Source organism: Rutidosis leptorrhynchoides, chromosome 3 (genome assembly GCF_046630445.1).
Source record: "Rutidosis leptorrhynchoides isolate AG116_Rl617_1_P2 chromosome 3, CSIRO_AGI_Rlap_v1, whole genome shotgun sequence".
Taxonomy (NCBI): Eukaryota; Viridiplantae; Streptophyta; class Magnoliopsida; order Asterales; family Asteraceae; genus Rutidosis; species Rutidosis leptorrhynchoides.
The window spans coordinates 22366542-22437273 of NC_092335.1; the positions used below are offsets into that span (position 1 = coordinate 22366542).

Below are 70732 nucleotides of genomic sequence, written 5' to 3' on the forward strand. Positions count from 1 at the left end.
ATAATAAAAAGCTGCCGGTATCAGTTTCAGCAGGGGGCCGCGGCGCGGCCAATAGGCTCGCGGCGCGACCAACGTCACATGGTGATTCTTTTGCTTTATTGAATTATAAAGAGGGGCATTTTGGTACTTTCACTTGTTGAACGAATTTAAGGCCACAAGATCAGTTTAAAAGGATCATTTACTCCTCTCACACCAACCTTATCTCTTCCAATTCAATTTTAGAGAGAGATTGAGCTTTAGAGTGAGAGAGCTCACTTTGGGGAAGAAGAAGGCCAAATCTCGCCCGAGTCCAAGTATTAAAGTTGTTCACTACGTCTCTAGCTACGATTTGATAGTAGTGGTAAGTGTTAATTTCCAAGTTTTAACTCTTAATTGTTTTATGACTAGTGATTTGGTTATGGGTTTTGTTGTAAGACCCATTTTAGGGTTTAATAGGCGATTTTGGGGTGAACTTGATGAATGGAAACCATAAGGTTTGAAATCTAGGGTTTAGCCATGAAATTTGAAGTTGTAGGGTTATTTGTGTTGTTGAATCCCTAGCACACTTAGATGTTAGTGAGAGATTTGTTATTTGGGTTATGATTGACTTGAAATGGGTCAAATGGGTAAGTTTGACCTAGTGGGTTAAATTGGGTATGAAAATACCCTAACTTGTGTTAGTTGGTGTTATTGGACTTTAATCACTAGCTTTTAGTGATTAGTTGTGGACTTTGACCTTGTTGGGTGATTCTAGTGCAAATGGGTCATAAATACCTTTTTGGGTCATAAATGCACTACTGAGGTTAGTTGGTAAACAGTCCAACTTGTTATATGTATTAATTGGGCATTACTTGTATTAGGTGACTTGCTTTGAAGGTTGCAAGTTTATTGTTGGAATCTCACGAGGACGATAAGGTGAGTGGAATGTTTATGTACGTATATATATGATTTATTTGCCTGTATTAATTATGTACATAGCCGTTTTGTGCACATGGTTGTGAGTAATAGCCGCTGTTAAGTGATGCCATAGCCGTTTTGAAACACTTTGGGGTAATACCATAGCCGTTTTGGGATACCTCGGGGTTAGCATACCATAGCCGTTTTTGGGCGCTAACCGAATAGCCGGTCCTTACTCACACGTGATCAAGTGATGCTATAGACGTTTTGGAACACTTGGAGGTGATGCCATAGCCGTTTTTGGAACACCTCGGGGGTTAGCATACCATAGCCGTTTTTGGGCGCTAACGGTTGTTATGAACACCGATGACTTGTTAGCGAGGTCATTCCCTTGCGATTATTGGTTAACCATGGTTTATACTTGTTGTTGTTTAGCATCTCATTACTATTATGATGATTATGCTAATGATGTTGCTAGTTGTACGAATTGACGATACTAGCTTTTGATATGAGATGATTTACGTTTTGATGCATTGTATGATGTTGTGGATGCGAGTAGGTAAATTGTATATGCATGTATATATTTATTCTACTCACTAAGCTTTAGCTTACCCTCTCGTTGTTTACATTTTTAGGCTCCGGCGTGGATAAAGGCAAGGGTACTTGCTTGGATTAGCGGACTCCTTAATGATTATGCTAATGTATTGCTTTTGAAGTTCGACCTAGGTTTGGGTAGTTTAACTCCAAACACCATGCTCGGGTTTTTGTTTGGTATTTAAACTTGTGGGTCGAAACTTATATTTTTGATGTGTAAGTGAGCGTATGGAGCTCGGTGGTCAAATACTCGAATTGTGGTTGCTAAAACATGTACACTTTATTTACTTACGCGGCGGAAAGTCTTCGTGTTGATGGTGTTTGTTTACCACGAAATTTGCTGTTGTATAATTTTTGTACAAGTCAGAATCAGATCCAGGGTATTGCCATGACGCGCCCCAAAGATTTAACGCATTTTGGTATCAGCTTTTTGATGGTCCCTGACCTTCAGTTTCCAGCTTGGACCGCGCCGCGGCCAGATGAACCGCGTCGCGAGAATTGCCTGACAGGCTTGGCCTGTCCTTTTAAAAAAAAATGTGTTTTGCGATGTTTAACGGGTTGGGTCGTTACACCCCACATTTTTATGCAGACGACGGTCGGACGACACCGACCCGGCGTCGGAGGTCCCGATGTCGTCTGCTTGACGTTGGGTGAAGGAGATATGTGGGTCCCAAATTCAAATTTTTTAACGTTTGATGCCCGTTTTTTATTTATTTATTTAACACATTTCTCTAACTCTATATAAAAACACCCACAATCTCATTTTTTCCACACACACATTTACACAAAATTCTCTCTTTTCTTCATTATTTTACACATTCACAACTAAAAAAAAATATGACCAATCGTTGTTTGATCAAGATGTTACCGGCTTCGATGTAGAACGCGTTGTAAGCTTTATACGTGATAGGGTAGATTGCGAAGCCGTCGACGTTTGGTACTGTGACGAGGTCATGGATTTGTTCAAGGAATTTCGATCCGAAGCCGTGTTGGAACGAATGGTCGGAAAGGCCAATCTGACGAACAAACATATCACGTTGTACTGTAGGAACGTGTGGAGCCTTCTCGGTTCGAACGGTCGAGCTGATGATACGTCTTCGCATGAATCGGGATCTCCGACTCGCTATGGCCGTTAAATTGTTGTTATTTTTAATAAGTAATTTTTAAGATTTAATAAGTAATTTTAGGATTAATAAGTAATTTTAGGACTTTTTTATTTTTTGCAACTTTTAATTTTAGGTTTTTAGTTGTAACCATTTTAGGACTTTTTCTTTTAAATAAAAGTGTATTTTAGGACTTTTAATGTATTTTTTAATTTAATATTTGTTCGTATTTTTATTAATTCTATATAATAATGTGTTGAAAATATATAATAAAATGTATAAATAAATAATTGGTGGACCCTATCTTCTCTCTCCAAGACACTGAACTGACAATCATCTCGTTTCCCCTGTTTTTTCACCAATGTCAGTTTACAATGTCAGTTCAGTCAGCGTCCAGTCATCAGCAGGACACTGAATTAACACTGAACTGACGCGTCACGACACCCTGTGCTTTTATATAAATAATCTTATATAAATAAAGATGACGTGTGTGAATTCTGACTTTGTAAAAAATCGGATAACTCGATAAATTCATCGAGAATATGTTTGATAGAAACAGTTTGAACCTCATATGTGAATGTTTGGGGTGGGGCTAATAATGACATTTTACTATCAATTGGAAACAAAATTTGTCATGACGTAACGAGAAGATTTGCGAATCTTATATGATAACACTGGTATGTGTAATATCATTATTAATCATAGCATGATAAACCTAGATGTAAAACGTTAAAAGAAAACTATTGTTAGTCACCATCGGATGATGTCAACATTTTTCTAAATTTCAAATTATATACTCTACTACGGAGTAGTATAAAAAGTTAATTACACTTAGGGTGCGTTTGTTTGCCTCTTAATGGAATGGTTCAGTGCTGAATGTTGAACCATTCAGCATTCAGTGCGTTTGTTTCTGACCTCTGAATGACATATGATGCTGAATGGTTCAGAATTCAGTGCTGAACCATTCAGATATAAAACACTCTCTTAACCATTAAGAGCTTGTAATTTTCTCCTCAAATCCTATCCTGAACACTTAACTAACAAGTATATTGAATATTTTATTCATGTTACACTTTCATAAGATAAGTTTACTCGGTTTATATTGTTCATTCTAAATGATTATCAAACAGCTTATTTTCATTCAGAACAAACTTTATTCAGATTCTGAACCATTCAGCGCTAAATCATTCAGTTTTATCAAACACACCCTTAATTAACGTATATTATAAATTATATGATGTAACGAATAATTCGAATATACGACTCAACATTTGTTAAAAAAGTTTGATAATACTAGTGCATGTCGGTTTCTTTAGTTTCTCTTAAATGGATTTAGTCACAAGTCACAATAATCTAGGATGGTTTGTGAACAATGCTGACGTAAGAAACAAACTGGTCAATTAAATATTTATAGTTGAGTAATATCACTTTGACTGCAATAAAAATGAAATTCAAGAAAAATCTGATTCAACTCTACCATTTAGTTATCGTAACCTTCAATCCTTCATTGAGAAGATTATCTCTAACCAAAAAATCTGAGAGAGAGAGAGGCTGTATGAGGCGCTGGGGCATCAGGGCGGATGTAGTATGTAACCAGTTGTTGCACGGATACTACTGAAATACGTGATACAGTGAATTTTTTTTTTTAAGTTTTTAATTAGTGATACCAGTGGATAGTGTATTTTTTTTTTTTTTTGTGATACCATTGAAATAAGCCATCTAATAGAAAAACTTTTGAAGTTTTAACCGGTGACACCAGTGACCACAAATCCTAGATCCGCCACTGTCGGGCACTATCTTCTACCATGTGACCGTAAGCAAAAGCGGACTTATGAAGGGTGCAACCAGGGTCGTACATCTCCGACGAACGAAATTTTTATAAGTGTATTTATATGTTAATGTTCGACGTATTGTATATTTATATTTAAAAGAGGGTTTGCTCTCACTTGTTTTTTTTTTCAAATTATTTCTAACATTTTACATCGGACGAAAAATATTTTAGAATCAATCACCGAACGTAAGATGTCCCTTTAGTGTAGAGTTTCCTTCTTACTTATAGAGGATTAGATTTTTGGAAAACATTATTGATTGGTCATGAGTTTAGCTCAAAATATAATTGTGATAAGTTATCCATGTCGTCACAAACTACGGAAAAAAAAAAAAAAGGTCTAAGAATGTCAATGAATTGAAGTAGTGATTTGGATGATAAAAAAACTAAAATATTCAATATGGCCAGTTGTGACAATGTCAAATAAACTGACATTCACACTAAAAATATGATGATACCACCGTATCTTTTCTCTTGATTTCAAATTACGTACACAGTAATTAATTACCTTCTTTATTTAATTTTTGGTTGCATATAAATCACAGTCACCATTCTCACACAATCATCAATCAAAATCAAAAACTCAATAAACTCAATAATAATAAAAATGTCTATTGCTATTACTACTCATGCCCTGCTTTTTCCTATACCCATGCAAGGCCCCGTTAATTGCATGTTAAAATTAGCGGAATTACTCTGCCTCTCCGGTATCTCCGTTACTGTCCTCAACACCGAATTCATCCAACGAAATTTACTTCGTCACACAAACGTTTTGTCACGTTTCAGCCGTTACCCTAACTTTCGATTCCAGACAATATCTGATGGACTTCCTGATGATCATCCTCGTTCTACGGAACGATTTGTGGAAGTTTTTGAAGGAATGAAAAATGTGACTGAACCTAGTTTTAGAGAAATGATGGTGTCGGGTTGTTTTTGCTCCAATTCTGAGTGTCCGGTTACGGTTATTATACCCGACGGGTCGTTTTCGTTTGCGCTTGATGTTGCTCAAGAGATTAATGTTCCTTTGATTTATTTTGAAACTGTGAGTCCGTGTGCACTTTGGACTTACTTGTGTCTTCCTAAACTTATTGAAGACGGCGAGGTTCCTTTTAACAGTAAGCAAACTTTTATTACTACTGTACTTTTACTAGCAATCTACTCATATTCAGTCATTTATAAAATAATTTATTAATTGTTAAATAATGTACTAGTAGAATAGAATTCGTCAAGTTTTGTTGTTACATGACATAAGGATGTTAAATTTTTAACAATTTTATAATATTTAAACTAACGATTCATAGGTATGATTATTCTTGTTGAATTGTATTTATCATCAAAAGAATTAAGAAAAAGACTACTATGAGATAAACTTAATAACTCGTAATTTTAAGTATTTTATATTTAAAATTAATTAACTTTAATTTTGGCCTTTTATTTCGTTTTATTTCCTTTATTAGTGAAGCAGCCTATTGTTCAGAAGTCATTTTCAAGTTCATTTTATATTTTTTCAAATTCGAATTATCTTAACCTTTTCTTTTGTTTATTTTTTTAATATTTATTGTAAAATATAAATAATAATATATAATAATAAACAATACTTAATATTTAATGTGATCCTCACACATCACTTTTTGATCCATATACACTTTTGTCCCATAAACTTACAGTTATGCCCCTCGATTAATCTAGAGAGTGAAACTTATATTATTATTGTAAGTATAATTAAGGGTAATATAGATATAGATAATTAAGTGTATATGAATCAAAAAGTGGTGTGTGAGAATAACTTCTCAATATCAATTTTGCATATGCGGATACGAACGAGGAAGATAATGACAAATTTAATCATAAACATAAAATATAAAATATAAAATACAAAATAATGCAAGTATATGTAAATATCTATTTTTGTTTGTTTATTTCTTGAAATTGGTACAAGGAAGTTGGTATACTATAATGTTTAAAAACTTGAAATTGTCATTTAAGTGATGTGTATACATTGTTTGACTATATATAGGTAATGACTTGGACGTCTCAATAAAGAGTGTTCCGGCCACGGAAACTTTTCTACGGCGTCGTGATCTCCCCGGCTTTTGTCGTGGTGACAACATAACTAGTCACCTTACGGAGATCATACTAAACGAAGCTCGTTGTGTCCCTCGAGCTCATGGTGTCATTATCAACACATTTGAAGTATTGGATGCATCTATACTAGTTCACTTGCGCAATGTCTGCCCAAACATATATTGCATAGGCCCATTGCATAATTTGTTCAAGTCTTGTCTTGCTATGGAGCCTGAACTAGTGACCCAAACGGTTGGTTCAAATAGTCTTTGGGAAGAAAACCGAACTTGTCTCTCGTGGCTTGACAAACAGCCCGCAAAGTCAGTCATTTACGTTAGTATTGGAAGCTTAGCGATTATGACAAAGGATCAGTTCTTTGAGATATGGCATGGTTTAGTGAATAGTGGAAAGCATTTTTTGATGGTTAAACGGCCAGGGTCGGTTATTGGAGAGTATGATGATAGTCAAGTTGCAAAAATTCTTGTGGACGAAACCAAAAAAAGAGGATTTTTTGCGGAATGGGTCCCGCAAGAGGAAGTTTTAGCCCATTCAGCGATAGGTGGGTTTCTGACTCATAGCGGATGGAACTCAACTATGGAGAGTATAGTGGAGGGCGTACCGATGATTTGTTGGCCACTTAATGTGGATCAACAAGTGAACAGTCGATTTGTGAGTGAAGTGTGGAAGATTGGAATCGACATAAAAGATACTTGTGATAGAGTTGTAATCGAGAAGGCGATTAATGATGTTATCGATTTAAAAAGAAATGAGTTTATAAAGTCTGCAAATGCATTGGCAAATTCTGCTGCTCAAGGTGTTGCACAAGATGGATCTTCATTTAAGGATTTGAACAGGCTCATCAAAGACATAAAGTCGATTTAGGTCCTAAAAATCATAGTCCAATCCAAAATTTGGGTTGTTTTTGGCTACTCTAGCCAAATAGTGGTTGCAATTACGCAAATCAAATAAAGCAATTGTGGCTAGTGAAAAGACTACTGATCTTATCTTTCATTATGTTTTTGACTTTTTCTTATGATAAAAAAAATCAGATTTTTTAACTTACTGGTAATTAAGCATGTGCCCATCACGTGACCTTAAAAATAACGAAAAAACAACACAATATAGAATAGAACTAGTTCAGTGACCCGTGAAAATACGGGTTTAGCATTATTAACATTTCATCAACTTTTATGGATAAGGAAATCTGTTGCCATTAACCACACTTATTTAAATTGATTAAAGAAATCCTACACAACTAAAAGTACTTGACATATCTTCAATTTCTCATCAAACATTATTCCATAAAGTATATGATAGAGTGGAAGTTGCGTGTAAAAATCCTTCTCTTATATGCGCAATGTATCTCATGCCTCGATTCAAAGCGTCTGCCTATTGTAGGTTGTAGTTGACCTAAAGCTGAAATATGATCATTAAGGAGAGTCAAAAGACTACATTGAAAACTTTATTAGAGAAACCTTGTTCAAATACACGAAGTTCAACATAACAGAATACATCAATGTTTTTGCAACTATTAAAAACAACAACATTCAGAACCCGATAAGAATTACAATCAAACACCATAGTCTCAAATTACTTAACAATAGCTGACAAAAGCAAAGCAATCTTGCAAGTTCATCACTTCTCAATCTTCAACCTTGTCTGGAAGTTCAAAAGAAATAATACGATCAACATGTTGAGTTGGTAACTTATCAGTAGATTTCAATTTCAAAAACAGACGGATGTGTGCGTGAGGAAGACCACGATTTTGAACTCCAATTGTGTAAACAACTGCAATGAAGATCAAAGTGTCTAATAATTAAAATTACAATTAAGATATAAAAGAGTATATTTATTTAGTGAATATACACTCACTTAATATCAAAAAAGGGACCGGAGATACCTGATTCAACTTCGCCAAAAACTTGATTCTCTTTGAAGTCTTTAATCATATTATCTACCTTCATTTTAAATACTCTATATGTGATTTCATGTATGTCATCGTGTTTCAATTTCTTATTTTGTAAGAAACGGACCATTTCATGACCTTTTGGTTTGCATGTAACAGTTATGAACACATTCGGATCTCCAAAACGTCTATCTACTGTCATTGCATCCGAATAGTTTTCCATCATATATCAACCTGAAAACTTTAGTGAATGAGGAAGAGAGTATTATTCATTATCAATCTATGTATTCTAATAAACAGATATGTAATTTCTTTAAGAAGTTATTGACATATGAAATACCAAAAGTAACAAAATTGAAGACAAAACCTAAGTTCTCAGAGTAACTTAGTATATAGCCTTAATAAGATTTCACTATAGAGATTAGAGATTGATGTTTATTACACAATACTAAAGACATTAAATCTTTAAAGGGGAACAAAGTTAAAATTATAGATGGAAACAAAGTTTCAAATTCTAGATGATATCATCCCATGAAACAACTCTGAGTTTTGGAAGCAGTAGTACAACTAAGTTAAAAAACCATTACGGATTTGCAACAACCAAAATGTGTTACTGATACATACACACAAGTTTAATGTTCAAAGGTACTTTGTACAAACGTAAACATGGCAGATTTTATAATATATCATCCAAGATTTATGTTATTTGTTGAAGGCTTAGTATTCAAATTGACAGTGACCCTAACTGTAAGTGTAAGTAGCAATTCCTACCCACTGAATCATCAGCTTTCAACATATGTCAAGAAATAGCAACAAACATATAGCTCTTATAAGTGCTTTCAGTAAAAGAAGGATGAAAAAGTGACGAAACAATAACAAATATGGAGTAATACTTATTAGTTGGAGAAACAGATTAAAAAATAACATCTGAAGCATGGGTAAGTCTGCTATCTACATTGTGTTAAATCTTCAGATCTCTGCAAACTGATTTAAAAAATATTTCTTGCGATTCATGAACATGTAAAATTTCTGCATAAAACTAACACAGAAGATATGCATATTTCCAAATTTCATGCGTGAATTAGATAGATTAAAGATGTACAAACCTTTTAGAAGATGGAATTTGGAATATGTAATACTGGAGAGGAACTCTTGATTGAATGTAGATATACTTTTGAGAGATTTTCCAGTGATTTTTTTTGAAGACTAAGAATTATTTGTTAGGTTAGTAGCATTTATTAAATTAATTGATAATTGATATCAACAAACAAACCGTGTGAAAGGTTTAAATTTCCGATAAATTGTAGCAAAAAAAGTGGATGGCATTTATTAAAGGTTATTAATAGAATTAATTACCAATTACCAACTACATAGGAGACTAAAATGCATTTATTCATTGTAATAATAACTTAAAATAAGTTTTATTAGTAGCTAAAAAAACATGACGTTTATATTTATATATATATATATATATGATATGTACATGTATAGACTTTTGCGGATAACTTAAAATTGCAGATTGGCTTCATTAATTTTTAATTTTATTTCTTTTTTGAATAACCAAACATTCATATTAAAACCAAAATCTGGAAACCATGTACACATACTTTGAACTTCAAAGGATTAATGGTGATCAAGATACTAAAACAAAAAATATCCAACAAAACATAACTTAAAGTTTAAAAAAACAAAAACTTCATACAGTTTAAGAGACATTATATTATTATAGAAAATTAAAATCAGGGCTTCTCAATCTTGATGAACTCCAAAAATCCTCATCAATGTCAATAATCTCACTTTTTCGCTTGAGAGTGGGAGTATAGCAATCAGACTGTCACCATCTAATCCAACTACTGAATCGCCATTAAAGGATACAAAACCCTTCAAACACATAACATGGAACCTATGTTAATGTATATATTATATTATGTATATATTAATATTAATAATACATACTTTCAAAATTGCACCTAAAGGGGCAGAAGTTGAGTTCTCGCTTCAAATCATCATAGCTATTCAAACCTACCTGGTGACAGTTAAACCAACAAAACATATTATTGTTATTAAACCAAATATAACAAAAAGGATGTTGATTATAAAGGTGAAAGATAACATACCTAGTGAAAAGTATTATTTATCATAACCTTTGAAGGACTTCTTTGTAGACTACATTGGTTGTAGTACTACCAACATTCATATCTTTATCACAAATGAGTACTTTTAATCCCTTCTTACTCTTTACTCTCGAAATAGCAACGTACAACTGACCATGAGTGAAGACCGGTCGGGGTAAAAATAAACCGACATAAGATAACGATTGACCTTGACTTTTATTAATGGTCATTGCAAAACACATTGAGATTGGAAACTGCTTTCTGATGATCTTGAATGGTAATGATTTATCAGTAGGACTCAATTTCATACGTGGGATCAAGGTTTGAAATCCAATATTTGTACCTGTTAATCATGCATAAATATAGTTGCCATTAAGATAAATAATGCTAATCGTGACTATTTAAAATGTTATAGTTTAATAATAACAACATAAGGAAGCTATAGTTTCAGTCCATAATCGAAAGTCATTAAGTTGGGCAGTACGTTTTCTACACCACCGATGGTCAACAACTTGTTTGAACAAACATTTTTTTTAGTTTAGACCACCCTACAGGTCAACAACAGCAGTAATTTTTTGGGAGTTAGCAAAAGTAATTATGTTGGGGTGTAACTTATACAACTACAAAGCACTAACCTACATGTCAGCAACAAATAGAGATCCCCAATCATAAGTATATAAAAAATAGATTCCACTATTTATGTTTGATTATAAATATTTGTACCTGTTATAACTCTGGCGGTTATCAACGATTTCTCGAGCTTAATAACTGTGAGTCTTGTACCATTACACAAACCATTTGGTTGATCGATGTTTCTTAATAACATGATTGGAACACCAACTTTCAAAACCAACTTGTGGTTAGGAATTCCTGAAAACTTAAGACTGTTTAAAAATTCAGGAGATTGCAAACCATTGTCGGCTGTAATGGAGTTGTCACTCTCATCAACACTATCACAACTCAAGTAAGTGATCTCCTCTCCCGGGACTAATTCTAACAAACGATCATTAATCTTATCAACATGTTCACGTGTCGGAGCAAGAATAGCTCTCTCCTGGAAGTAGGTATGTTGATACAAATTCTTTATCACGTCCGGGTATGTGGAATCAATGATACTCTTGATTGGATCATCACCTTCTTTAATTAAGAACTCGTCCGGTATCTTGATTTCAGCTTCACCATCATTAGGACCTCCAACAATACCATTTCCCACATCTAAGATCCATTTAGCAAATTCCTTCATCTCTGATATATCTTCAGTATTTGATCCGGATTGTAATCTCATGTTTACACTTAACTTGAGAACTTTAATGTGATCCCATAGATATGAAGAGTTCAATGATGCATTCACTATGTCTTGTCTACTTCCTTTTGGGACAACTGGTAGGATTTGTCTAAAATCTCCTCCAAAAACCACAACTTTACCTCCAAACACTTTTTGCTCACTCTCGAGTGTTTTTTGTCGCATAATATCTCGCATAGTCCTGTCAAGAGCTTCAAAACAGTGTTTGTGTATCATCGGCGCTTCATCCCAGATTATTAAAGAAGCTAACCTCAACAAATCTGCAAGTTGGCTGTTGACATTAATAGAACAAAATGAATCTTCCGTAATATTAATGGGAATCACAAATCGAGAATGCGCAGTTCTGCCACCACTTAGCAAAAGTGAGGCAATTCCACTTGAAGCAACATTTAAAACAATTTTTCCTTTAGATCTAATTGCTGTAGACAATGTTTTCCATAAAAAGGTCTTGCCAGTCCCACCATACCCGTAAAGAAAGAAAACACCTCCATCATCATGTTCAACAGCAGACACAATTACTTCATACACACCTTTATGCTCCGGATTCAAACTACTAAATAGATTGTCATGTTCTAATTTCAAAGCTTTACGATCATACCGAAGTTCATCATGAATCAATCTATTCGTAGTATCTATAACATACTCACTGGATGGATATGGCATTCCTGGAAAAAATTTCAATGTACTACCTTGATTACGCAAAAGTAGTTCAATCTCATACAACGTATGATTGTCAATATCCTCTTGCTCCATAGTATATTCTTCATATATATAAATGATAATAAAAATACAATATAAATATTAGTTATAATGAAATATCTAATGACATTAGTAATTAGATAAATAGGGACTGCACTAAAAGTAAAACAATACATGTTTTTTTAGGAGCATGGGGACTGTACAGTGAATATATACCAAAAACTTTTACACCAATTGTTTACAGCAGCACACAATGACCACCATCAACAGTAAAATATTTATACAATTATTCCAGCAACAGAAACAGTGAGAATTGTTGTAGATGGTGAAGGCTTTTCAACTAATTCTGTTTAAGTGGGTTAACAATCAGGATCCAATATACATGCGTGCTGTTTGATGAATTAATAAAATCTTATTGCCTTTCATGAAAAAGCATGATACAAACTTTACTATAAAACATGATTTTCACTTAAGATTGTATATATGGACACTTGTCCAACGTTTAAGTTTAGTATTCATGTCAATGGATATAGATTGCTACTTTAAAAAATAAGTATATTGAAAAATAAACAACTATATAAACAAATTATATAAGCATGTTCAGAAGCAAACCTGGATACTGCAGTCTTTTCCTTTGAATATGTAGTATGTCTTCACCAAGTTCCTGACGACATTCTGACCATACATGATCAGGTCTTGATAAATTGTTAGAAACTAACAACATCACAAATAATGACCTTAAATAACTACCGGATGACCACTGACTTGCTTGTTTAATAGCTTCAACATATTCTTTGTCATCATCTAAAACTCCAAGCTCATAACATGCGTCCTTAAACGTTGGACAAACCTTTCCATTGACCGTCCGAATGTCTTCAAAGCATGTTGGACCTTTAACTTTGTTCAAAAGAATCCTTAAATAATAAGCTTCGCCGGTTGATGGAGGAACATGATGTATTCGTCCTAATTTAAATCGTTGTTTCCTTGGACTCCAACATCTGTTTGTTGCATCCCAAACATACTTATTAGGAAATTCCGTATATGTTAGTTTCCGGGCATCCTCATCAAATGTATTTCTTTCCATCCAACTTGTAAACATAGAATGAGCAACAGAAGGGTTTTCAATAATATCATGAAGGTCATCGTCATCGTCGAAAATAACTGATTGTTCACCAGGAAGATGGAAAGGTAATCTTTCAACAGCAACAGTTCTATAGTGAATTTCGTTTCCAAAAATTCTCCAAGCAGCTTCGCACGCTGAAATATATCTGCAGTCGTAATACTCCTTTATTTCATCGACATTTCTCCCATCCACTTCACCATTCTCATCACTATTCGTCGTAACTATGCCAGCTGTAATTCTGTCAGGTCCTTTGTTTATATACTTAAACAAATATTTGATCGCACCAGTCTGATTACACCATTCTACGTTTATATGGGACTGGTACCTTTTGAGAAGAAAAGAATTGTATGGAACAACAAATCCATTGTTTAGTACAGAATCACCTTTAGAGACATAACATCCATTATCACGTCTTCGATATAGAGGATACCCAGCATCATCAACAGATGTATGTTGTCTAAAAGGTTTTGGAAATAATTTAGAGCATCGCTTCTGGTCATTCATACAAGGACTTTTAGGATTTTGAGTACCACATGGACCATGCAACATAAAGTCAGCCACAAGTTCATACAATTCAGGATCTTTAGATTTGTCTGGTATTTCAGCAGAGATGATATTGTCCACATGCTGTGACGTTGGAAACTTATAAGGAGCTTTCAAAAATAGGCAGATGTGTGAATGAGGGAGTCCACGTTTTTGAAATTCTATTGTGTAAACAACTGCATAAAAATATTGTTTAATTCGCTGGATTAATAACTTTAATGAAAATAAGAAAAATACATGAAAACAAAATCAAATGCATTAAACTGTTACAAATAATTTCATATAATACTTGTACCTAGAGTTTGTACATACCTGCTTCCACCTCTCCAAAAACATGATTGTCTTTGAAATCTTTGATCATACTATCAAGCTTCATTTTAAAAACTCTAGATAAAATATCAGGCCTGTCTTCCGAATTTAAATCCTTATTGTTTAGAAAACGGACAATTTCTGGCCACTTTGGATTGCAAGTAAAAGTTATGAACAAATCCGGATATCCAAAATGTCTGACTATTGCCATTGCATCCAAATAATTTTGCATCATATATCTAGAACCTCCTGTAAATGAAGAAGGCAATATTATCCTCTTTCCGGTGTTAGATGCTTTTGTATTTCCTCCGATGACATTGTTACGTACATCTTTATAGTTATCCGACCTAAGTTTTTTTTTTTGGGAACGTATATATGACAACCTCTCAGCCTCCATCATCGTATATGCGTCAACCAGAAATTGTTGATATAGCTTTTTGGCCATGTGGAGCAAAGAAGGTGTATATAACCTTTCTTGAAGGTAATATGCAAAGTACTCTCTAATGGTCACATCAGTATGACCAGAATTATTATTGCCATCAACATTCCTATGCTTGATACCACGTCTATAACCATCTTGTCCAAGAGGAAATAGTAATGGATACTGAAGGGAGAGGTAACCTGGATGCAATTCACTTATTCTCTTCAACTGGCCTGACTTGGTTTCAACAATAATATCTCGTTCCTCAAAAGAAGAATCTATGTCTCCAACAATTAATCCAGCTACTTCCGAAGCAGTAGGAAGATTATAAGTCCTACCATCGGTGTTCCTTCTCGCTATCAGTCTTAATCTAAGATGTTGGTGTGGATTTTCTTGAAAGCCATCCCTTGCCATTATATAAGAAATAACATAAGGATTGCAAGCATCCAAAACTTTCTTAATCTCACTGATGAGTTCGGGATCAAGTGAGTCATTAGATTTCTCAACTCCACCTCCAATTCTGTTTGTAAAAAAAAATTCAGTTAACAAAATATAAAAGTTTTATAGAATGTAATAATATAATCGATGAATGATATGTATGCCAAATATACCTTGCAGCATTCATGCGATGATGGACTTCATTTTCCGTATCGTAAATGTATAGTTGTGAAAATTTTGGATTACAACCATCATTAGGGAGAAGACTTCCGGTGAGATGACAATTCTGCCCCGATAACCTAAAGACATAGGGACCACGTCCATTATTCACAGATTTATCGATTTTACCTCCCATCGAAGTGAAAGAAAACATATTGTTGTAAGCCCTAACATATTTCATAAAACTTTTGCTCTTTTGATGTTTGTTTTGATATAACCTCGTGAACAGAAGTGGAGGGTTTGGTATTTCTGGCAACTCAACTTTTCCTTGACCACAACACATCGAATACGAAGATTTCCTACCATTATGATTGTTTGTTAGTGTTTCAGAATGCCAAAGAATAGCACGGCACATGCTACAAATCGATAATGGGTCTCCGTGGTCCAAATAATCTGCATCAAAGAAAGGAAATTGAAAAAATTCCATTAACTCTGTGTATTAAGCATATTCGATAGTATATAACATTATCATATAATATGTATAATCATACCTTTAGAAATTCCATATAACTTTTTTATTTCCAACAATTGAGATTGTTGATCCGGTATTTTAGGTATTTGAATATCAAATACTGGGACAACAATATTAGGATTAACTCTTGCTTGACACTTATTCTTCCTTGTTGCTTTTGGATCTCGACAATTCGAAATATTTAAATTGTGAGTACTAATATTTGAATGAAGCAGATTGTTGTTTTGCACTTCAGTTGTGTGAATTCCTGAACAGAAAAAGAACAGCATATAACATAACATATACGTAGATATAAAATTGTCAATGATAATTAAATTAATTATTTACTATGAAAAAAATATAGTGTAATACCAAAAGATCCTCTATAGTCGGACGGTGTATCATTCAGTGACGTAGATCCGGAGAGAAATATCTCACGGGTCAAAACAGATAAAGGAGTATCGAGGCCTGTTATAGTATGTACAATGATTAGATGTGTAACAATTTGCAGTTAACTATATTTCTTCACGATTACTTTCATAACAAAATCATACCAAGCGAATCATAGTGTGTACGGTTAGGCTTATGAATTGCCATATTAGGAGTTACACAAGGGTCCGTACTCGATGGAGATCCTATGTAATTGATTTCAGAAAAGGTGCTTGAACTTGGATGTAAAGAACCTGAAAAATAAATAGTTACGTTGATCCAACTGTGGCGTTCCGGGTGAAATAGTAACATATTAATTGATTAATATGTTACTAAAATGACTATGGAAACTTACATTGATCTAAATGTGGTGTTCCGGGTGAAATAGTGCTCATGACAGTTGAGGAGTCTTGTACTTGTAGTATGTTTTGACTTTTTCTTCTTGTATTAGGAAGAATAGTTGTGCGATGTTGTGTTTGTTGAGAGCTACTTGTAGGGCTATTACTTGAAAGAGGATTAATTATCAAACTGCCTTTTGATTGATGTCTTTGACCTGATAATACCCAACATATAATCAGCTTAAATCAATGATTCATAATGGTCTTGTAAATAGTTATACTTGCCTAATAGAAATTGCATTATGAAGTACTAACCACAATAACTTGTATATGAGTTACCAATGACACTTGAATTCCTTTGTGTCAAGCATACTGTTAGACAATCAAAATTTGGTTTAAACACAATACAACATAACAAATTAAATGAAAATCATTTAGGTAAAATTTACTCAAACAACAATAATTCAACTTACCATTGGAAACATTAGTTAGTGGACTTGTAGATGACCTTGTGTATGTAGATTGTTGAGTAATGTTTATATCTTCAGCGGTATTCGTATACCTTGATACTGCAACTATGAATACATTATGCAGTAACACTAAACAATGTAGCACATCCACAATACCACAAGGATAATACGCTTACTTAAAATTTGTGCGAAAAGTAGTATGAACTTCACTTTTGAGTGCCTATAAGTTAAATCTACTCGTACAATTATACTGCTGGCAATGAATCCAAAACAAAAATCTATGTGTACCTTTTTTCGCAGCTGAGAGAAGAGTTCTTGAAGAAGATTTGTCTTTACTTCGAGATGTTGATGCTGGTAAGTGATTTTCTTTATTTGCATTCGAATGTGCACCATTGCTTCTTCTACTATTAAGAACTGATATGCTATGTTGTCTAACTTCTTTAGAGCTGTTATGATTCATTGTATTCTGTAATGGGTAATGATATATTTTGTTTCAAAATTAGTAGTGCGTATTAAATGTTAATATCATAGGAAAATCAAATTGGTTCAACATATGAAGTTCATTTAAGTTTAGAAGATACATGGAGAAGAACATGGATCTAAAAGTAATTTAAGATACCTGGAGAAGAACATGGGTCAAAAAGAGATGCTAGGAATGTGAATGGTTTGTTTAGATGAAAAGAGATCTTGAATACCCACTAATCAAGAAATATTATGCACATTACCATATGTTAATGATTACATTTATCCGCTCACATTCCTATGAAAGTATATGCATTAAGTATTAAAGTTGATTTAATGTAAAAATTATAAATTATATATGTAGACATTTAACGCCACCACCTTCATTTATTATTATTTTTTTTATCACAGCCCCTTCGTTCTATCTTCTTTTCTTTATCCTATTAAAAAAAATTAAACACAACTCTAAATTTCATCTTAAGTGCCGATTTCTTTTTTTGATATTATATTATTTTTTCGCAAGTAGTCACGTATACAGGAGTGTTTGTCATTTTGAGATATTGGACGTCTGGAACATGTAACAATTACAGCCCAAATGACAATTGTTCAGAAGCCCAACTCTTAGATATTATACAGGCTAATCAGCGTCTTATAGACCAGCTGGCCCAACACTCTACATCAGCTTCGTTTCCTGCTGTTGGGCATGCTACAGCTCCGACCCAATATCTCAATTGGTGAAGTCACAATTTTAGTGGATCATAACACTGATTTCTTGTATAAGTACTTAGACAAAAAGCAGAATAGTTATAACAGAAAAATAAATACTTGAAAATGATGTAAAAAGGGTATTCCAATATCAATCATATTGATTGCCAAAATAGGAACCCATGTTCACATTCTTTTACATTCAAAGACCAATGTTTTTGCTATGTGGAAGAAAAATCAAAACATACATAGAAATCATCTAGCCAAAAGAAAGCATGGAAACATACATAACACCAAGTTCAAAAAAACACATATAAAGGACAATGAACTAAAACAACTAATCTCAAGGCTTCTCAATCTTCACTTCAACGAACTTCTTCTTCTTAGTACATGAACTGTCACCAACACCATCATTCTCCTCAATTTCACTCGCACGCTTTAAAGATGGACTGGATTGAGTCTGAGAATCAACATCCAGTCCGGTTGATGAATCGCCAGTATAGGACAGAGAACCCTGCAAATATATTACAACAAAACAACATTAAGGTATTATGTATTATTAATGACAATGACCATGTTCGAGGAAGTTGTTTAATTTATTATGTACTTATGAAGAGTTATAATTTATAATCACCTTATTTTCAAGATCTTCAGCTTGAGAATCATCAATGTTTATGATAGGGTTTCTTTCGATTTCTTGGTCACCATTCTATTAATATCAATAAATGTCGCGAGTTAGTATCTGAAAAACGGCGAGAAGTTCGTATTAACAAAAGTCTTTATAAGTTTCCCGTGAACATCTACCTGGTTTTCAGGAATCAAGTTAATGAAATCAGAGATTGTGGTAGGATCCGTGCAAACTTTGTTGACTGTATAAACGTCATAATCAAAATCGGTATTAAAACTGGAAACTTCCACCTTGAACAAAACATTTTTGTCCACCAAATGAGAAAACTCATCAGGAAAGTCATCATTCCCATCCTGAAAAACATACATGATTATTACAATTTCATCAATATCACCGTAAAAGGCTGTTATTTAGATACAACTCTAAATAGTACTCCGTATATGGTTGGTTAATTTTACCAACCTTTTGTTGTTTGTCATGTATCTCAGATGCTCGTTTTTTGATTAATTTCATCACAGGAGTATCAAACATCACAAAATTTGCAGTACCATTAGCGTCCTGAACTCTAATGTGAACTTTAAAGCTATAATTTTAAGCATAGGCATATAGTAAGCATCATACACTTAACAACAAAAAACTCAAACAATCAAACAGAAAGCAACAAATATATATGAGATTACCTTACAAAGACAGCAGCAATCATTTCCTTGCATTTAGGGCAGTATAGCTTACCTTCATCAACAGTGGCATTACCTTCAATGTCGTTCACAATTTCTGACTTTTTCAAAACCTTCTTTTTGCATTTTCTGCAACCAATATAATTCCACACATGCTCCTTTTGAAAAGTATTTCAGCTAAGACCACACAAATCATAGGCTGCAAAACATTAATATAAAAGATTTAGAAATAGCATATTCAAGTCTGATTAGTTACAAAAGTAGATCGGATCATATAATACCTCAGTCGAACCAACTATATCCGCGATAGTCTTTTTCAGTATCGGGTTAAGAAAATCCGATACACCAGAATGAGTTACTTGGCTAGAAAGAACACTACCACCTTGACTTGATGAAGCATTGGCAATCTTAGAATTAAACGTTGCTCTAAACTCAACGATTTCAGGAACATCATTATCATCTATCCACATCTTCGTTCCAAACTTCGCATTTTGAAAAGATAGAGTTCCTAAAAATGTATTCAAAGGCATGTAAATAGTTTAGAAATATTCGATTTTGTCATTTCTTATAGCATTATGAACATAACCCATTGTGTAAACATTATTAAGTACCTTTCTCCACCCATAGTCTTATCCTACCAAACTGGAGTAAAATCACAGTCCCTTCTCTTTTGGTAGCAGAAACATAATCATGAAATTTCTGTGCATAGTCATCCCATAGTTGAAGTTTCTCTATCACTCCACTACAGAATAGAGTAAAATATTAACGCAAATGTACAACATATAAGATGTATAGTTATAGATATTTATTATTTAGCTAAAAATGGGTGTTAGATTACTTCTCGTCTTGTACATCCAAAGTCATTTTTTTCCCTATTTCACCTCCTTCACTTCCATCTTTCGTTTTATTGTACACGTCCAGATCAGTGCAATGTTGAACAACCCCAATAATATCTATAAAAAATGAGTTCAAAAGATACATCTAAGCACATTAACGACCATACGCATCACCATTATATGTATATGTATAAATATGGAAAGTAATCGAATACAAATTATATCTAAGAATGTGTCAGTACCAACGGGTAAATGTTCATTTTGACCATGGAGAGAAATCTCAGAAAAAGGAAAAAAAAATTGAAACCGTTAACAGGGCCATTCCAGCTTAAACATCTGCACAACTTTGTACCACGCAAGAAGGTTAATTTGTACTTATGCTGGGTCATGGGATATTTCAGCTTCTTATTGTCACCCACAATAAACTTGCTTAACATGACCATAGCACCTTCTTCCAGAACCGATTCAAAGTTGTGCATTAAACCATGCTTCACAGTAGCATGAATCTTATCACTCTACAAAAGCAACATACATAAGATTAATTATTATAAATCAATAATAAAGTTATGAGATATGTGCATCTTTTAAACATGAAAATCAGTATGAAAAATACCTTTTCATCCATTACTATCATCTCAACATTATAGTAAGTTTTCCACACACTTAGAAGCTTAACCTTAAGCTTCCATGAATCTTTGATAGTATCAAGATCTTCAATGAAATTGTAAGATTCGTTAGCCATTGAGATTGTGATATTATTGTATTTGTGTATGTGTATCTGTAGTTGAGTGAAGTTTAAGTTGGAGAGTGGGTCACTATATATAGAGGGATAATGACCTAATAGGGTTTGAGTTGTTTTCCTTGTGGGACGAATTTTTTAGTCAAATGTAATCAAATGCATATTTTTTGGAAAAGAAAATAATATCACGCCATGTTGATATTGGAAAAAGAAAACTGCTATTCAATGATGACATATATTGGGTACTTAAAAGTTGGCGTGTGATATGAGGTAAAAGTACATTATGTTTGGTGGTTTCCAAAAGTATGTGCTTAAAGTAGATTCTGTATTATGATATATGAAATTGTTTGGTGGTTTTCAAGGATAGTTGTCGTGTAATATTGGAAAGATGTCATATTTGTTATTTAATTATTTAATTATAGATAATATAATATGGTAAAATTTACATATAAAATTAATTACTGCAAAATATGACATCATCAATGACATGATATAATTGTGTTAAAGCACATGGTACAACATCTTAAAGCATGTGATTGCATCACCTTAAACTCCCTTTTTATAGATAAGAATAGATTATTACTTTATTATACAATTTTTTTTTTGAACGACAATATTATTAATAAACCCGAAAAGGTACAAAGAGTCCACACAAGATGATACACATAACGATACCGAGCTAGAATCCTATGTGAGCATCTAAACAAACTAACGCACTAAACACGAAATACAAATACTCAAGATAGCAAAACAATTACAAAACTAAAACATAGGGATTGTGCAACCAATCAAGCCAATCGATATTTTTCCTCTTGTATCTTCCTAATCCATTCAAAACTCTTTACTTGAATATCACACAAGGCAACCGGAGGAGACCAACACGACTTTTTGAATATCATTTTGTTCCGATTTTTTCAAATTAGGTATACGCTTGCCCAAATCATTGCTTGCCAAATCTTCGCACCATCTTCCGAACATTGCAAATGAGGAGATTCGCCCAAAATATCTTCGAGACTTTGTTGATTGTATACGATATCCCACCACATGAATACTTTTTCCCAAATTTCTCGAACCTTTTTACACGAAAGTAATGCATGATTCACCGTTTCGACCTCGTCGTCGCATAAGGGGCAAAGGACGGAATGAAGATCAATACCCCGCTTGTCAAGTTCCGACAAAACGGGCAATCTATTCCGCCTAGCCCTCCATACGAAGACCTCCACTTTTTTTTGGAACAAGGAGATTCTTTTGAGTCGGAATACAAGAAGCATTGGAGGGATAACACGACATCATGATATGTTTTGTAAGAGACTTGGTATAAAATTTACCGGACCCGCAAAGAAAACAAGTCTTTATTAGATAATTACGTATAAGTTATCAAGTTTTCAATTTTTTCACTCCTAATTATTGATTTCACCACTCAATCTGGTCAACAAGCAGGTACTTCTCTCGTTCCCTACTATGGCGATTACCATCTCATCTTCATCTATTAAATATTTATGTATTACGAGTATACTATTATGTATACATTAGTATTAAATATGTTATCTTTTAGGCTTAAGTTGAATCGACTTATTCTTCTAAATTTGGGTAAAATTATAAAATCGCTATTAAGAATCTAAACGCACGAAATCTTAAGTTATCACTTTTGAATCGACGATTATGATCTGATCTATATACAGCACACTATCACCTAACTAAATTAGGTTATTCGTATGTTACTGCAAATTCAACAGATATTGTGTTGGTTATCTAGATAGAGATAGTATCTGTAATAATATCAATGAATCTATGGAGTTATACATTATTTGTGATTATATTATCTGTAAATTGAGCAGATGTGTTGGTTATAGAGATGGTATCTGTAATTATATCATCTGAACAGGAAAACTGTATTCGTAAACCGTTTACGTATCGACATGTGACATATAATCAAATTATGAATGTTGCCATATGCAGTCTGTGATGGATAAAGTAACACTCCCACCTCATGTACTGATATTCCCATTGCCACTGCAAGGCCCTGTGAACTCCATGTTTAAGTTAGCCGAGCTTTTGTGTCTCTCTGGTTTCCACATCACCTTCCTTGTTACTGATCATATACATACTCGGCTTCTTAAGTATTCCAATATACAATCTCGGTGTGATATTTATCCACGTTTTCGGTTAGAAACCATATCTGATGGCCTTCCGGAAGATCATCCTCGCTCTGGGAGCGGGCTTATAGAATTGTTTGAATCTTTAAAAACTAACAAGATCCTGTTTAAGGATCTGTTAACTTCTGGCAAACTAAATTCGGATTCACGAAGGCCGGTAACTTGTATTATTGCAAATGGAACATTGGGGTATACTTGTGATGTAGCTAATGAGCTAGGGATACCTATTTTATTCGTTCGTACAATCAGTGCTTGTTGCTTGTGGGTTTTCTTCCGGCTGCCAAAGCTCATTGAATCCGGTGAGCTTCCATTTTCAGGTGAGTGATCGAGTTACGTAATCTCTTTCGTTCTGTTCAAATATCCGCATATTAGGTATAAAGTATGTATTTATGTGCTTTATGAAAATATGGTAGTTAACGACTTGGATACACCGATAAAAAGCGTACTAGGGATGGAAAGGTTCTTAAGGCGACGTGATCTTCCGACGTTTTGTCGTTCTGGAAACTTGTCAGACCCAAGTTTGAAGCTTTATCTTCACGAAAGTAAAGAAATCCCGAGAGCGCCCGGCCTTATAATAAACTCATTTGATGATTTAGAGGGTCCGATACTTTCCCAAATACGCACGTTTTGTCCAAATCTGTACACCGTTGGCCCTCTGCATTCTCATCTCAAATACAAGCTCTCAGGAGAATTATCTTCGTCATTCACTTCTTCGAGTAGTCTGTGGAACGAAGACTCAAGTTGTATTACATGGCTTGACTCCCAACCACCGAATTCCGTGCTCTATATTAGCTTCGGAAGTCATGCTGTAATGACAAAGGAACAGTACACGGAGTTATGGTATGGGCTCGTGAACAGTGGGTCTCATTTCTTGTGGGCCATACGGCCAGACTCGTTGACCAGTGATTCAATTGAAATCCCACCTGAATTGTCTAAAGACATAGATGAGAGAGGCTATATCGTTGAATGGGCTCCACAAGAAGAGGTCTTGGCCCATAACGCGGTGGGTGGGTTTTTAACGCATAGTGGGTGGAACTCGACCTTAGAAAGCGTGATTGAAGGTGTACCAATGATTTGCTGGCCTGTTTTTTTGGACCAACATGTGAACAGTAGGTTTGTGGGTGAAGTGTGGAAGTTGGGTCTGGACATGAAGGATACTTGTGACAGAATTATTATAGAGAAAACCGTGAGAGAATTGATGGACAGTAGAAAACACGAGTTTAGGACGTCGGCAGATCAAATGGCGAAACTTGCAAAACAATGCTTGATGCCAGGTGGATCATCATACTGTAATTTAGAGCGTTTAATTAAAGACATTCAAGCTATGTAAGTAACATATGCATGATGGCTGAGCCAGGTACGCATAAAAGTTCACTCTGTATTATTATAGTCCTGTAACTGATTCGAAGTACTTAATAATAAAGAGACCCATGCTGAAATATCATATTCCACAAGCAGATATATACATGTATAAAATCAGAAGTACCGGAAGCAATTCGAAGGTTAAAATCCAACGAAGCTTTATGGTCAAGTCACAACGATGAAATATAATGAACCAAGTCGTTTAATGACTCTTTAGAAGAGCCACCTTCATCGAGAGAGATATTTAATTTGTTTTTCAGACAACTTATTCTCTCACGCATTTCGTCACCTTCTTTATCCATCATTACTCTTTTAATTGCCATCTCCATTTCATTCCATTCGAACCCATTCTCCAACATAACGCCAATCTTCCAAACATCGGTCACGTACCTTGCATTTATCGGTTGGTCAACATATTTAGGTGAACAGATCATAGGAACTCCTTCACATACGCTCTCTAATGTTGAATTCCATCCGTTATGAGTCCAAAAACACCCTGTTGCTGGATGAGCTAATACCTCTTGTTGAGGTGACCATTTCACAACCCGTCCCCTCTCGCCCAATCCTTCTAGGAAGTTTTCAGGCAATGATTCGATCCATTTTGTACCGTGAACCATTCCTGGTCTAACCACCCATAAAAACGGTAAACCGTTATTCGCCAACACATTGGCCACTTGTTTGAATTCTGCCTCGCTAATATGTGCCACACTTCCAAAACTTACATATATAGTAGATTTAGGAGGTTTTGTGTCTAGCCATGACATAATGGTTCGGTCTTGTTGGATCAAGCTGCTCGAGGATGCTGGAAAGTATTTGTTGAATGGTCCTAAAGTGAAGTGTGGAACTGGTAAATGTTGAGAGATGGTCTCTTGTTCTAGTTGTTCCAGTTCTTTGAAGGTGTTCCAAATGATCCCTGAAGATGCCTTCATTGTATTATGCAAGTTGCTGACATAATCACCCATACTTTGTGGGTCAGTTGTAATTTTAACCATGTCTTTGTATTTCAAAAGTGGATACGCCGGTACTTGTGCTTCAAAATTTGAATCTGGAAACATTCATGAAATGATCACTAAATTTAGGATGTGTATCACTATAAGTATGCCTGGCAAACGGGTCACGTTGGGTCAGTTTGGGTAACGGGTCAAAATGATTTCGGGTTGCAATGGGTCATAGGTAAAACGGGTCAATTAAACGGGTCTAAATGGGTCAGGTTGGGTCGGTTTAGGTAACGGGTCAAAACGGGTCACATGACAATTGGTCAAATGGTTCAAACGGGTTACATCGTTTTTTCATTTATTACATTATTTTAGTTATTACTCCGTATCATTTATTATATATGTAAGAAATTAATACACATAAAAATGATATAACCATGTATGTTTTCATAAATTTTTGGCAGATGAAACTTTTTATGCTCGCCCCATTTGACGCATTCACAAAATCCATTAGACCTATTTCTATTTATTGATCTTTGAGTATTGATACCCATTAGACCTATTCCTTTATTTTTTATATAGGACTCAATAGGTTGGTTGGAGAGAAACCCATTTGGATCTTTTTTATGTTTTGATTTACATTGCTAAGTCTAATTTATCTCAAGACCCAATTGATCCGAAAACTTGACCCAATTGACCCAAATTTGAGAGTATGGGTCTTAATTACCAGGTATAACTATAAGCAAGTTGATAACTTGTGACACCGGACAAATATGAAAAATTGTCAATTGTTAGCATATCCTTTCAACGTTAGTTTTTCCCGAGAGGACGAATATTTTTACAAGGATTTATGCGGTCAATCTTGTTATTTCATGATCGTTTTTTGACATTTTTTATGGTCATCTTAAGATATGTTGGTAGGGATGTTAGATGAACAATATGAAACTAACCTTCTTTTGTAAGGTTAAAGCAATCTTTTTTAGAGAAGAAAGGTAAAGCGTCATAAGCAAGAATACAACCAAGACTGCTTGTACGGAGCACCATCCGCGGTATTTTAAGATCGTCCAAAACCGCCTGAGTGAAGTAAAATCCAGCATCTGTGATCACACAGGCAACCGAGTCTGTATCGGACTCTGTCAACAACCTAGCCAGAGACTCCTTAAATGGATTTACGCAACTTGTGTTCAAGTACCTAAAAAAGTAGGTCGGATCTTTGTTCGTACTCAACTGGTCTGCGATCTCGGAAAAACGATCCTTGATGGACTTGAAGATGAAATGCGGATAGTTTGAAGGATTGGGAGAATTGTATTCAGCGTGTATGATTGTAATTTTGAAACCTTGAGTGTGAAGAATGTTTGCTAACTGAAGCATTGGATTTATATGTCCTTGAAATGGTAGCGGAAACAATACTATTCTCCTGCTTGTTTTCATCGGTTCGGCGCGAGTAGTATTGCCTTCTTGGATCTCCATGGTCAGGAAGGTTTCAAATCAGAGATTTGGGGATTTTTCAAATATAGCATTTGCATTTGTAGTTTCTCAAGTAATTTAAATCTTTTTATCCAAATTGAATTTGATAACTAGTCACCTTCTTGAAAACGACTAATGGGTATCGCTTTGGGACAAATCAGTTTGTGGTTGTCATTTGCCAATAAAATGCATAATTTATACTCCGTGTTGAACTTCTGTTTTGGCCACAAGTTTATTATCTAAAGAATTTTTTATTATAATTCTTTTTGTTTTTTGTGAAAAAAACACATACTCGTTTAAACGATGAAAAAACTCTCAACGGAGAATACAAAATGACAGGGGACAGTGGGGAAACTCGCCTAGAGAATACAACTGTCACAAGAAAGAACCTCGCAATCACAAAACATCTTCAACTTAAAACCAATCAAAACCGGTTTAGGCTTTTCAATGTCCGAATCAACCTTTCTTTTGCCAACAATTCTTCCTTCTTTTTCTTTTTCTCCTTCTTGAATGTTCTTCCTTCTTTTTCTTTTTCTCCTTCTTGAATGGATGTCAAAATTTTGTTGACGAAATATTCTTATGAATTAATATACTCCGTATAGATTTGTATCTCACAGCACATCAGTATTAATAAGCACCAAAAGTGTATTTCTCCACCTTCATTATCAATCATTACTCTTTTAATTATCATCTCCATCTCCCTCCTTTCAAACCCGTTCTCCAACATAACGCCAATTTTTCAAACGTCGCTCACGTACCTTGCATTTATCTGTTGGTCAACATATTTAGGTGAACAGATCCTAGGAACTCCTTCACATATGCTCTCTAATGTTGAATTCCATCCGTTATGAGTCCAAAAATTTCGGTGCATAGATATAAGGCCCTAATTTATTTGGATTACGTACGAGATTCCAAAAATGTCAGTGCATAATTGCAAGGCTCTCGTTCATTTGGATTACATACGATAACATAAAGTTTTACATTGAGTTTAGAGTGAGTTTCATGAAATGATCATTAAATTTAGGATGCGTATCACTATAAGCAAATTGATAACTTGTGACACTAGACAAATATGAAAATTTGTCAATTGTTAGTGTATCCTTTCAACGTTAGTTTTTCCCGAGAGGACGATAATTTTTACAAGGATGTATGCGACCTATCATGTTATTTCATGATCGTTTTTGACATTTTTATGGTCATCTTAAGATGTGTTGGTAGGGAAGTTTATGCCTAAGATTTTTTGTTAAGTCCCAGTAAATAAAAATGGACCACTAAACATACAAAGTCAATCACCTCACCTAAAGTAAGTTTTGCAACATGATTTTGTGAACATATTATATATTATATATATTATATTATATATACACTATAAATTACGGATGTGAGATGAATAATATGAAACTAACCTTCTTTTGTAAGGTTAAAGCAATCTTTTTTAGAGTAGAAAGGTAAAGCGTCATAAGCAAGAATAGAACCGAGACTGCTTGTATTGAGCACCATTCTTGGTATCTTGAGATCGTCCAAAACCGACTGGGTGAAATAGAATCCAGCATCTGTGATGACACAAGCAACCAAGTCCGTATCGGACTCTGTCAACAACCTAGCCAGACACTCCTTAAATGGATCTACGCAACTTTTATTCAAGTACTCAACAAAGTAAGTTGGATATGTGCAAATACTCAACTCGTCTGCGATCTCAGAAAAAGAATCTTTGATGGACTTGAAGATGAAATGCGGATAGTTTGAAGGAATGGGAGAATTGTATTCCGTGTGTATGATTGTAATCTTGAAACCTTGAGTGTGAAGAATGTTTGCTAACTGAAGCATTGGATTTATATGACCTTGAAATGGTAGTGGAAACACTACTATTCTCTGGTTTGTTTTCATCGGTTCAGCACACCTGAGAGTAGTATTGGTTCCTTTGATCTCCATTATCAGGAATGTTTCAAATGAAAGATTGAAGATATACTAGTGTTTTTCATATATAACGTTTTCATTTGTAGTTCCTCAAGTATTTAGTATTTCAATTCTTTCTATCAAAATTGAATTTGATAACTATAGTTACTCCACTTTCTTGAAAATGTCTTGTATGTATTTATGTATTGCTTTGGGACAAATATTTTTGTGGTAATCATTTGCCAATAAAATGCATGATTGGATATTAAACCTATGTTTTGGCCGCAAGTAAATTATTGAAAAAATTGATGAAATGGTCCCTGTGGTTTGTACAAAAATGTTGGTTTCGTCTCTATGCTTTTTTTGATGGATTTGATCCCAGTGGTTTGTCAAGGTTGCTGATTTAGTCCATATTTCTAACGGTCGTCAAAAAAATTCCGTTAACTCCAGTCATGTGCTAGACATGTGAGGGTATTTTCGTCTATTTATTTCCTTTATTGACAAGATTGCTGAAATTGTCCTTGTGGTTTAGACCAATATTGCATAATTGGTCCCCGTGGTTTGTAGGAGCATGTTGCTTTCGTCCCTACAACCATTTCATCATTTTTAGGTCTGGATCTTGTTCAGTTGGGGTAGCAGTGTGCGATTCAAAAATTTCAGATCGGTATGAACATTTGGATTTGTGTTTAATTTGTTTAAATTTCAGATTTAGAACTCAATATTGACTTCTATTGACTTTTGATCAATTTGAATTTGTAAAACAAATTAGCTAAATCTAAAAACGAAGAAATGGTTGTAGGGACATAACTAACATTTTTGTACTAACCATAGGGACCAATTCTGCAATTTTGGTACAAACCACGAGAACTATTTCAGCAATCTTGTCAACAAAGGAAATAAATAGACGAAAATACCCTCACATGTCTGGCACATGACTGGAATTAACGAAATTTTTTGACGGTCGTTAGAAATAGGGACTAAATTAGCAACTTTGACAAACTATTGAGACCAAATCCATCAAAAAAAGCATAAGGACGAAACCAGCATTTTTATACAAATCACATGGACCATTTCGGCAATTTTGTCTAGATTATCTGAAGAATTTTTGTTGACAAAATATTGATATGAATTTTTATCTCTCTGCTCATCGGTATTAATAAGAGCAAAAGTGTATTTCTATACTATGAATGAATGTAAACAGCCAGCTCCCTTTATCACACTTGATAAATTTATGAAGAATCATCTATACAACATAGTAACGGACCAACGTGCAATAATAACAAAAGGAGGAACCAATTTTATACGTATCAGTAAACTATAAGGGTTAAAACGGTAAGTTCTTTTAAAAATGTCAAAAGAGGAATTCATGGTCAAATATAGATGTTCAAAGGAGAAAAAGAATCCAAACACCTCCACATCTATAGTGTATAACTTGTTAATGTCCACTTACAGCGGATGTATCAAAAAGAATGATGAATATATCAATAGAATAGCATTAAATTTGCATAGGTAAGGTTCCTGCTTTGAAAAAAAAAATCAAATACTGAAATAAAAAAAATTGATAAACAAATACTGAAATAAAAAAATTGATAAACAAATACTGAAATAAAAAAACTAGTTGCAAAGTTTATTAAATGAAAATCAAATCAAACTTCAATATCAATACTAGTACATAATACAACAAAAGCTTTTTTACATATAGAAATGAAATCAGTATTTTGAATACATCTATAAGAATTGAAAGTGATTTATCAAATGGAAAAATTCCAAAATTTTATCATCCAAGTGAGTTAAATTCACAAGGATGAAATATAATGAACCAGGTTTTGTAATGACTCATTAGAGGATCCACCTTCATTAAGAGAGATGTTTAACTTCTTTTTTAGACAACTTATTCTCTCATTCATTTCTTCACCTTCTTTTTCTGTCATTATTCTTCTAATTGCCATCTCAATCTCCTTCATTTCAAATCCATTCTCCAACATAACGCCAATCTTCCAAACGTCGGTTACGTACCTTGCATTTACCGGTTGGTCAGCAAAATTGGGTGAACAGATCATAGGAACCCCTTCGCATATGCTCTCTAACGTTGAATTCCATCCATTATGAGTCCAAAAACACCCTGTTGCCGAATGGGCTAAAACTTCTTGTTGAGGTGACCATTTCACAACTCGTCCCCTATTCTAGTTAAATTATATCAAGAACACTTAATAAACAACTATATTCTAGTTATTTTTCATATAGAGGTTAGTAAGGTAAAGTTACATCATTAACATTGCTCATTTAAAATAATTATTAAAGAACTTATTGTCATTTAGAACCTTTAAATCATTCAGATTATGAACTACTAAGTGCTTAACCATATAGTTTTATCAAACATATCCTAAGGATATCACTACAAAATAATTTTCGTTTTTTGACACTTTTATTATTTTTGACACTTTTAACACATCAATAACTTGACATATTTTTGAGACCTTGAAACTAGTTATCACGAAGTTCGAAGCACGGAAAAATATGGTGTCAGAAATTTTATTGTCAAAAAATATGGTGTGTAAGAATTTTTTAAGTGCCATTAACTTTTTGACACTTCTAAATGTTAATGGGTATTTCTTTTTGACGTTTTAGAGTGTCAAATACTTTGTAATATTTATAGATGTAAAAAAATTCAAACTGTTCATATTTTAAAAAGTCAAATATAATTCAAGTATCAAAAAAGCATTATTTGTAGTGGATACTTATATATAACACAATATTCTGAAGCTATCAGAATATGCACCACAATGTGATGGGGAAAAAATATGCATGTATGACAACTTAAAAAAAAAACAAAAACCTCACCAAAAGTAATAATTTATGCAACATCACCTCATAGAAAATCGTATTAAAATCACCTCATAGAAAATTCATATGGAACTAACCTTCTTTTGTAAGGTTAAAGCAATCCTTTTTAGAGTAAAAAGGTAAAGCATCATAAGCAAGAACACAACCGAGACTGCTTGTACGGAGCACCATCCTTGGTATTTTCAGATCGTCCGCCACCGCCTGCGTGAAATAGAATCCAGCATCTGTAATCACACAAGCAACCAAGTCCGTATCGGACTCTGCCAACAACCTAGCCAGACACTCCTTAAATGGTTCTACGCAACTTTTATTCAAATATCTTACAAAATAACTTGGATCTTTATTCGTACCCAACTGGTCTGCGATCTCGGAAAACCGATCCTTGATGGACTTGAAGATGAAATGAGGATAGTTTGATGGATTGGGAGAATTGTATTCTGCGTGTATGATTGTAATTTTGAAACCTTGAGTGTGAAGAATGTTTGCTAGCTGAAGCATTGGATTTATATGACCTTGAAATGGTAGCGGAAACAATACTATTCTCCGGCTTGTTTTTATCGGTTGAGTGCACCCGAGAGCGGTTTTGCTTCCTTGGATCTCCATTATCAGGGGAAGGTTTAAAATGAGAGAAAGAAGATCTATTTGCCTACTTCTTTTTCATGACATATATATAACATATAATAACACATATAATTTCATTTGTGGTCCCTCAAGTATAAAGTAATTCCAAGTCTCTATCCAAATTGAATTTGATAACTTGAGTCTATCAACTTTGTTGAAATGTCAAATATGTATCGGTTTTGGAACCAAGTTAATAGTGGTCGCCATTTGTCAATAAAATGCGTGATTGATTGAACTCGTGATTCAAGTTTTGTATTTCTCTGTTTATCAGTATTAATAAATAACAAAATGTTTTCTGTACTTTGAATACTAGTTAAAGTTAAATAATACGGAGTATGTATTAAGTATGCAAATATACGGGCCTTAGCCCATTATACACGATATTACAAGAATATATTGATTATTGGGTTAATCAATTTATCATGTATGTATTGAACAAAGATTAGATTTCAGAATACACAAATTTAAAATGAAGAAATATATGCCACTAAGGATTCCAATGACTCATAAGAAGATCCTCCTTTGTTCATAAGAAGATCCTCCTTTGATCAAAGAAGCATCTAACTTTTGTTTCAATGATTTGGCCCTTTCTCTAATTTCTTCACCTTCTTGATCCACCATTACTCTTCTTATTGCACTCACTATCTCTTCTCTTTGACACCCATTCTCCAAATACACCCCCACATTTGCTAACTCGCTCATGTATTTCGCATTTATCGGTTGATCACCCATAAAAGGCGAACAAATCATCGGCACACCTTCACAAACACTCTCCAATGTTGAATTCCATCCGCTATGAGTCCAAAATGCACCAATCGCTTTATGAGCTAGCACTTCTTGTTGAGGAGCCCATTTCACAATTATATTCCCCTTTTCACCCAACAACTCATTAGGCAATGCATCGAGCCATGCTGAACCCTTCACAAACCCTGGTCGAACTACCCATATAAACGACTGCTTGCTATCCACCAACCCATTGGCAATTTTTAAAAAGTCTTTCTCTTCCACTTGACTAACGCTACCAAAACTAACATACAATACAGAATTGGGTGGTTGCTCGTCCAACCATGGGAAAAATGTTCGGTCTTGTTCTAATAAGCTACTAGACGCGGATGTGATATGTTTGGAAAATGGCATCAAGAAACTTGGAACCGGAAAGTCATGTAGAACCTTTTCAAGCTCGGGTGTTTCGAGTTCCTTAAACGAATTCCATATGATTCCTGAAGATGTTTTTGTTTGTTTCACCATATTACCCAATAATTCTCCACCTGGATTATTCTTGTTCCTAAAACCCATCTTTATAATGTCTTTTACTTTTAGCAATGGAAAGTCAACCACTTGTTCCTTCAAATCTTGAACCCCTATATAGAATCAAACAATTGGAATTATAGTTAACTAGTTAAAATATACTCGTAACAACAACAACAATACTCAGTCTCACAAAAGTGACGTATGGGGAGCTAATATGTATACAATCATTTCTCTACCCTAGAATAAAGTGATGTCGTGTCTCCACCTAACAGTAGAGACTCGGTAGAGAGACTGCTTACCGAATGAGTGAATGAACTTACGGTTATTATCAGGATCAAAGTAACCGCGATCATCAAAGAGAGGCATTGAAGCATAAATAAGAAAACAGAACAAACTACTTGTCCTCAAAACAAGACGTGGGAGGTTAAGACTATCAGCGACCGCTTGTGTGAAGTGCCAAACTGCATCAGTAATTATACATGATACTTTTTCATCTTTTCCAGCTGACGCTAACAAGAATTTCAGTTCGTCACGTAACTGCTCCCCACCGTACCGGTTGACCAAAAAAATCCTTGAAAACGAACCAAGTCCATGTAAGGGTATATTGGAAAACCGTTCATCTTGTGGATCGTTATCTATGATGGATCGAAAAGTGAAGTGAGGGTAGTTTGATGTATTTGGCGCATTAAATTTGGTATGAAGGATGGTGATATTGAAGCCTTTGGAGTAGAGGATATTGGCAAGCTGAAGCATTAGATTAATGTGACCTTGATACGGTAACGGAAACATAATTATCCTCTGGTTTCGGCTAACGTTGGTTGTTGTTTGATTCTCCATTAAAATTGACATATGTATGTTAGAACTATAATTTAATGTGTGTAACTGTCTATATGATATTTGTTTATAACAACTTATAGGCAATTATCACATCGGCTATCACGCCATTTTTGTTTCTTGTTAATGTTGGTTAGTCATCCGATGACCTTAGCCGTCTGACTCTATTAATGTAAATAAAGATGGTTATTCATATGTGGATTAATGATTCCAACCAGTTACCCTTGATGATATCTATATTGAATATACATATACGTTAACAAATGAAAATGGTTCTTCATAATTTGTTTGTTATTAGACAACTGGATGATCTTATTCACAGGCTGGGCTTTATTCATCAAAGGGACTTGTATTAGAACAAGAGTGGCCCAAATCTTTTAGTGACCAACTTAAATACTCTATCTACTTTCTCCGTTCAAAAAACTAGCTCACCTAATTTTGACTTTCAAAAAATGGAGGTGATTCGCATACATCACTTTTTGGTCCGTACACACTTTTGTACCATAAACTTACAATTATATCTCTACATTTATCTAGGAAGTTGAACTTTTATTATTATTCTGAACATAAGTAAGGATATGATTGTCAAAAGTGTGTATGGATCAAAATGTAGTGTCTAAGGATCACTCCCCTAAAAAAAATCTTTCACTTTTAATTTTAACTTTAAATAATTTGTTTGAGTTATGTAATATTTGATCAATTTTATATAATCAATTAATCATACTGAGTTTTAAATATATTTTCATTACTATAATTTTCCTCAGGCGTATTATACAACACAAAAAATATGTAGTGTCGACATTAAAAAAGAAATAATTACAAAAGCCAGAATAAGATAGTTATTTTAAGTCGATGGAAATATATAAGTTTGTAATTAATGATTAATAATTAAAACACAATTACTTTCTCCATCCCAAAAGAATGTCCAATTGAAATTTCTGTTGGATTTATGATATGTTTGATAAATGTTAGTTTTATCTTTATATTAAAAATAAATATGACTGATTTATTTTATAAATAACTGATTCAGAATAAAAAAATGTGATTAAATTTGAGAGTTTAATAATATTTAGTAGTTATTTTTTGTATGTGTTTTGAAATACTTATAAATTTTAATGTGGATATTTATATTGTGACGGAGTACTAAAAATACCAATTATTAATTTATTAGTTACTCTTTATGAAAATATTAAATAAATATTAAATTACACAAATCATTATTATTTTTATAAATTCAACAAAAAGTTAAATTAAAATTGTTTTTATAGGACGATTGGGGTAATATAATTTATTATTGTCAAACTTATCCTTACTAAAAGGGCAAAAGGATTACTCCATTGGCTCTAAAAAAAATCAACATTATTTTTATATATGTTTCAAAATATAATTATTCATTACTTTACCCTTGTACTAAAAGGAAGAAAAAAAAAACTTTTTCGATTCAAGAAAATGGAAATTATTATTTTATTCCATGCATTAAAAAAAGTTAACTTAATTAGAATATTAGAATTAAAATAGTTATTAACATATCTTAAATGATCAAAGTTATAAATTAGGCATATACTTTCACTTTTGTTCGACACACAATTGACTTATCCGTTAATATAATTAAATGTGGAGTAATATGTTTATAATTTATTAGAATACGAAGTGTTTTTTTTTAAGGTCGGGGAAATTTTATTATAATCAAAAAACTATTAACATTAACATATACAATAAGTGATAACGCTGGATAGTACAAAGGTCTGCAAAAATACTACTAATGAGTTTCAGGGCTTAGAGACTGACTTGACGCCAAGCTGGGGAAGAAATGGGCCACATTACTGGAGGACCAGCGACAAAGTAGTCCAGAACTCGCCTATTTAGACTCCAAGCCTAAAAACTCATTAGAGGGACGTGCAGATGTAAGAGTCTCGAAACAAATCGAGGACGATTAGTATTACAAATAAAGAGAAAACTAAGGTTGAAGTATGAGTATCGTGAAGCAAATGCTCCTGCAGCAGGCATTCTGTAACTTCATTTAAACGAGACGCCTCTTGAAGAAAATGCTACCTTGAGAAAGTTATCTTTTAAGTAGTAAGCACTAGATACAGAATAGTTAAAAACGAAGTAAATTAAGAAAGCGGGTATAGGTAAAAATAAATAATCCGTTTTATTCTAATAATTCACTATTTATAATTTCTTTTAAAGCCTCAGATTAGGAGAAATTTTTTATGCCCATATGTTATACTTCGTTCATGTAATTCGAAAAGGTAATGAAAAGTAAATGGTAAAAATATAAAATAATGAGATTTTTTAAAATGTGTAATTTTTTTTTTTTTTGTCCATTAACTAAGAAGTAATAAATTGAGTCGAAGAGTGTATTTATTTTTTATGATTAAATGGTGATTTTGTTCAACCGAACCCACAAAATGTTAGTGTATGTAGAACTCGAGAAATACGCTAACATGACGTTACATAACAGCTAGAACCAACACAAAAGCTTTTTCCTTTTGATAATCTTTAAAATATACAAGAGAAATGCAGCGTTGAATGTTTATTTATACCAGGACCAACGCAGCGTCAAAATTGGGTGTCACATGACCTGGGCACCATGTGACGAAGTGTAACGATTGTAATGGGGCAGCAAGCTTTAGGCGTTAGTCATAAGGTGACAAATGGGACGAGGCGTGAAACAGAAACCAGCTAATCATTTTTTTTTTCTTTTTTTGTTATTAATTTATTTTTCCCCACTCAATTTCCAATAAAATTTTACCAAATTACCCTATTGACCTTTTGAGTTAACGAATGTCAATTACTAATGTTGCCACATCACCAAAAAGTACTCCATTTGCCACGGACATCACAGTCACGGTTAATGGTAGTCTAATGTGTCTAATCCCTAAATAACGTGCCAGCATACGTATTTCTCAACATATGTTTATATGTTGTCATATTGTTCGATAAACACTTAAATCGGCAATGATACTACAAACCTCTATAGAAAGAGATTCTACTTTCAACAAAAATTCAAGTATCACATCCATTTGTTATCTGTGCATAAAAAAAAATAAAAAAAAATAAAAAAAAAAGAAGAAGAAGAAGAGAGAGTAAATGTTACTACAAAAAAATCACGACTTAGAGGAGTGTTTAAGATTTAATCTTTAAAATGGAGGTCATGAATTCGAATTCACAAATCTGAAATATTAATTCTCTTCATGGCAACGGAGATTCATCACTTATAGCAACAGGTAGCTCGCAAAACGAGAGTATTCGCTCTCATATTAGTCGGTTAATAAAGCGAGTGGAAAATCAATGTATATAAAGAAAAAGGTTTCGTAAACAAAAAGAGGTGCCTAGTGTTAGGGCATTTGCTAAATACGTTATGTATTGTGCTCAATTTAAGGCATTCGATGTCGCTCTTGAAGGACAAGGTTTCGTAAACAAAAAGAGGAAATTGAACGAAGTCGCAACTTTTGAGCCGTTCCCGATTGTAGTTCAGCAGGAGGAGCGGCTACAGATGGTCTTGGTACGAAGGCTACGACTACGGGTTTCGTTGCGAGTAAAGGATCAGGGAGCAAAAGCAAAGTGGATAGGGCACGATTTATTCCTCATAAGAATATCCGAGTTCCCGCGGTAAAGGTTGTTCGATAAAGGGTAGATCAAAGTGTTCGACTAAGAAGAAGATGGCGTCGGGTAAATCGTTTAGCTTACGGGATAGTAGTGAGAATGATGATGAGATGGGTGCGAATAATGTGGGCGGGGCATGTAAGTGGTCTTACGTGAGCTCTGGATCGGGACGTACGTTAGAAAATGGGGTTTTTTTAGAGATTTTTAGAATGAACGGTTTGATTCTCCTCCACCGGGCTTTACCAACGACGAGGATTCGACTTTCTCCTTCAAGGCTTTTGCGGGCAATGGTGATGACATGAACAACTCTGACGATGGAGTTTGATTTGTTTGTTAGTTGGTAGCTTGTTTTCATTGTTAGTTTGATCTCTTTTTCATTTATTTTCGTATTAGCCATGTGTATGTCGTGTTTGTTTTTGGACCTCGGTTGGGCTCGAGCTTAGTTGTTTCACGGTGTGAGTTGTTAGGTTTAGTTTCTTGTTCTCGAGCCCGTCCTTCTTTTGATTCTTGTATCTTGTTTTTCTTTTTCTCTTTCGAAGAAAAAGATGGGTTATATAGTTTTCGTTTTTTGCTAAAAAAAAAAAAAAAAAAAAAAAAAAAAAAGTTGCTACAAAATAACTTTCTCAAGGTAGCGTTAAACCAGGCATGATTTTGTTTGGATACATAATTTCATTCAGCGTATGGCATGAAAATTAGAAGAAGAAAATGACGGTTTATAAGTGGGGCATCATTAAAACCAGGACACCCACGCACACGGACAAGATTGTAGACGGCACGCTATCTCCAAATGATGACCGGACGTCATACTTCAAGATACTCAATGATTCGCCTTATTGCTAGTTGCTACATCTCTTTTTATATCACTTGTTTATTTCCCACAACATTTTTTTCCTTAAAACATATCTCAACAAAAATGTTAAGATTATGTGGAAGAATAACTTACTTTAACCATATATTAGACAATTATCAAACTACTCCGTACATAGTATCGAGAATCGTTAGTCCACCGTCACACGAAAAATATATATTTACCGACCCAAGTATGGGAGCAACTTCAACATCTGATTTAATATGCTCGTTTTGTACTGAAAAAAAAAAAAAGATCTTTTTGTACTGAACTTTACTTTTTTGGAAATAATAAAATAACAGACTAAGCCATACAAGCATTTAATCATTATCGGTACTTGATTACAACTCAAAATTACTTTACAACATTACTCACTTTAATTTAAACTAACTATATACATTTCATTTCATTCTTTTTTAAAGTTTCATTGGTTATATCATAGTTTATTTTTTCGCCAAAAAAACTAATAGGAGTAACTTTTTATTATTCATATTCAAATTCATATTCATATAAATATAAATATAATATAATATAATATAATAATGTATATGTATAAGGGGATGATTCTCACACACTTTTTTGATCCTCACACACCAATTGAGTATTATTAGAGGAGTAAAAGGTTAAAATAAGTGTGTGAGGATCAAAAAAGTGTATGTGAGAATCATCCCCCATAAGTATAAGTATTATATTATAATTAAAAATATTATTTTATAATATATAATATAATATAAATATAAATATAAAATAAAAAGGTTTACATAGGACAAGGAAGAAGCATGAAGCAAGAAAAATCAAATCACTGACAAAATCTGAAATCACCAAAAACCAAATTTCATTTGATTTGAAAATTTGGCTCGCCTTTCTATTGAAATTGAAATTTGAATTGAATAAAAGAGACATCGATTACAACCCATTTCATTTCCCAAAATACCCTTTCCTTTTTCTTTTTCACCAGAAAAACCAAACCCACGCTTCAAACATTTACTTATTCTTTACCTAAAATACCCCTTAACCTTTATCCTTTCTTACAAAACAAAAAATCCAAATTTCACCATTAAAATTAAAATTCATCTATTTATTTCCTTCCTTTATACTACTACTTAAATCCCCTACTTATGTCTTGTACCTTCTTCTATCTACCCCTTTAATACGTCCATTCTTGAGGGAGAACAACTTCCGGTGGGCCCACCGGTGGTGTTTCAGGGATGGTCCTCCGTTGTTGATGTTGTTGTGCTGCCATAACGGCGTTCCGACGTGCAATCACCAACTCGGCCAGCTCATCACCTTTAAGATATTTATACTGCGGAGGACCTACAGCGTGGATGTTTGGTAGTTGTGGATTAATGGGGCCCATTGTTTTGTTGTATGACTGAGCAACTTTAGCTGGTAAATAAGCAGTAGAACATGCTGTAACAAATACAATCATCATTATTATTTCATAATATTAAAAACAGATTAGTAAAGCATAATGAGCGTGTTTAACGGCAACAAAGTCAAACAAAAAATGTTAAAAAAATAAATTAATTATAGTAATAAGAAAATTAATTAATGTAAATTAAAAAAAAACACCGTCAATAACGGAAATAGGTCCACAAAAAAACAGCACACTCGGATTCAAATTTTGAAATGATAACATAACCATAGGAAAATTAAAAAATAATTACCTTGTTTTTTCTTGATTTCTGGTATAGTAGAGTTAGAATAACTCTGGGGTAAAAAGACACCGGTTCCGGCACGTTCTTTTTTCACGGCAAAGTTTCCACGGCGGCTGTAACTGGGAACAAAGGGTTTGTTAACGAAACCGTTAACGTGTTGTTGAAAGCGTTGGCTTTCACTAGAAAGTGGAGGCCATGCAGATTGACGAACTTCTACCGGCCGGCAGCCGACGGTTGGCCCGCCAGAAACTGTCCGACGAAGGTATTGTTCACGAATGGACTCTTCTTTTTCGTTGACCCAGACAGCACGGTTTGGATGATTTTGGTGGGGAGGGAGAGTAGGTCCGGGTCCGAAAGGAAATGGAGCTCCGAGTATACCTCTAGTTGCATAAACGTCGTCGTTCAAATTGTTCATTAACATCATCATTTTAATCCTCGCCACGTGTCCAGCCGCTGCGTAAATTCTCTCTAAAGCGTCGTCTTCCGTTTGACTAAACGGCGTCGTTGGATAAGAGCCAGAGAAAGAACTGTTTTTCTGCTTTTTTACAAAATAAAAATAAAAAATGTTAGAAAAAAATATATTCCGTATTACATAGCCTAATAGCATTAATTTTGATCAAAATTGGTACCTGGAGGTGAGAATGAAGAGGGATTTTGAGGCGTTCCTGAAGGGAAATAGAGCGAGTGAAATGACGAGTTAACCCAGTGAAGTCATCATCGTCGCTTTCCGACTCAGTTGAAGATGAGGAGGGGATGTCGTAGGGGAAAAGATGGTTGTTGTGGAAGAGGGTTTTGTCGTCAATGTCGCCGGAGAGAAATTGGGAGGGTAGCCAAGAAGATAGGTCGGCGAGTGTGTCAGACATTTTGGGAGGATGAAGTGAGTGTGAGAGTGATTTTTGGTGCTTTGGGAGAGAGAAGGAAGATATAAATGGAGGAGGAAATGGGACCCAATAAAAAAATTAATGTATTTTAATTAATTAAATTAAAAAAAATTTAAAAAAAAAGTACAGAGTAAAAGAGTGGAGAGAATGTTCATGAGAGATGTTTGCTTTTTATATAAAGGAATCGATGGATTTTTTTTTAAAAAAAAAACGAATAAACTTTTATAAATAAAAGGAGGTCGTCAAAAAGATGAAACTCGTTAACATACAAGTACAACGAACTACCGAATTAAACATAACGAAATCCAACAAAAGCTCACGACAAAAACTAACGGCTAAAACCAAAAACAAGCAACAAGCCAAGAGGAAATCCAATCTACAATTCGAAACGAAAGAATACAAACCATCTAAAATCATACCACAACAACCAATCCGACCTAAACCTAAACAAATCAACTAATCCCGGCCTCAAATGTCTTTGATAAAGAAACCGAATTGTTTTATCTCAGCCCCCTGAGCCAGTTTATTTTTATTTTTTTGCCTTTGCTTTCTAACTTTGATCGGGACATTATGCGGGTCATTAGAATTAATCAAAATAGCCTTAACCGGCTCGCCCTCCATCTTGCACATCATTTCATTAAATGCCGCAAATTTCACCTTAGACATCGGGTTCTTGCCTTTAGATTTATCAAGCTTTGTTGATGCATCGAAGATCGACACTGAAGGAATCTAGGATTTTTTTCTTTCCTTTGATTGCTCTATCTTTAATTAACATAAACATTTTGGAATGTTATTGGTTGTATTAATTCTTTTATTTTCTTTTTTTTGAAAAGGAAATATGTATCATTAATATTAAAAAAGATTACAAGAACCTATACATATCTATACAACGAGGATTTCAGTATTTCATAACGAGCTACATTACAAAGTGTCGGGCCAAATAGAAACAAACTATCAATTTATAATGAGCAATAGAACTTGAAGTCAAACGAGGGAGGTATAGTGCCGCAATCGACCACAAAGTTTAAAACCAACTACCCATTTAATCATGCTCACATAAATTAATAATATGAAACATTTGACCGACCAAAAAACGCGATGTGTATGCAACCTAGCCGATTCCTAAACAATGTTGGGGAGTCGAAATGTAAAAAGAAGCATTAATTAGCCATTGTTTTCATTCAGGTGACCTCTTTTTGGATCGTTTGAATATCCAACTAAAGCTTTGTGCTTGGATTTCGGATAGGATAGTTGCGGGAATTCATTCTTTTTTTTTGTGAAGACTTTTAAGTTCCTATATATCCATATTAAGTAGCAAATAATCCATTTGTGGCTTGCCAAATAGTGTTACCGATACCGTTACTTGTGAAGGTTTGATTATTGATTATGGCGTCTTCAATGTTTGTGATTATGGAATGTTGTTGCTTCCACCAATCTAAGACAAGTTCTCAAATTTGAGAAGATTTAGGGCAATGAACAATAATAAATTTGGTTATTTGTTAGTATTTTTTTAAATCTTCTCAATGACAAACACACGTATTACTTTTTATTCACGACTCGAACCTATACGCTTAAAGTTAATGATAATTGTTAATATTATGGTTAAGGCTACCGAATGGCTATATACTTTTTTTTTGTTCTAATGTAGGCCATATACGAATAAATAAATAAATAAATAACTATTGTAGGCTTTTGCCTTCCAAAATGTGTACCAATGTAAACACTTCTTAACCAGCTACCAGCTGAACTTGTTACATTTAATATGTGGGTAATTTTAACCAATTATTGTTTAACTTTAACCATTTATTAATCTGTATCGTCGTCATTCCTAAACTGAAGAACAAAAACCCTAACCCTAATGTGAGGATTCATTCACAAATTGGAGAAGAAAAGTACAAAATATTTACTTTTGATATTCGATTCAATAGTTAATAAGTCGATTACTTGCTATATCTTACCCTAATTCGTTCTTTAATTTATAGAATGAGTTCGTTTACGATTAACTTTCACCACAAAGGCACATTTTACACTGAACATTTCCAATATTTGAATGGCGATGTAGCTTCAATCGATTAAGGAGATAAAATTTCAAAGATGCAGTTTGATCAATTTTTTAACCTGATCAAAGATTCTGTGAGTTATTTACCTAATCACCTTTATTACCGTAATCCTGAAATCTATTTAGAAAAGGGTTAAAGGTACATGGAACATGATGGTCATCTACATGAATTTGTTAGTTTAGGTCAGAAACATGGTAGCATGTACTTATATGTTAACCATCATTGTTATGATGTATTTGAGATGTTGCATATGTGTGATAAAGCTAAGAATGATATGAAAGATATTAAAGGAAACGGTAAGAAAAAGGTATATGAATCAGATGACGAGGAATTACTAGCAGTTGAGCCTGATGTAGCTGAACTTGTAAAACTTCATGTTGAGGGTGAAGAAAATGTTATCATTCCTAATCTTCCTAATATGATTGTAAGGGATCCATTCTTATCGAAGTTGTGTGGTGATTCTTTTCAAAGTTGTGCTGATGATAATAAAGAAATACCAGAAGATTCTCATGATGTAGAGCACACATTTAATGAGGATGAACTTGAGGATGTTAGCATTGAGGATCAATATAAATTTAAATCTGATGTAATGTATTCAATTCATAATCCATGTATCCCATGGAATCAAATGGAACCTATCTTATGCATGAGGTTTGCTAATCATGAAGAACGTAAATTTAGTGTCATTAACTATGGTGTAGCAAATGGTTACCAGCTTTGGTATAAGAGAAATTACTGGAGATATGTATTGGTTAGGTGTGGGAGGGATGTTAATTCATAATCCATGTATCCCATGGAATCAAATGGAACCTATCTTAGGCATGAGGTTTGCTAATCCTGAAGAACGTAAATTTAGTGTCATTAACTATGGTGTAGCAAATGGTTACCAGCTTTGGTATAAGAGAAATTACTGGAGATATGTATTGGTTAGGTGTGGGAGGGATGTTAGTAGTGGGGTATGTGCTACTGTTCATATAAAGAGAATCAAAAAGGGAGTTAAGACTAAGAAAATTGGAGAATATAGTAAACAATTAAGGTTTAATAAAGTAAAAGTTAAGAAGGGTAAAAACTACAAATGCAGGTCAAATCCAGTTGAGGGGTGCTCTTTTAGGTTGTTTGCATCATGGATGCAAAACGAACAATCTTTCCAAATTAAAACTTTAATTAAGGATCACAATTGTACTAGACAGTTTTATTTGAATTCTTTAGTCACATATAAATGGATAGAAAAGCAGTTTGTACAAGAAATCATTAAAAACCCTCAAATGTCATATAGGATAATGAAATTGGAAATTAAGAGGAAGTTTTTAATCAATGTTAGTTTGGGTCAGTGTAAGAGAGCAAAATAGGCTGCACTTTGATCATGAAGGGGGTTAAAAGAACATTATGCTAGGTTATGGGATTACAAGGATGCAATCTTGAATACCAATCTGGGGTCCATAGTGAAGATAGATGTTTCAAAGGGTTGAAAAATGGTTGGAATGATGCATGTAGAAGAGTAATTGGTCTTGATGGTTGTTTTCTCAAAGCAACATGTAAAGGTCAACTGTTGACAGTTATGGAGAGATGCAAATAATCAAATGTATCAAATAGCATGGGTTGTAGTAAGTGTTGAAAATAGAGGCAATTGGTGTTGGTTCATTTCTTAATTAGCTGATGATCTTCATTAGTTGTAGTCAATGCATTTCATTCATTCATTTCAAAATTACAGCAAATACAACACAAACACAAGCAAAAGTACATGTTAAACGAAAAACCAAACATCACTACATTTTGAACCAGGAAGAAAGCAGCATGAATACAAGAAATACACACCATTTCCTATAAAAATTCATTTGTTATGTTGTCTTTTTTAACTCCAACTGCAACTTCTTTACTGTAGTTTAACATTGATCTTCAATTAAGTTCAAGTGTAGTTCATACAACACGGCTTTGAACCAATCACTGTTGACTTCAGAATCCAACCAGTAAAATGAACGACATTTCCTACCCAACAATTGGATAAGATAGAAACAATCCAATTAGGGCATGCAATCGAATTTGGGTTTGTCAATTGAATAAAAATCATAACTTGATTAAAATTGTACTTATGGATGGATTATGGAATACAAGAAATCTCCTTGCAGGGTTCTTTTTGGTCCAAGATATTATTTCCTTCATTGCTAGGCCACATCCACATAAGCATGGCGGATTAGGGTTCGTGGGATATGGAGATGAAGAAGAAGAAATCAATTTTTTGAAATCAAACTTATGTTTTTAGAATTAGGGTTCATGAAATCGCATTAGGGTTTTGATGAAAAGGTGATAACTTATCTGATGTAAAAGTGGGTTTAAATACTCTTTTCCTAGTTAACAAGTTATCATGGTTTATATTAACATATTCCTCGAGAGTATAAAGCCGACAATAGTATTATTATTATTTTTTTAGTATACGGCCTACATTGTAACAAAAAATATATATAGCCATTTGGTAGTCTTTACCTTTAATATTAGCCAGAAGTCATTTGATAAGTGTTATTTAGTACTCTATAATATACATTAGTATTATTGTTGTTAATTAATTACTCGGTAATAATTATAATTGTTATTGTTATGTCAATGTTAAACTGTTAATTATTATTTTACAAATTATAAACGTGAAAAAAACAATGACATGTTTTGTTTTCAAGTCACTGATTTGTAAAGAAGACTCCCCTAACAGAGTTAAAGATTAACATTCAATAACTCTGTGTAATGTCTTGTATAAGTGCATTAGTATAACAATCACTAATCGTATTAAAGACAACTCGGATGATATTATTAGTGAAAATCATTTATCTTTTGTTCCAGGTCGACGTATTTCTGATAATATATTATTAACTCGAGAACTAATGCGGAACTATCATTTGTTTTTGGGTTCTTCTTGATGCACTTTTAAGATGGATATTCAAAAGGCTTATAATACTGTCGATTAGTCCTTTTTGGAAACTATCTTGATTCGTTTTAGTTTTCTTAGATGGTTCATTGGATTATAAAATATGTGTCTACGGAATCCTTCTCGATCAATATAAATGATGAGATTCATGGATATTTCAAAGGAAAACATGGATTGAGACAAGGAGACCAGATGTATCCTTACCTTTCCACGCTTGCCATGGAGGTTCTTACTCTCTTATACATTCGTAAGGCTAATTCATATGGTTTTAGGTATCATCCGAAGTGTGAAGAATAGGAAATTATTAATATTTGCTTTACATATGACTTGTTTATGTTCTCGCGTGCTTATACTCATTCGGATCAAGTCACTCATTCAACATTACAAGAGTTTATATTTGGTCTAATCTACCTAAAAACACGATTTTTTTCCGTCAAACTTCTAATCATACTAAAGATCACATTCTGATTCTTATGTCGTTTGAGGAAGGTTCGCTTATTATTAAGTATCTGGGTATGCCTCTAATTGCGTCAAGACTGTTGCATAATAAAATAATTTTTGATCATGTTAAGAGTAGGTTTAATAGTTGGCAAGACAAGTTGATGTCTGTTGCAGGCCGCACGAGTGTAATTAATAAGCAATGTTATTTCTTTCATTCAAATCTACTCGCAAACAGTGTTCATTCAACCAAGTGCGAAAATTGTTCTATAATGATTGTAAAATAATTCTTGATCGTGTTAAGAGTAAAATTAATAGTTGGCAAGACAAGTTTATGTCTTTTGCAGGTCGTGTGCAATTAATAAGCCATGTTCTTTCTTCCATGTAAATTTAGTTACAATCAATGCTCCTTCAATCAAATGCTATTATTTAATAAATTAAGGTCTAATGTGAGGTTTTATTTGGTGTCGGTTCAGTATGAAGAAATGTAAAGCTACAGTAAAATGGGAATACATTTGTCTACCTAAAGAGAAAGGAGAAAGAAGATCTCGGATCTAGCACTTGAATTGTTGTGTTGTTAATGCCTCATAGTTCGAGTATTTTATATCATAAATAGTCGCTTTGGGTGAGGTGGATACATTCTTATCGGCTAAAAGATCACAAGTTTTAGGATGTTTCGGTTCCTACTAATACGAGTTAGGGTTGGAGTAAACTTTTAAGTATACGTGAAGTCCTGTGTAGTCGTTTTGTGCACGATAGTGGGTGGTGTTAGCATCTCAACTTGGTTTGACGAATGAACTGAATTGGGTCATCTTGTTAATATTGTAGGACGTTGTGATATCACCCAAGCTGGTATGAATTTGTCAGACTCTGTTGTTGATCTCGTTCACCAAGGATCTTGGGTTTGACTGATTGACTGGGTAGAAAGATTCACTATCCTCGCAAATTTGGCACCCCCTGGTTTGACGAATAGTAAAGATAGTGTGAAGCGGGAAGATCCTAATGGTATTAAATGCAGATACTCGCAGGTTTTAGGAGTATCTTCTTCCATGTGCTAATCAAATTCCATTGTTTTCGGTTGTATGGTATCCACAATGTATTTCTAGACATGCTTTCGTTCTTAGATTTCTTATGGGCAAAAAGTTGAAGACACAAGATAACCTGCAAGCGTCGAAAATTCATAATGGTGATATCATCACTGTGACGACCCGGAAATTTTTGACCAAATTTAAACTTAATTCTTATTTGATTTCGACAAGATAAGCAAAGTCTGTAATGTTGAGTTACAAAAATTTTGAAACTGTTTACATGAATTCATTTAACCTTTGACTATTCCCGACGACTCACGACGATTGCTTGTAAATGGATATGCATTTATTTAAATATATATATATATATATATATATATATATATATATATATATATATATATATATATATATATATATATATATAATATGAAATAGTATATATCGTAATTGTTATAATTAATTTTGTAAAAATAATAATAATATATAAAAAGTATCTATATATAAATAAAATATATATAATATATATTTTGTAATTTCGAAATTATTTAGTAAGCAAAGGTAACGCTCAATTTTCATTCGATTAATAGTAAGCGAGTTAAAAGGAACTTATGTGATTTTAAAATAAACGGTGATCCAAAAATGTGTTTTATAAATTATAGGTTTATTAATATTACATTTAGAAGTTATTTGTTAAATTTTAAAACTTTTTATATTTTACTTGGGGTTGGGAGTGAATAATTAATGTAATTTTTATTTAATAGTTAATGACTGAATTTTATACCATAATGACCAAAATAAATAAATATAGTTAATCTAAAAATTTGAGATTTTTCCGAAGACTTTTATCCGTCATTGATTAACAATGGAGCACGATACACAGTTAGCAAATATCTGTCGGTAGAAGTTGCCAGATTAATATGGCTGCTACCTATTTACCATGTGATCCTAATTATTATATATTTTATTATTATATTATATATTATTAATCTATTACTGTTTATTTTTGACTCTAACTACTTAATTTACATTTTATATACATATAATCATATACATAATAGATATAGGAAATCCCTGCATATATGTTTTTGTTTCATGTCACCAATTCAGTCGCCACTCTCAATTCATTTGAGTACCACCGACATCACCTTTCACCACCATAAATCGCCTTCGCCATCATCAAACAATTGTCACTCTCGCTTCCATCATGAACCGACACCATCATCGAATCACCCTAACACCCATCAACGGCTACAACCACAACGGCAATACTACACTGCCATCATTCACCCCCATCTCCACCACTCTCTAGCCTAACCGCCACCACCGTAAGAACTACCACCATCGAGCATGAACAACCCCGTCATCTCTCTCCTCTCTCTACTATTCTTCATCTTCTCCGACCATCACAGCCGGCCATCACTACCACCACCACAAGCCCTACGAACCACCATCAAACCCTATCGTTAACTGCTGCTACTGTTTTCATGTTTATTTGCTGTACACGAACCTAAAGTGGTCAAGGTTTCATCGTTTCTATTTCTAATCAAATATGTTATATATTTTCGATCACCATCACCATTGTTAGCTTAATAAGCCGTGACAACAGTTTGTGTTATTGTCACTATTCGGCCACCCAAAAACCATCATCAACCGCATGTTTGTACGCTGCTACTCTATTTCCAATTTCGTTGTTGATGCCTTGTTCTAATCTATGTCACGATCCAGGTTAAGGCCCAACAACCGTTTGTTTTAAAATATAAGTTGGTGATTGCTTATTATGGTTACCATGGCCCAATAGAGATTATTTAGGCCCAAGTATCATTTCTGGCCCAACATCAAATTACAACAAGAATAATCGATCAACTACTGTTGTTGGGCCGACTATGGCTGCTGCTTGTTAGTTTATAGTTCTGTTACCGAAGATCAAACACAACCTTCCATTTGATTTCGTTTATACGTTCTGTAGTTCAAGATTATGTAAAACGATGATGATTATGAAACGTTAAAAGGTGATGATAACATAAGAACAATGATGATATCATAATAACGAAAAACAATTATGACAATTGTTAAAAATAAATAATGATTATGATGGTGATGTTATGATCAAGTTGTGTCATAACCCGACCTTAACCATAAGGACGAATACAATAACATATGATTTCATCGCGAGGTATTGACCTCTATATGCGACATTTTTCAAAAACTGCATTCGTTTTTACAATACAAACCATAGCTTTTATTACAAATACAAGGTTTAAACAACTTAATAGTGATTATCGTTTAGCGATAATCTTAGACTTACAAACTTTACATGTGATAATAACAATACGACCTCCAACATATTTTACATTACAAATCCTCCGATATGCAGTTTTATTTTTGACACAAATATGCAAACTCAAGATCTTGCTTAAATTCAACATGTTGCAGCGGAAGCTTTTAGTTATCACCTGAGAATAAACATGCTTAAAAACATAAAGTTGGTGAGATATAGGTTTAATGCCGGCAACGTTATAAATATAGACCACAAGATTTCATATATAAACGTTTTAATAAAAATATTCTAAGTTGTTGAGCACTTGATAACCATACTTAACATTTAATCAACGTCACATATTCCCTTTATTATGAAATCTTACTACACCGTACCAAGTGTAGTCACCGAAACGAAGTACTGTACAACTGTTGAATACTGGTCGTCCAGTCCGGTTGGGGTTGTCAGGCCCGATAGATCTATCAACAGGATTCGCGTTTACAATACCTCATGTAAATAATAGTTACCAAGCTACAGGGAAGTATGCTAGTGGTACAACTCAACGTAGAATATATATTTTTAATCACTTGTGTCCATAACGTAAATCATAAAATGCATGTATTCTCATCCCGAAATATTTAGAGTTTAAAAGTGGGACTATATACTCACTTTTGCCTTGAAGGTATTTATCACGACTTGGTCTCCGATAGATATCACAAACCTAACCATATATATAATATATCAACATATTTTCTTTTCAAGTAATCGTTACATATATATATATATATATATATATATATATATATATATATATATATATATATATATATATATATATATATATATATATATATATATATATATATATATATATATATATATTTTTAATACTTTTAATATTTTCTTAGTCCGTAGTTAGCAGTCCGATGTTAGTGGTCCACAATTAGTTGCTTAAATAAAATAAATAAAGACCCCATCATATTCGTATTGATCAGAATTAATCTCGACCCATGGTACCATGTTGTCAAGTGACGTGTTGCGTACATAAAGTACCGTGTTGTCAAATGACGTGTTGCGTACAATCATGAGGTCTTATGATTAATCTTCTCGTGTTGTTTACGGGTGGTCCTGAAATATATAAAATCAAATCATAAGTAAATATATATTAAATATTATGTTAATTAGCCAAGATATGATTAATCCGATTTTGTCATAATATGATATATTACAGGTCTTGAAGTGTTTTTAAAAATCAAATTAGAAGGATCTATTTAGTTTGCGAACAAGTTTGAAATCACTCAAACTATGTTCTTGTTGTTAAAATTTTACAACACAAAATAAGATAGCTATATAAATATGAATCGAATAAGGTTATGAATAAGGTTACTACCTCAAGTTACTTGGACAAAGCTACTGGAAAAGGTAAGAAAAATCTTGGAATCAAAAGAGTGGTGGAGTGGGATTGAAAGATTGGAAGTAATCTCCTTGAAATCGGATGACTATATTGATACGTTCTTGAGTAGGTAAATGAAGAGAGATTAGGGAGTGAATTAACTTGAAAGAAAAATTGGAAATGAAATTGTATGTGTGTGTGTGCAAAATAGCATGATTATGGGATGGATATATAAGAGATTTAGTTTGTTTTCTTGCACAAAAGTCACACATGAGGTTAAATGGCTGGTTCCCACATGTAACATCATGTCTAGTGGCTGATCATTGAAGTTTATTGTTGGTATATACCAATAGTAAATATGTATAGAAGCTGGGTATGATACGGTTACATATACCCTAGATATACTTGTAGAAATTTTGAGGAATCGGAACGAGAATTCAAATATGGACGGGTTTATAACTGTAAAAGAGGCTCAAAACTGGGCTTTTATTTTTGGGTCAAACCGGGCCAAAATAAAATTTTAAGACATTTTTAATAAAGCAATGTTAGCCCAAAAAAAAAATTCCAAGCTGACCTGGCAGCTCGACCCCAGCCAGGGACTCTGCCCCTTGGACCCCGCCAGGGGTTGCCACCCCTGGACCCCGCTTATCGGGGGCGCTGCCCCCGAACCCCCGTCATAGTCAAGATAAGTTCAAACAAGTGTGCACTCCACACTTCCCCAAACTTGTTCGATATTTATCAAGATTATTTTGGTTACAAATTAATCCCATTACACTTAAATCATATTGGTGACATAAATCACAATATATTATAGATTGTAAGTATATATGTCAAAGAACGTTACATATAGTTATCGTTTTGAAAACTTAAGTTAGTGGTCTCAAAGTATACTTATAACTCATTGTTGTTAGTTCACAATGAAATGTTAAACCATCCTTAAATCATGTTAAATATATGTATAGATATGTACATATACATAATCGTATAATTATCGTGTGTTATATAGTTCGTGATATCATCGGTCAAATTGGACGGTCAAACGTTGTGTAAAACTCTTTTCAAAAATATAAGTCTCAACAGTTTGGATTGCTTATCATGTTGGTAAGGTTTAATTTATGTAAATATTAATCTCATAAGTATAGAACGATCGGAAAATTCCGGGTCGTTACAAATTGTGATGATGATGGTGATATTATGATCATATTACAGATTCATTGTTGATAAATCAGGAGGTTTAAATGGGTTTTTGATTTGGGTTTTAATTTAAGAAGAAGAGAAAGAAGAACAGACAGATATGAGGGTTATATAGTTTTAAATCAAGGATTATTTCAGAAAATTATAAGCAGAGGAATGGTTAAGGGGGTTGTGTGTTAAACGAGTGGTCTTGGGTTCGAGCCTGGGCTGCGACATCTTTTTAGTAGAAAACTATTCTTTAAGGTAGTATACTTGTTATTCATATTATTATTATTATTATTATTATTATTATTATTATTATTATTATTATTATTATTATTATTATTATTATTATTATTATTATTATTATTATTATTATTATTATTATTTTTATTATTATTATAATTAAACATTATTAGTATTAATATTAATAACAATATCCTTATTAGTATTATCCTTATTATTAGTATGATTATCATTATTAGTATTATTATTTTAAAAATTATTATCATTATTATCATTAGTAGTAAATTATTATTATTATTATTATAATCATTATTACTGAAAGTATCACTATTTTTAAATTTATTTTTTTATTAAAGTTAGTATTATTTTTATCATTATTATTATATTAATTAATATTACTAACTATAACTTTAGTTTTAAATATATTTCGTATATAAAATATAACTGTATTTTTATGATCTTAAACTAAAAAGATAAATATTATAAATTAGATACAAACATTAAATATATAGAAGTATATATAATAAGTATACTACTTTTACTAATAAAATACTTATTGTTCATTTACGTTTTAATATAACATGAATTTATTATAAATGTTATCATATTAAAAATTATGAGTATTTAAAAATATTAATGTTAAGTACTTATCCAAAATATTTTAATAAAGTATATAATAGATTATTATGATAATTTAATAGAATATATATATATATATATATATATATATATATATATATATATATATAATAAATACACATAAGTAATTATAAATATTAAATTTAATATCACAAGTATGTTACTAAAATCAAAATTAAAATATATATTTATTTGAATATTATTATATGTGTTAATATACATACATGATATAGGTTCGTGAATCCGAGGCCAACCCTGCACTTGTTCAGTGCCGTCATATGCATAATTGCTACGAAATACAGTATTGTGAGTTTCATTTGCTCCTTTTTTAAATGCTTTTGCAATATATATTTTTAGGACTGAGAATACATGCGCTGCTTTTATAAATGTTTTACGAAATAGACACAAGTAATTGAAACTACATTCTATGGTTAGATTATTAAATCGAATATCACCCCATTTAGCTTGGTAACCTAAGAATTAGGCAGACGAGAGGTTCTGTTCCTAATTGACGCGAATCCTAAAGATAAATCTATTGGGCCTAACAACCCCCATTCAGGTTATGGATGGCTTTAGTACTTCGAGATTATATTATACAGACGAGAGGTTCTGTTTGGGGATATTCTATGCATTAAAGTTAATATTGGTTACCAGGTGTTCAATTCATATGAATGATTTTATCTTTATGCAGACGAGAGGTTCTGTTTATAAATACGAAAATCTTGTGGTCTATTAAAATTATGAAAATGATCGATTATGATAAACTAATGAACTCACCAACCTTTTGATTGACACTTTAAAGCATGTTTATTCTCAGGATTGAAAGAAATCTTCCGCTGTACATTTGCTCAATTTAAAGATATTACTTGGAGTCATTCATGGCATATTTCAAAAGACGTTGCATTCAAGTCATTGAGTTTAGTAAAGATTATGATTAAGTAAATGACAGATTAGATCATTTATAGTTGGATATTATGAAATGGTATGCATGCCTGTCAACTTTCGATGTAATGAAAGTTTGTCTTTTAAAACGAATGCAATGTTTGTAAAATGTATCATATATAAGTCAAATACCTCGCAATGTAATCATATGTTATTGTATTCGTTCTTATGGATTAGGACGGGTCTTTACAATCGCCTGTCCGATGTGTAGTACGATTCCAAATACTCATTAATATTTATTTTTTTCATGTGCTTTAGCGGCTCAAGTGTGGTCCTTAATGTTGAAGCATGTTGATTTTCTGATAAGTACCCATGGTTGAATGGATTTCGCAATGTTCCCAACTCCTTTTGCGAAAAGGAATGTTGTGAGAATTGTCATCATCAAGCTGCTATTTGTTGGTTGTGTGTATTTTGTATAGCAAGTACAAAATAGAAGGGTGTTCAAGAGGGATAATTGTTCCTCGGTTCAGGTCTACGAGTCAATATATTTTACCGTTCGCTTAAAATTTATGAGTTTTAGGTGGAGTTTGATAGTTAGTGCATGTAGGTTCAAAACCGATTGAAAAGTTTCTTAAGTTTTGAATTTTTTGTTTTTTTAGCTAGTAGCTCATGTTTTTTTTAATTGATAAAACTTAGTTGTATGAGAGGTTACAGGGTTTGTCATATAACTCATTGCTTATTTTTACAAAGGTGTATTCATCGAATTAACCTTTTTTCCCAAAGAAAAAGAAAAAAAACAGAGAAGATTCCTAAACAATGTTTTACTAGATCAAGTTTTTTATCAGCCAAATTTGCATAACTAATTTTGTAGAAATAAAAATAAACAGTTTTTACTATTCAAGATACAAGCATTTAGGTCACATCTTTATAAACATCAACAACGAATTCTCAGGGAAAAAGAAAAAAAAAACATGTTAAAAACAAAAAGTGCTTAAAACGTAGAAGAGTAGAAAAAGAGTAGAGTAGGTAATTTGATTTTTATAATTTGATCCGTTCTAAAATTTGAAGCTATATTTAATAATGTATCCTTTGGAACAATTTTTAAACAATTACATGGGATTACTGTTTTGTTGTAATCATCATTAGTGAGTCATTACTCATTATTAACATTAAATATGAATGATGAAGTGTTTGCATTTATTAATTAATGTGCGTTTTAAATGTCTGGGGAAAAGTTAACTTAATTTAAACGCGTAACTCCACTACTTCCAAACGAATTTCGAAATTGTTCTCAAAATGTATATTTAATATCTATGGCAAAAATTGTTGGAAAATCGTGTGTACTTTTAAATCAGATTAACGCAGCGGATAGTTAAAATAACAATCAATTATTATTTTATAAACCATTTACAAAATTAAATATTAATATATTTAAATTTAATAAAACATGCACATGATTAACGAACCAAAAGATCCAGTTACACCACTAATAATTGTCAAAATATGTAATTCACAAAGTGAGTAAACGATATACCTTTCTTGAAGAATGGAGAGAAACCTACGATCAAAAGTATGACCGTCTCTTTGGATAGTCCACACTTTCTTGAAGAACGGAGAGAAACCTACGATCAAAAGTATGACCGTCTCTTTGAATAGTCCACACTACACTTCAAACAACGTCAATGGATTCTAGTCCAAACCCAAGTAATAATTAATCAACCTTTGATTAATATTATGAACCCAAAATAATACTCCGTATGTGTTTATGGATGTTATTGAAATGGAATAATAGGATATCTTTCTATTTATTGTAATTTAGTTGTTTATAATAACTCTTAGTATACTAATCTAGATACAAACTTCTTATAATATAAGAGTAGAAATTATATGAGAGAAAGAAATATAATACTTGTATATGTATAAGTATATTAGAAAATGGTACACATGATTTACATTCATCGGTGCATATTTATAGCACTTAAAATACTGTACAATCACGAGATATGCATTACAAGTCAATTTCAATATTGGACTTTTGTGGAGTGTGATATAAATTATCAGCCACTCACTTTTGACTTTAGTATCACAACACTCCCCCTTGGATGATAATTTATTTTCATTAGAGATCAACTAGTACTGCCTCGTTAAAAACCTTGCTAAAGAAAAACCTAGTGGGATAAAAACTTTAGCCAAGGGAAAAAGAGTGCAGCATAGAGTTGACTCCCCCTCAAGTAGACATCATTGAGTCGTCACATCTTTTGAACTTGCCTCATGCCAATATTGTGAACGTGTGTTCTGAAAAAAGCGGTTGACAGTGCTTTGGTATAAAGATCAGCAGAGTTGTTGATTGAACGTATCTCATTTTAATCTGGTTGTCTTTCACGAGATCTTGAGTATATGAGAAGAATCTGAGGTTTTCATCTTAAAATGTATCATCTAAATATTTTATGTACAAGTTTAGCCCCTGTGATTTGTCTACACTCTCCTTCATAGTTTGCTCAAACCCTTGTTTCAATTCCTATTCCCTTTTAGTCTTTTCTGAGCCTTACCAACATACCATTTTTTCCCATCAAACTTATGACCATTAAGACCGTCTACGGCTTTGGCGCCTCGTCAGCATTTATATTTTGTTCTGTCACTTTTGATACTCTTCTTTTATTTGTATTATGCAAGCTGCATTATCTTCATATATAGTTGTTGGTGAATATAGTTGTTGGTCTTTTATAGCATTCTAGTTCACAAGAATCAATAATGATTTGTGTCATTGATCTCAACCAAACACATTTTCGAGTAGTTTCATATAATGCAATCACTTCGTCATGATTTGATGATGTTGCAACAAGTGTTTGTTTTAAGAACGCCATGATTTTGTGGTGCCTCCATTTATGAATACATATCGTTTGAGATTTATCTTTATGAGGATTTGATGAATGACCTGTATATACATAATCAACCAAATCTTGTTTTAAAGCGTTAGAATAAAATAATTTTAAATCAGTAGTTCCTCGAAGGTATCGAAATATTTTGTTTGATCCCATTCCAGTGTCTTTTGGTAGGAGCTGAGCTGAATCTTGCCAACAAATTTACTGCAAAAGAAATGTCAGGTCTTGTACAATTTGTAAGATACATAAGAGCTTCAATTGCACTAAGATATGGTACTTCTGGTCCCAGAATATCTTCATGATCTTCACAGGGACGAAATGGATCAGTGTCAACATTAAGTGATCTAACAACCATAAGAGTAGTTAATGGTTTTGCCTTGTCTATATTGAAAACGTTTTAAAATCTTTTCTGTATAAGCTGTTTGATGTACAAGTAAATCATTAGGCATATGCTCAATTTGTAAACCAAGGCAATACTTGGTTTTTTCGAGATCTTTCATTTCAAATTCTTTCTTTAGAAGTTGAATGACTTCATGAATCTCTTTATTTGTACCTATGATGTTAAGATCATCAACATAAACAGCTATAATCACATATCCGGATATTGTTTTCTTAATGAAAACACATGGAAAAATAAGATTATTTGTATACCCTTTGCTTATCAAGTAATCACTTAATCAGGTATACCACATGCGACCCGATTGTTTCAACCCATATAAAGACCTTTATGATTTAATGGAATACATTTCCTTGGTTCATTAAATGCTTTTGGATTCCTTAAACCCTTTAGGTATATATATATATATATATATATATATATATATATATATATATATATATATATATATATATATATATCACTATTAAGTGATCCATATATATATATAAGTAGTAACAACATCCATGAGATGCATTTTTTAAGAAACTGCCATGTTGATTAAGTATCTAAAAGTAATTGCATCTATTATAGGAGGATAAGTTTTTCTCATAATCCATTCCTAGTCTTTGAGAGAAATCTTGAATTACAAGTCTGGCTTGACCTTGTAAGTTCATTTTTCTTATTCCCTTTTCGAATTAAAATTCATTTGTATCCCATACATTTCACATCTTTAAAAGTGATAACTATTGATCCGAAAGCGTTTCTTTTATTGAGCGATTCAAATTTAGTTCGTATTGCTCCTTTCCAATGATCCCGATCATGTCTATTTTGACATTCCATGACAGATTTTGGTTCTGGATCATCATCATCATTCATGATGTCATATGCAACATTATATGAAAATATCTCTTCAAGATTTTTCATTTCATTTCGGTTCCATAATATTTTTGAATGTACATAATTGATTGAAAATTCTGTATTGACATTATCAATCTCCTCTGCAGAAAGAGTATTGATTTGTAGTTCTTCTTGAACATTTTCTTTTACCTAATTATCAGCTGATTTTATTTTTCAAGGATTTTTATCATTTGAACCAATTGTGAAATGACCCGTCCTAATCCATCCGGACAAAGTCCATATCGATTACAAACGATTCACAATAGTTGGTTACATCGCGAGGTACCTGACCTCTATATGATACATCTTACAAACATTGCATTCGTTTTTAAAAGGCAAACTTCCTTTATATCGAAAACAGATGACATGCAAATCATTTCATAATATATTTAACTATAATTGACTAAATAATAATCTTGATGAACCCGACGACTCGAATGCAACGTCTTTTGAAATATGTCATGAATGACTCCAAGTAATATCTTTTAAATGAGCAATTGTACAGCGGAAGACTTCTTTCTTACCTGAGAATAAACATGCTTTCAAGTGTCAACCAAAAGGTTGGTGAGTTCATTAGTTTAACATAAATAATCATTTCATAATTTTTTTAATAGACCACAAGATTTCATATTTCCATTTCTCATAAACATACGTCCCATGCATAGAGACAAAAATATCATTCATATGGATTGAACACCTGGTAACCGACATTCACAATATGCATATAAGAATATCCCCATCATTCCGGGATCCTCCTTCGGACATGATATAAATTTCGAAGTACTAAAGCATCCGGTACTTTGGATGGGGCTTGTTGGGCCCGATAGATCTATCTTTAGAGTTCGCGTCAATTAGGGTTTCTGTTCCCTAATTCTTAGATTACCAGACTATATAAAAAGGGCATATTCGATTAGATAATCCAACCATAGAATGTAGTTTCGATCACTTGTGTCCATTTCGTAAAACATTTATAAAAGCAGCGCATGCATTCTCAATCCCAAAAATATATATTGCGAAAGCATTTAAAAAGGGATTAATGAAACTCACCTAATGTATTTTGTAGTAAAAATACATATGACAATATTGAACAAGTATAGGGTTGGCCTCGGATTCACGAACCTATATCATTTATTTATATACATTAATACATATATTTGTAATCAAACAATATTGTATATAAATAGTGGTATAAATGTTATTTTATATTTTATGTGTTTTATTAGTAGTTTAATTAAATATTCGTGTTATATACTTTAAATATTTTATAAAAATATGTATCCAGTTTTATTAAGTAAAATTTTGTATGATTAACTTTTATTGTAAAATAATAATAACTATAAAAATAATAATTTTACTAATAATAATAATAATACAAATATTTATATTAATAACTATATTACTAATTATAATACTAATAATTATGATAATAATAATAAAAAGAAATATAATAATAATATGTATACTACCTTAAAGTAACAACTTCCCAAAAAGAATTGCCATAGCCCGGGCTCGAACCCGAAACCTCTCAGATAACAGAAACACACCAAACCATAATGCTGTTGATTACTTTGTGATATGTATTATACCCGAACTATATGTAACCCTCTTTGCTTCTATTCGGCCCATCAACAGAATTCAAAACAATGGACATCAGCCCAATAGAGGAAGGAATCTAGTCCAATACTTGTTTAAACGAATCGATTAAATGGGTGTAATTAGGGTTCGCTCAGATACATTCCATCCAGATTCATCATCATCATCTGTATAGCGATTATCCTCATCATCATCATCATCATCATCTATCCTTCACTTCTGCACATTAATCATCATCAATCAATTATGGTTTTAGTTTCTGGGTGTTCTGGTCGTCGACAAAAGTAGGGACAGGAACTTCGATTAACTATAGGAATTGAGTAGTAGAAAATTGAAGCAACAAATCAATCAATCGAGTAGGTCATCAGTCACAACTTGATCGATAAGCCATCGGTTCATCACTATATCAGGTAAGTGACCGGTTCAATAATTTTCCTTAATTTCTTAATTCTTTTTATGTGTTCTGGATTATTATATGATCGATCTAGGGCATTAATTATTAGTGTTCTTGGTGGGTTTGATAACGGGGATCGATAAAGATGATGAGGGTTATTGGTGTTCAAATGGTGAGCCAAGATAAAACAAAAACGGAGCCTGTATAGCAACAGTAATAATTTGATTGTTCTATTGAAATAGAAATAGTAATAAAATTAACATAATTGTTTAGATTTGTTCAAGTGGTTTGCAGATACAACAAACCTTCGATTGATTCTTGATGGTGGTTATTTGTGTTGAATGTGATATTGTGTCGAACCAGAAAATAGAACATATCCTTAGCAGCCGTCCAAAGGTGTTAAGGGATGGTATTCGAAGGTAATATGTCATGGTGGTAGTTTAGCTGATAAGTAGAATTCACAAGGTTGCTGCAGCAGTAGCTATGTGATGATATTTGAATCAAGAACAGGAAGTAGTAACTGTTTTGAAAGCTTGTATAGCGAATAGTAATAACATATTGTGAGGGTTTGTTTGGTGATCGTAACAGGAAGGAAACAGGTTCTTGTGTGGTGTTTTGTTGGTCCTTGTTCTTGAAGAAGAATTAAATAACATTCAATTCTGTTTACTAATTGTGAAGAAAAATAGTTTGATCTTTGCAGGTACAGTAGCAGGAGCAGCAACGAATATTAGGCTTTATAGTAGATTTTTGAATGGTTGTCGGAGTGGAGAACACACGTACAGTAGCTTGGATTTAAGTGTGATCGATGGTGGTGGTTGATCAAAGTTTGCAAGGTGATGGTGGCTTGCTGTGGGTTCTAACCGAAGTGGTAGCACCCGGTATGGTTTCATTGGCTTTTGAGTTTGGCTCGATAAACAAAACGCAGCAGTAGTAGGAATAATTTAGAAAACGATGGTGGTTCAGTGTTTGAGTTACCTGATGATCAAGGTGGTTGTTTGGAAGTGATGGTCCAAGGGAATGTTACTTGGTCGTCAACACAAGGAGAAGGAGGGGAACAATGTTTTCAATTATGCATGTGAATATGTATTAAATAAAATAGAATTGTCAAATGAAATTAAAAAGGAAACAAAGTTAGATAGGTTGAAAGATGAGTTAGTGGATGTCTATGTGGTTGATTAAGATCCATTGAATCAATAATAGTTGTGGTGGTTGGTTCTTTGTATTTACACAAAGGAAAGATTAAAATCACAGAAGAAAACAAAGACAAAATATATGAGTAAGATATTGTCGATGGATGTATATGTTAATTATTAATTACCATAATGAAATAATAATAGTATATGAATAAACTTTTAAGAAAATGTGTACTCTAGTCATCACTTAGTGTTATCCACTTTATAAGTTTTGGTTTGGGGATTGACAATCGAATAAATCATTATCTAGCTTGATGTGCAGTGTTAATAGAAAATAAGGAACATAGTTGTTGTAATCATTTAATATATAAAAATTACATCAACTGTCCCTCTCATTTATGGGTAAAATATATAAAAAAAATGTTAAAATTAATTAATTAGATCCTAAATATACTTTTAATAAGCCTCTAACTTATATAACTCATTTTCGTATCACCATTTATTTTAAAATTACATATGTTTGAATTTAACTTGCTTAATATCAATCGGAATATCAGACGAGTATTACAATCATTTGATATTTATTTATTTATTTATTTTTTTCTTTTAATATTCTTTATATATATATATATATATATATATATATATATATATATATATATATATTCAGGTTTATTATATACATTAAATATATGTTTTCAAATAAATAAATTTAATATTTAATCTTATATATTTACAATTAATATTCCTGTACATTTATATATGCATACATAAATATATATGAATCTATTTACAAATAGTTGTTCGTGAATCGTTGGGAACAGTCGAAGGTCAATTGAATATATAAACATAATTTCAAAATTTTTGAGACTCAACATTACAGACTTTGCTTATCGTATCGGAAACATATAAAGATTAAGGTTTAAATTTTGGTCGAAAATTCCCGGGTCATCACAGTACCTACCCGTTAAAGAAATTTCGTCCCGAAATTTGAGTGAGGTGATCATGGCTAACAATAAAATTGTTTTCATGACGAATATAAGCTGATAAATAGAGTTTTCAACACTACAGAATAATACAGATAAAATAATTCGATTATTCGAAGAGCACGAATGAAACTATCATGAGAGAGGTCCCAACGGCCATCGTCCACCTCCGCCCAAAAACTTGCCCAAATTTTTAGCCGTTAGTAAAATAAGAATAAAAATTTCAACGGTTATCCCAACGGTCACTTTTACACTATATAAACACCAACCCTATACTTCATTTTATACACTCAAACATATATTTCTTTTATATTTCCACCTTTCCCAAAATCAAAATCAAACACTCCCAAACTGCAAAAATGTTAACACTTCCCCCAATGATTGTTTCATTCGATGTTCATTACGGAGGTGATTTCCGGAATCAATTGAAGGAATATAAGTGGGGCGACAGTATTTCGTTTGAAGATATCGACATTCGTGATGTTGGTTTACAAGACTTGTTATCCTTTCTGAAGGAAAAAGTTCCGTGTGAATTCACGTCTGTGTTCTTTTATAAAGACGATTATGATGCGGATTGTAGGGCAAGTTTTCTGTGTACCGATGATCAATGGTACTTTATAAAAGATACCATTGAAGATCGCGGTAAACGCATTTCTTTGTATGCGGTTCTTGAAGATGAAGAGACGTTGGGTTATCGTTACCTCGATGAATCAGCTGAAGCAGCAGTTGAGGCATTAAGAGAAATACCGATGTCTCCAGAGTACCTCACGGATGGTGAAATGACTGGTGAACGCTACTTTGCAGATGACAATTGACGACAATCGAGTAGCTTGATTGTAATCTTTTAAATTTTTAATTGTCGTGATGTTTTAAATTTTTAATTATTGTAATTTCAGTATTGTCGTCGAGTTTTATATCTTCCTTTATGTTTCGGAGCTCTTCGTCTTTTTAATCTCCTCTCGATCTCTAATAAAACGAGTAATGGTCTAGAATTTGTAAGTATGGAGTTGCGAATGAATTTAATGTTATAATCAAGAAAGAACGTAATAGCACGATTTGATTAGTCAAATTACCAGAATCATTGAGAGTAGAGCTATCAAGAATATACTTTCTTGATATGTTCAGAAGTTAATTAGAATGAAAGAGTTATGTAACATGACACATGATGGTGGTATGATTTACTGTGAACCATCATGTCCCATTAGAACTCAGCATGACTTACTATAATATAATCACGTTGATCAAGTGTCATTATATTATACTAACTCATGCATCAGTTCCCAACACTACTTCAAAAAAACATTCATATTTTAAATTCGAAAGTCTACAGAATATAGAAACTAACAGCTTCTATATGATATAATACTGATAGCACGAAGAGATTAATGATTTCAGATAAGAATAGTTATAAAAATATCTCCAGAAATATGGAGGATATTTATAATGAAAGATACGATAATATCTCGGAATATCTAAGATCAGAGGATGATAGAAACTATTGTCTGCAAGGGTTTAGAGTAAGGAGTAAGATATTCACTAAAGACTTTAGCAGACATTGAATCATTTGGATTCTTTGAAGTCAAACTTATTCTTTGTGATTTGTCTACGGCTTTCTTCATAGTTTCGCATAATCTGCTTTTCGGTACTAAATTTTTCTATTGAATGTTTCCAATATAATGACACACAGGAAGCACGAAGAGGTATATAATTTCGGACGAGAATATTTATGAAAATATCCTCAGAAATATCGAAGATATTGATGATGATATTTTGGAATTTCTAAGTTCGATGGTTGATGGAGAAAGATTTTCCGCAAGATTTTAACATGACTTCGGAGCAAGATATTCTCTAAAGATTTCAACGGATCTAGATTTATCTGGGTTCTATGAATTTAGGGTATGTTACTTGTATTTCTCCTTGGTTTCCTTTATGGTTAGCTCAATCTGCTTTTCAGTACCAAATTTTCTATCGAGCGTTCCTAACACTCCCTTATTTATCATCAAACTTTTGGCTGTTTAGACCATCTACAATTTTTCTGTTTCCTCTGCATTTAATGCTACGATATCTGAATCATCGGTTATCAATCCGAGGTGGTTTCAGGAGAATTGTGTTTTTAGATGATTAAACGCTGATGGTAATATGGTGGAATATAAAAGGTTCCCGGTAACAATAAATGAACATACATATTAGTCAAGGTGATAATAAGGTTGTTTCGAACGAAAAGTCGAAGTTGACTTGCTGGAGCTGTGACAAAATTGACTAATTTTGAAAAGGAATTGCAAAGTTATATTCGGTAATAATAACGCTAAAGGAATTAGCACAACTACGCGTTAAACGTTTACTCAGTTGCCGAGAGTTTCTCAGGTGTATAACTATACGCATCAATCTTTTCTTTCTGTAGATGAAGTGTGGTTGGTTCATCTTCTCGATTGAGATGTTTTCAAGAATCATGAAAGGTTTGAACGCAGATTGTAATCGTCAAGATATAGATGAGGTTTAAGATGAGATCAAGTGGCAAACTTGAAGATATGTTTAGTTTCATATGTTATAATCAATATTTTAATTTATTTTAATTGTCCAATGTTGATAGTCCTCAGTTGATAATCCACAGTTAACAGTCCAATAATTCATATATAATTTAATATATAATATTCGATTTAATTAATATGTATCGTGACCCGTGTACATGTCTCAGACTCGATCACAACTCAAAGTATATATATTATTTGAGAATCAACCTCAACCCTGTATAGAGAACTCGATCATTACTGCATATAGAGTGTCTATGGTGATTCCAAATAATATATATAGATGCGTCGATATGATATGTCAAAACCTTGTATACATGTCCCGATATTTAAAGTGCGTAAAATAAATAACAGAAATTAAATGACGATAAATAAAATTGCGAGAATATAAATTGCGAGAATTAAATTGCGATAAATAAAATGTAATCAGTTAGCTAGGAAGAATTAGCTAGGAACAGTTAGCGTGGATTCTTAACAAAATTTCTCATAGTTAATTTGTTTGTTTCTAACAAATTTTATTTTGTCAAATGTTTCCTTCATTATGCCACTTAATTTTTGATAAATCAAAATCGAAATATGAAATTGGATGAATATGGTTATTCTGGGGTGAACTGATTTGTATATCGGTGGATATAAGTAGGATAGTATATGACTGTTGAAACAGATTTGAAGAACGTACAATGTAACTTATTAATGTGAAATTTAAATAGTTCTCGGGTATTACCTACCCGTTAAGATATTTTCACCATTAACAGTTTGTACAAGAGAATTTTTAATCACAATCTTTATGAAAATATACTTACATATATATTTTCTTCAGATGTAACCATGGATTTAACGAGTCAATATGATATTAAACTCTTTTGATTTACCGTTTCAACAAGTAGGTATAATCTCTAAAACATTAGAGTTTACATAATCATCATGTCGAACGAAGATAAATGATGTAGAACGTCATGTGGAACAATGATTATACTCGAGGTACAGAATGAGATGTCGAAGCTGGTGATGCGGATGTTGTTGTTGGTGGTACTAGTGCTGTTGGTGCTAAGGTTGGTGATGTGACTGGTGTTGGTGATACTGTTGATGCTTGCAAACTGTGTACCGTGCTCTCTAAAGTTAACACTCGAGCTCGGAGTTCTTTAACTTCTTCTACTAACCCTGGTTGGTTATCAGTGTGGGGTAGAGGTTGAATGTCTTCTCTAGTTTCGTTAATGGTAGTCTCAAGACGAAAAATTATGGCAAAAAGGGTATAAATGGTGTTGCGAACGGGTTCGCCGGTGAGCGGGTCAAGTACTCCAAGGTTAGGTGGTAGATTCGGTTCATGATATGGAGTACCTTCTTCCCTTCTCCATAGGGTGAGTATGTCGCGAACCCACCCCCATTTTCTCCAGTAATCACGGTAGTTGATTGGTTGGTGTGCTCCTGTCACGCTGTCTTCGGAGTCAGAGGAACTTGGTTGATTCGTAGAGGCCATCTTACGCGATCTCAGGAAAGATTTTTGGTATGAAGAGTTTAGTGACAGCAATTTATAGTTGGATAGTATTCTCAATGCATAATTTGCATAGATATATATAGTACCAGGATCCCTTAAATTAAGGAGAAATTTATGAGAGATATCAGGAAAGGTCTACAGTAACAGATACGCTAAGATATGAATTGTCAGATATGCTAAGATATGAATTTTGTCTATACACTATTTATGCAGTCAATGCAGTAAAACGTGTCTAGACTAAGAATAATGAGCATGTAATTTCCTAAGGATGATAAGCAGATGATTTTTGACAAAAATGATAAGCAAAACTTTTGACATGCAGACACGGTCGAAGTCCAGACTCACTAATGCATCCTAACGACTTATCAGTTATGCATACTAATGTAGACCTGGTTCGCTAAGACCATCGCTCTGATACCAACTGAAATGACCCGTCCTAATCCATCCGGACAAAGTCCATATCGATTACAAACGATTCACAATAGTTGGTTACATCGCGAGGTACCTGACCTCTATATGATACATCTTACAAACATTGCATTCGTTTTTAAAAGGCAAACTTCCTTTATATCGAAAACAGATGACATGCAAATCATTTCATAATATATTTAACTATAATTGACTAAATAATAATCTTGATGAACCCGACGACTCGAATGCAACGTCTTTTGAAATATGTCATGAATGACTCCAAGTAATATCTTTTAAATGAGCAATTGTACAGCGGAAGACTTCTTTCTTACCTGAGAATAAACATGCTTTCAAGTGTCAACCAAAAGGTTGGTGAGTTCATTAGTTTAACATAAATAATCATTTCATAATTTTTTTAATAGACCACAAGATTTCATATTTCCATTTCTCATAAACATACGTCCCATGCATAGAGACAAAAATATCATTCATATGGATTAAACACCTGGTAACCGACATTCACAATATGCATATAAGAATATCCCCATCATTCCGGGATCCTCCTTCGGACATGATATAAATTTCGAAGTACTAAAGCATCCGGTACTTTGGATGGGGCTTGTTGGGCCCGATAGATCTATCTTTAGAGTTCGCGTCAATTAGGGTTTCTGTTCCCTAATTCTTAGATTACCAGACTATATAAAAAGGGCATATTCGATTAGATAATCCAACCATAGAATGTAGTTTCGATCACTTGTGTCCATTTCGTAAAACATTTATAAAAGCAGCGCATGCATTCTCAATCCCAAAAATATATATTGCGAAAGCATTTAAAAAGGGATTAATGAAACTCACCTAATGTATTTTGTAGTAAAAATACATATGAAAATATTGAACAAGTATAGGGTTGGCCTCGGATTCACGAACCTATATCATTTATTTATATACATTAATACATATATTTGTAATCAAACAATATTGTATATAAATAGTGGTATAAATGTTATTTTATATTTTATGTGTTTTATTAGTAGTTTAATTAAATATTCGTGTTATATACTTTAAATATTTTATAAAAATATGTATCCAGTTTTATTAAGTAAAATTTTGTATGATTAACTTTTATTGTAAAATAATAATAACTATAAAAATAATAATTTTACTAATAATAATAATAATACAAATATTTATATTAATAACTATATTACTAATTATAATACTAATAATTATGATAATAATAATAAAAAGAAATATAATAATAATATGTATACTACCTTAAAGTAACAACTTCCCAAAAAGAATTGCCATAGCCCGGGCTCGAACCCGAAACCTCTCAGATAACAGAAACACACCAAACCATAATGCTGTTGATTACTTTGTGATATGTATTATACCCGAACTATATGTAACCCTCTTTGCTTCTATTCGGCCCATCAACAGAATTCAAAACAATGGACATCAGCCCAATAGAGGAAGGAATCTAGTCCAATACTTGTTTAAACGAATCGATTAAATGGGTGTAATTAGGGTTCGCTCAGATACATTCCATCCAGATTCATCATCATCATCTGTATAGCGATTATCCTCATCATCATCATCATCATCATCATCTATCCTTCACTTCTGCACATTAATCATCATCAATCAATTATGGTTTTAGTTTCTGGGTGTTCTGGTCGTCGACAAAAGTAGGGACAGGAACTTCGATTAACTATAGGAATTGAGTAGTAGAAAATTGAAGCAACAAATCAATCAATCGAGTAGGTCATCAGTCACAACTTGATCGATAAGCCATCGGTTCATCACTATATCAGGTAAGTGACCGGTTCAATAATTTTCCTTAATTTCTTAATTCTTTTTATGTGTTCTGGATTATTATATGATCGATCTAGGGCATTAATTATTAGTGTTCTTGGTGGGTTTGATAACGGGGATCGATAAAGATGATGAGGGTTATTGGTGTTCAAATGGTGAGCCAAGATAAAACAAAAACGGAGCCTGTATAGCAACAGTAATAATTTGATTGTTCTATTGAAATAGAAATAGTAATAAAATTAACATAATTGTTTAGATTTGTTCAAGTGGTTTGCAGATACAACAAACCTTCGATTGATTCTTGATGGTGGTTATTTGTGTTGAATGTGATATTGTGTCGAACCAGAAAATAGAACATATCCTTAGCAGCCGTCCAAAGGTGTTAAGGGATGGTATTCGAAGGTAATATGTCATGGTGGTAGTTTAGCTGATAAGTAGAATTCACAAGGTTGCTGCAGCAGTAGCTATGTGATGATATTTGAATCAAGAACAGGAAGTAGTAACTGTTTTGAAAGCTTGTATAGCGAATAGTAATAACATATTGTGAGGGTTTGTTTGGTGATCGTAACAGGAAGGAAACAGGTTCTTGTGTGGTGTTTTGTTGGTCCTTGTTCTTGAAGAAGAATTAAATAACATTCAATTCTGTTTACTAATTGTGAAGAAAAATAGTTTGATCTTTGCAGGTACAGTAGCAGGAGCAGCAACGAATATTAGGCTTTATAGTAGATTTTTGAATGGTTGTCGGAGTGGAGAACACGCGTACAGTAGCTTGGATTTAAGTGTGATCGATGGTGGTGGTTGATCAAAGTTTGCAAGGTGATGGTGGCTTGCTGTGGGTTCTAACCGAAGTGGTAGCACCCGGTATGGTTTCATTGGCTTTTGAGTTTGGCTCGATAAACAAAACGCAGCAGTAGTAGGAATAATTTAGAAAACGATGGTGGTTCGGTGTTTGAGTTACCTGATGATCAAGGTGGTTGTTTGGAAGTGATGGTCCAAGGGAATGTTACTTGGTCGTCAACACAAGGAGAAGGAGGGGAACAATGTTTTCAATTATGCATGTGAATATGTATTAAATAAAATAGAATTGTCAAATGAAATTAAAAAGGAAACAAAGTTAGATAGGTTGAAAGATGAGTTAGTGGATGTCTATGTGGTTGATTAAGATCCATTGAATCAATAATAGTTGTGGTGGTTGGTTCTTTGTATTTACACAAAGGAAAGATTAAAATCACAGAAGAAAACAAAGACAAAATATATGAGTAAGATATTGTCGATGGATGTATATGTTAATTATTAATTACCATAATGAAATAATAATAGTATATGAATAAACTTTTAAGAAAATGTGTACTCTAGTCATCACTTAGTGTTATCCACTTTATAAGTTTTGGTTTGGGGATTGACAATCGAATAAATCATTATCTAGCTTGATGTGCAGTGTTAATAGAAAATAAGGAACATAGTTGTTGTAATCATTTAATATATAAAAATTACATCAACTGTCCCTCTCATTTATGGGTAAAATATATAAAAAAAATGTTAAAATTAAT

At 33.1% G+C, this 70732-nt stretch overlaps 10 protein-coding genes and 2 long non-coding RNA genes across 16 annotated transcripts; 2 read left to right on the forward strand and 10 right to left on the reverse strand.

Annotated features, from left to right (window-relative positions):
* Positions 1–4986: 4986 nt before the first annotated feature.
* LOC139895834 (7-deoxyloganetic acid glucosyltransferase-like) lies at positions 4987–7405 on the forward strand. The gene is made up of 2 exons (XM_071878385.1): positions 4987–5516; positions 6419–7405. The coding sequence occupies exons 1-2, from the start codon at positions 5009–5011 to the stop codon at positions 7345–7347; spliced, it is 1437 nt and encodes a 478-aa protein (XP_071734486.1). The 5' UTR covers positions 4987–5008; the 3' UTR covers positions 7348–7405.
* A 531-nt stretch (positions 7406–7936) lies between these two features.
* On the reverse strand, positions 7937–9570 carry LOC139895835 (uncharacterized). Of its 2 annotated transcripts, none has more exons than XR_011776045.1 (3): positions 9478–9570; positions 8366–8612; positions 7937–8253 (listed from the first exon to the last, which is right to left on the reverse strand). It is a non-coding gene; the product is annotated as an uncharacterized lncRNA (long non-coding RNA). The 2 variants fall into 2 exon arrangements; XR_011776046.1 differs by having other exon boundaries at positions 8366–8605; positions 9478–9561.
* Positions 9571–10120: 550 nt separating this feature from the next.
* Positions 10121–12541, reverse strand: LOC139899758 (uncharacterized). The gene is made up of 3 exons (XM_071882595.1): positions 11209–12541; positions 10527–10828; positions 10121–10252 (listed from the first exon to the last, which is right to left on the reverse strand). Exons 1-3 carry the CDS (start codon positions 12539–12541, stop codon positions 10121–10123), a joined length of 1767 nt encoding a protein of 588 aa, XP_071738696.1.
* Positions 12542–12765: 224 nt separating this feature from the next.
* LOC139899759 (uncharacterized) lies at positions 12766–17688 on the reverse strand. The gene is made up of 11 exons (XM_071882596.1): positions 17517–17688; positions 17232–17327; positions 17074–17130; positions 16776–16973; positions 16546–16674; positions 16364–16459; positions 16032–16259; positions 15495–15933; positions 14466–15403; positions 13100–14329; positions 12766–12833 (listed from the first exon to the last, which is right to left on the reverse strand). The coding sequence occupies exons 1-11, from the start codon at positions 17686–17688 to the stop codon at positions 12766–12768; spliced, it is 3651 nt and encodes a 1216-aa protein (XP_071738697.1).
* A 972-nt stretch (positions 17689–18660) lies between these two features.
* On the reverse strand, positions 18661–19336 carry LOC139897188 (uncharacterized). 2 transcript variants are annotated; one of them, XR_011776458.1, is made up of 3 exons: positions 19200–19336; positions 19030–19104; positions 18661–18855 (listed from the first exon to the last, which is right to left on the reverse strand). It is a non-coding gene; the product is annotated as an uncharacterized lncRNA (long non-coding RNA). The 2 variants fall into 2 exon arrangements; XR_011776459.1 differs by having other exon boundaries at positions 18661–18909.
* A 537-nt stretch (positions 19337–19873) lies between these two features.
* LOC139899760 (uncharacterized) lies at positions 19874–21051 on the reverse strand. The gene is made up of 5 exons (XM_071882598.1): positions 20779–21051; positions 20539–20653; positions 20312–20442; positions 19993–20208; positions 19874–19899 (listed from the first exon to the last, which is right to left on the reverse strand). The coding sequence occupies exons 2-5, from the start codon at positions 20562–20564 to the stop codon at positions 19874–19876; spliced, it is 399 nt and encodes a 132-aa protein (XP_071738699.1). The 5' UTR covers positions 20565–20653; positions 20779–21051.
* Positions 21052–22037: 986 nt separating this feature from the next.
* On the reverse strand, positions 22038–22546 carry LOC139899762 (uncharacterized). Its single transcript, XM_071882599.1, has 2 exons — positions 22205–22546; positions 22038–22097 (listed from the first exon to the last, which is right to left on the reverse strand). The coding sequence occupies exons 1-2, from the start codon at positions 22544–22546 to the stop codon at positions 22038–22040; spliced, it is 402 nt and encodes a 133-aa protein (XP_071738700.1).
* Positions 22547–23185: 639 nt separating this feature from the next.
* Positions 23186–29157, reverse strand: LOC139895836 (UDP-glycosyltransferase 76G1-like). Of its 3 annotated transcripts, XR_011776047.1 has the most exons (3): positions 28602–29157; positions 23878–25838; positions 23186–23780 (listed from the first exon to the last, which is right to left on the reverse strand). XR_011776047.1 is itself a non-coding variant. In XM_071878386.1 (2 exons), the coding sequence occupies exons 1-2, from the start codon at positions 29125–29127 to the stop codon at positions 24964–24966; spliced, it is 1401 nt and encodes a 466-aa protein (XP_071734487.1). In that variant the 5' UTR covers positions 29128–29157; the 3' UTR covers positions 23186–24963. The 3 variants fall into 3 exon arrangements, 2 of the variants coding, with proteins under 2 accessions (XP_071734487.1, XP_071734488.1); XM_071878386.1 differs by having other exon boundaries at positions 23186–25838; XM_071878387.1 differs by lacking the exon at positions 28602–29157 and adding an exon at positions 26679–27268 and having other exon boundaries at positions 23189–25838.
* Positions 23241–24761, forward strand: LOC139895838 (7-deoxyloganetic acid glucosyl transferase-like). Its single transcript, XM_071878388.1, has 2 exons — positions 23241–23748; positions 23845–24761. Exons 1-2 carry the CDS (start codon positions 23241–23243, stop codon positions 24759–24761), a joined length of 1425 nt encoding a protein of 474 aa, XP_071734489.1.
* A 1535-nt stretch (positions 29158–30692) lies between the features above and the next one.
* Positions 30693–32556, reverse strand: LOC139899763 (UDP-glycosyltransferase 76G1-like). Its single transcript, XM_071882600.1, has 3 exons — positions 32013–32556; positions 31841–31854; positions 30693–31274 (listed from the first exon to the last, which is right to left on the reverse strand). Exons 1-3 carry the CDS (start codon positions 32536–32538, stop codon positions 30888–30890), a joined length of 927 nt encoding a protein of 308 aa, XP_071738701.1. The 5' UTR covers positions 32539–32556; the 3' UTR covers positions 30693–30887.
* A 504-nt stretch (positions 32557–33060) lies between these two features.
* LOC139896147 (UDP-glycosyltransferase 76G1-like) lies at positions 33061–34644 on the reverse strand. The gene is made up of 2 exons (XM_071878734.1): positions 34128–34644; positions 33061–33908 (listed from the first exon to the last, which is right to left on the reverse strand). Exons 1-2 carry the CDS (start codon positions 34642–34644, stop codon positions 33061–33063), a joined length of 1365 nt encoding a protein of 454 aa, XP_071734835.1.
* Positions 34645–39915: 5271 nt separating this feature from the next.
* LOC139895839 (uncharacterized) lies at positions 39916–41618 on the reverse strand. The gene is made up of 3 exons (XM_071878389.1): positions 41385–41618; positions 40765–41290; positions 39916–40507 (listed from the first exon to the last, which is right to left on the reverse strand). Exons 1-3 carry the CDS (start codon positions 41616–41618, stop codon positions 40245–40247), a joined length of 1023 nt encoding a protein of 340 aa, XP_071734490.1. The 3' UTR covers positions 39916–40244.
* Positions 41619–70732: the final 29114 nt, after the last annotated feature.

What these genes read in the sequence shown, in the direction of transcription:
- LOC139899759 (XM_071882596.1), bottom strand. Translation starts at nt 17,688, where the DNA reads ATGAATCATAACAGCTCTAAAGAAGTTAGACAACATAGCATATCAGTT. An exon ending in AACACCACATTTAGATCAAT is followed by an intron (nt 16,675 to 16,775) that starts GTAAGTTTCCAT and finishes TTTATTTTTCAG; the next exon opens with GTTCTTTACATCCAAGTTCA. An exon ending in GAAAAGACTGCAGTATCCAG is followed by an intron (nt 12,834 to 13,099) that starts GTTTGCTTCTGA and finishes CCACTTAAACAG; the next exon opens with AATTAGTTGAAAAGCCTTCA.
- LOC139896147 (XM_071878734.1), bottom strand. Translation starts at nt 34,644, where the DNA reads ATGGAGAATCAAACAACAACCAACGTTAGCCGAAACCAGAGGATAATT. An exon ending in CTTTGATCCTGATAATAACC is followed by an intron (nt 33,909 to 34,127) that starts GTAAGTTCATTC and finishes TAGGGGTTCAAG; the next exon opens with ATTTGAAGGAACAAGTGGTT.
- LOC139895838 (XM_071878388.1), top strand. Translation starts at nt 23,241, where the DNA reads ATGGATAAAGTAACACTCCCACCTCATGTACTGATATTCCCATTGCCA. An exon ending in CGGTGAGCTTCCATTTTCAG is followed by an intron (nt 23,749 to 23,844) that starts GTGAGTGATCGA and finishes AAAATATGGTAG; the next exon opens with TTAACGACTTGGATACACCG.
- LOC139895839 (XM_071878389.1), bottom strand. Translation starts at nt 41,618, where the DNA reads ATGTCTGACACACTCGCCGACCTATCTTCTTGGCTACCCTCCCAATTT. An exon ending in CTCTTCATTCTCACCTCCAG is followed by an intron (nt 41,291 to 41,384) that starts GTACCAATTTTG and finishes GTAAAAAAGCAG; the next exon opens with AAAAACAGTTCTTTCTCTGG. An exon ending in AGAAATCAAGAAAAAACAAG is followed by an intron (nt 40,508 to 40,764) that starts GTAATTATTTTT and finishes TATTTGTTACAG; the next exon opens with CATGTTCTACTGCTTATTTA.
- LOC139895836 (XM_071878386.1), bottom strand. Translation starts at nt 29,127, where the DNA reads ATGGAGATCAAAGGAACCAATACTACTCTCAGGTGTGCTGAACCGATG. An exon ending in CTTTAACCTTACAAAAGAAG is followed by an intron (nt 25,839 to 28,601) that starts GTTAGTTTCATA and finishes GAATGTTTCCAG; the next exon opens with ATTCAAATTTTGAAGCACAA.
- LOC139899758 (XM_071882595.1), bottom strand. Translation starts at nt 12,541, where the DNA reads ATGGAGCAAGAGGATATTGACAATCATACGTTGTATGAGATTGAACTA. An exon ending in AACCGCCAGAGTTATAACAG is followed by an intron (nt 10,829 to 11,208) that starts GTACAAATATTT and finishes CATGATTAACAG; the next exon opens with GTACAAATATTGGATTTCAA. An exon ending in CCAATGTAGTCTACAAAGAA is followed by an intron (nt 10,253 to 10,526) that starts GTCCTTCAAAGG and finishes ATGTGTTTGAAG; the next exon opens with GGTTTTGTATCCTTTAATGG.
- LOC139895834 (XM_071878385.1), top strand. Translation starts at nt 5,009, where the DNA reads ATGTCTATTGCTATTACTACTCATGCCCTGCTTTTTCCTATACCCATG. An exon ending in CGGCGAGGTTCCTTTTAACA is followed by an intron (nt 5,517 to 6,418) that starts GTAAGCAAACTT and finishes GACTATATATAG; the next exon opens with GTAATGACTTGGACGTCTCA.
- LOC139899763 (XM_071882600.1), bottom strand. Translation starts at nt 32,538, where the DNA reads ATGGAGATCCAAGGAAGCAAAACCGCTCTCGGGTGCACTCAACCGATA.
- LOC139899762 (XM_071882599.1), bottom strand. Translation starts at nt 22,546, where the DNA reads ATGCTTCTTGTATTCCGACTCAAAAGAATCTCCTTGTTCCAAAAAAAA. An exon ending in AAGCAATGATTTGGGCAAGC is followed by an intron (nt 22,098 to 22,204) that starts GTATACCTAATT and finishes TGAATGGATTAG; the next exon opens with GAAGATACAAGAGGAAAAAT.
- LOC139899760 (XM_071882598.1), bottom strand. Translation starts at nt 20,564, where the DNA reads ATGACTTTGGATGTACAAGACGAGAA. An exon ending in TTGGATGTACAAGACGAGAA is followed by an intron (nt 20,443 to 20,538) that starts GTAATCTAACAC and finishes TCTATTCTGTAG; the next exon opens with TGGAGTGATAGAGAAACTTC. An exon ending in AAGACTATGGGTGGAGAAAG is followed by an intron (nt 20,209 to 20,311) that starts GTACTTAATAAT and finishes ATACATTTTTAG; the next exon opens with GAACTCTATCTTTTCAAAAT.